This window comes from Myodes glareolus, chromosome 8 (assembly GCF_982192425.1).
Source record: "Myodes glareolus chromosome 8, mMyoGla1.1, whole genome shotgun sequence".
In the NCBI taxonomy this organism is placed as follows: Eukaryota; Metazoa; Chordata; class Mammalia; order Rodentia; family Cricetidae; genus Myodes; species Myodes glareolus.
The window spans coordinates 66315076-66387164 of record NC_142033.1 but is presented as its reverse complement, the minus strand read 5'-3'; the positions used below and the strand labels follow the sequence as shown (position 1 = coordinate 66387164).

Sequence of the window (72089 nt, the reverse complement as noted above, 5' to 3'; positions counted from 1 at the left end):
CCCTCCGTCCTATAGCTCAGAGTCTCCCTACTGTCTTCATGGATCTCCTATAGTGTCTCTGCAGCTCATCACTTTTCCACTCTTGAAGCCCAAGTAGAGAGACAATACAGGAAGAAATGGCAGGTGGCAGGTAGTGCTCAAAGTGTCTTACATCCAATGTCTCAACATTGTGTTGTTTAAAAACATGGCTCTTGCTGAATCTATTTTACACGTGACTAGTGAACTGGAGGCTTGCAATGGCTGTGAAGTGTAATCCATATGTTGGTTACCTTTAGGGCACTTAAAAGATACAAGCCAAATCTACCATGAATCTATAGAGTCCCCAAAAGTGCTTTGTAGAAATAGACCTGTATATTTTGAAAAACATAAGTCTTGAGAAAATATAAATCACATAGTAGAGAGAACTTTTCTCTAGAACATCTCCATAAAAGCTTAATCAGGCTCCTAAACTTCATTTTCTTGTCACTAACATATAGGCCTATAAAGAAAAGGCATAATATATAAGAGAAGGTTTTATATTGTTTGGCATATGCTTGCCATTCACAAAAACTTTGTACACATTTTTAATCTCATACACGACCACTGGATAGCTGTGTGACACCAAATTCAGTAGCCTCTCCAATAATTAGTTGTCTAACCTATTAAGTTAGTACTGGAAATGAAATGAACCCTTCTATAGTCAGATTTTTGCTATTACAATGAAATACTTGAGATAAACTCACATAATAATAATGAAAAATAAAGAAAATAACTGATGAAAAAAGAGATGGATTTCTTTAGCTCATAGTTTGTGACATTCAAGGGTTTAGTGAGACTATAAGCCAAGGAATGATGATGGCCTTCCTTCTTTCTGGCAGAGTTCAATGATGTTATCTACTATCATTTGGCAAGTCTGGAGTGTATGAGTGTGTGTGTGTGTGTGTGTGTGTGTGTGTGTGTGTATGCACTGGTGTCTTGGTGTGGGAAGTCCTTCTGTCTATGTGTTGCTTTTATTGGTTAATGAATAAAGAAACTGGCTTGGCTTATAACAAGGTAGAACTTAGTTAGCTGAGGAAAACTAAACTGAATCCTGGAAGAAAAAAGAGAAGCCTTGTAGCCCTACCAGAGACATTAGCCTGTAAGCCACAGCCATGAGGTGATACACAGATTAATAGAAATGGGTTAAATTGTTATATAAGAGTTAGCCAATAAGAAGCCAGAGCTAATGGGCCAAGTAGTGATTTAATTAATACAGTGTCAGTGTGGTTATTTTGAAAGAAGTGTGGTTTCTGGGTAGCTGGGACAAACAAGCAGCCTCCTACAACAGTGTCTGTCTTTCATCTAAAGTCGCCAGGACTTAATCATGGGTACTCTTACCCAAACATACCTAATTTTATTTGTTTTCCAAAGGCCACGCCACTAACAGATTTATTTCCTACCCTCTTAGGGCCATTAGCTATGGTTTTGATTTTAATCCCCATGATTTCAGAAAACTTGCAACACTCCTGCTACTTATGATAGTTATGACCAAAGGAACCGTCATCAGTCTGAGTGAAATCCAGTCAGTGAACACAGGGAGTTCCATCTCTTGCACCTATTCTCTACATCAAGGTTCTTATATCTTTATGACTGCTGTATTTCTGAACCTCAGATACCCATTGATGCTTGTTAATGACTATCTACAGCTCAGCTTAAATGTGACATTTAAACAAATAAATTTTTGAAATAGAAGTTTATCAGCCATGGAAATAGGACCCCTTCTACATTGAAACTCTGGTTATCCTATCTGTTTCTATACTTCCACATCTGCAGAGAAAGAACTCACAGGTTAAGATGCAAATAGTTTTCATAGGCAGAGTGGTGCAGAAGAATTGTCTGTATTCTGTCTATCATGTTTTAAATAAACGCTGATTGGCCAAGCAGGAAGTATAGGTGGGTCAACCAGACAGGAAGTAGAGGTGGGACGATGAGAACAGGACTGTTCTGGGAAGCAGGAAGCTCCCTTTGCAGTCCAGCCCAGACCACCAAAGAAGCAACATGTGATCTGTCCCATGTATGTCTCTGTCCCAATACCCATGAGAAAGGTATTGAGCCATATGGCTAACATAGATAAGAATAATGGGTTAATATAGCTATAAGAGCTAATAAGTAGCCTGAGCTAATGGGTCAATCAGTTTTATAACTTATGGAGAGCTCTCTGTGATTTTCCTTGGGACTTTGCCGACTGTGGGGAACTGGGCAGGACATAAACCCCAACAAGCCGGCCCTTCATGTTACAGCAGAGCAATCAATTTCAGAGTATTTTAATCAGTCATTGCTACAGTTTCAGCTATGATTGTGTCAAGGTTTTCCATATGAAAAGCCTATTGTCTCTAGTGTAGTAAAAACTCATAGCTTGACATGATTACATGTGCATTAAAATGATGCAAGCCCAGGGAGCAGAACACATAGGAAAGAGATTCAGTGTTGTTGACTGGGTGAACATTGACTTTTGTTCAAAACAGTCAAGCCTATGCCACTGTCTGATTCCCTTTCTTCTAAGGAAACACTGTTCAAATTTAAGGAGATGCAACACTTAAAGATGTAAGCTCTGTTCCCAAGAAAGTTCATGCTCATAGTCTACTCCAAGTCCCTGTGCTGTTGAGTGCTCTGAGTTCAGGTTCAGAATCTCAGTTTCCTGTCCATGTCTTTGTATACTTTTCTCCCATGTCATTGGAAACTTTTGTGCACATTATTGGTCAAGGCATTGTCTCTGTTTTGTGGGTTGTTCAGTCTGAATAAGGTATGACTGCCTTATGACAGGAACATCTCCAGATACCACAGGCTTTATACACAAAAGTGCTTTGAGCTACTGCCATTGGATCCACCCAGAGTTCAGCTGGCATTAGTGCTAGTGACCCTTATATGCACTAGTCGTCATTTCTACATGGCTGGGGAACAGAGGGTTCCTATTGCTCTGAATAGATACCATGACCACAGCAAGTCTTACAAAGTAAACCATTTAACTGGGTGGATTACAGTCCAGAGGTTTGATTCATTATCATCATGGTGGGAAATGGCAGCATATAGGCAGACATGGTGCTGGGACATAGCTGAGAGTTCTGCATCTTCCTCAGGCAATAGGAAGTGAACTGAACTGAGAAACTGGGCAGTATCTGAAACTGAGCATAGGAGACCTCAAAGTCCACCCCCACCGTTGACACACTTCTTCCTAAAAAGGCCATATCCATTTCAACAAGACCACACTTCCTAATAGTACCACTCCCTTTGGGCGTCATTTTCTTTCAAACCACTGCAGTTTGTGTATGTGTATCTGTGTTGTCTGTGTGTATGTGGGGATGGTTTATGTACATGAGTGTAGACTCTCAGGGAAACTTGTGGCATCAGATCCCCTCAGGCAGGAGTTCCAAGTGGATGTAGGTGCTGGGAATGAAACTCAATTCCTCTTCAAGAGCATCATGCTCCCTTAAGCACTAAGCCTTTTCTCTAACCTCTTTCCTCTTCTTATGACGCAGGAAAGTTTGAAACATATTTGAAATTGCACAGACCTTGAAAATCATCCACTCTTATAACAGTTTTTGTGAAGATTTGAGGCTTAGAGAAGATTCTTGCCCCAAAAAATTCAAGAGCCAGTTAATAAACTGAGACTAGATGTATCACTCCTGTGTTCTGCTGTCTAGATACATAGATAAAGCAAGAACTCAAAGAGAGGAAGGGCACTCTTTGTGATTCTCTTTTCTATGCCTGTCTGAGGGCCACGGTCTGATACTGTGTGTACAAAGGTGATTTGCCCCCATACTGAGAGTGCATTGCTCTCTGAGTCTCTGTTTTCAGGGAAGGGCAGCCTGGGACTTAGCTGAGCTAGGCTAAAGTTAGTGAAAGGAGGCCCCAGCAAGGAGGGGCCTCTGGACTCTCCCTTGGCAAGTGCAAAGGATACCTTTCCAAGAAACTAAGGAGAAATCCTTCTAGGAAGGTAAACAACTTCAAGTGCATAACCCCTGGCCAAGGATAAACTATTAATATGAAGATTTGAATAAAAAAAACCAATGAAATGCTCTATCAGGTTATACCCTTATTCTCTTCTGTGACTCCTTGTCCTGATCCCCTCCACTGTTTCTTCTTCATTCACTACACAAAATGGGGATTTCTGTTTTTAGATATCTCAAACATGGATGTTCAAAAACCTGCAGCATTTGTTTGAGACCGTGTGTTGTGGTAATATATAATATGTAAGGATGGCCTCAGGTTGCTGTGGTCTTTGGAGACAGTTTACAGTTCTGTCTAAGGTTTAAGGAGGGCCTCATGTTACTGTGGTCTTTGGGGAACCTTTGCAGCTCCATGTCCTTAACCAACTGCTCTGTGCTGTTCATATGCAGTGAGTAGCAGAAGAAGATGATATACTAGACCTGGCTTAGAATTTCAGTGCTGTTCCTGTCTATGTGTTTTTGGTGGTCAAATCTCACTTTTCATACTGAGAGAAGGCATAAACCACACAGACCCATGAGAGGGCCTCACAAAGCTCTCCCTCTGTAGATCCTCAACATGTTCTTTATTTCCTAGGGACAATTAATGAGCCAGGTAGAAAGACCATTTATTCACTCACTCTCTTCATTCATTCATTCATTCATTTGCAAATGTTCAACTTTATAGGCTTCAGACTCTTCTAGGAAATACAAAGTCTCTATTTTTACAAATACAAGCTCCTGTCGGGAAAGTCTAAATAGTATCCAATCTTAAGAAACACACAGTTAATACCTTAAGGATTGAGTGCTATTTACAACAGAAAAACAAGGAAGAATAAATATACTATATATGTATGCTATACAGAATGTATATATAGTTAGCTCTATATACATACTATATATAGTACATATATATTTTAAGTCTGAACTTCATTTTCCATTACTGAAATTGATGTGTGTATGTATTACAAATGTGTGTGTTATATACACACACGCACACACAGACACACGCACACACACACGTATATGTACTTTCATTACAAGGAGAGGTTGCATTTCCCAGACCTTTGCTGAGTAGGTATTATCTGAGGAGCAAGGTGCACACAAGTGCAGCAGCAATCTCAAGGACTTGTCACTGATTACGGAAGCAGTTTCTTGAAGTTTTCAGTATGTTCAGTCTACTTGGCTCTGACATAACTAACTTCATTATGTTGCATCATTAGAATGTGTCTGTTGTAATCATCGGGACCATTAGGATGGACAGGTCCTAAAGACACTTGTAAGTTACTTACAAATCCACTTCATTTCCTTTACTCTCTCACGTATGCCTATGGCCTCAACCTTCTGATCAGCTGGTAGAATGGAAAACTTGGGCCTGGGTAACAGACAGTCGTGCACAGTATGTGCCTGAATACTGCAACCCACTTCTAGGGCATTTCTCAAGTACAGTAGACCCGGGCTATGCCCCTTGGGAGCAGGCACCGCATTTTCCACTTTGAGGAGAGTTGTCCAGATTATAGTTATAACCAGTATATTAGCAACAGCAAAGGCTTTACTGGGTGGTCAGAAGGGAACACAGTCTCGCTTTACAGCCTGCCCCCTTCACTGGGCCACAGGCACCTCCAGTAGAGAGGAAGCATCTGAGACACTAGCCCTTAACTTAGATTTTGGAATGCAGACAGAAAGGCGCCAAATGTGATTTGAGGTCAGAAGAACCAGAGAGAAGACAAGCCTACCATATTGACTCCACTACTCAGTATGAATCTGGCCTAGAATCAGAAAGCAGCGCTGGGCTATGAGAGTTAGCTGTCAGAACTGTAAACCCAAATCTCCCCTTCATTTCCTAAGTAAATAGTTGTGCTCTCTTGGAGAAGTGGGCTCCTTAGATGAGCAGAGGGGCCTTCCGTGTAGGAAGTCTGCTCTTCTTCCTCTTGTCTTGTGTCTCCAACCTGAGGCTGCTCACCTTGAGTCCAGACTCTGTCCTGGAGATTGCCAAGAGGCAGGACGAAGACCTTGGAGAATTCATGTCCTAATCTATGACATTCTGTGAATAAGATACTTTATATGGGAAAGGAATTTGTGTTTAGAATTTTGAGGTGAGAGCTTGTTCTGAGTTGTCTGCAGGTCCCTATGAAAGCAGATCAAGAGGCAGACTCTAGGTGAAGGCAATCTGATATTGGGTAGACAGTTTACTTTAGATACCTGGGTTTATATGGATATTTGTATGTAGCTATCTGTGTATACACTATATAAACATACATATATTCACTGCATTTTCTTTGTTCATTCCTCTGTTGTTGAACATTAAATTGGGTGGTAGTTTAGCTATTGTGAATAGCTAAGGTGAAAATATTTCTGTGATATGCTGATTTGGGATTCCAAGAAAAGGATGTTCCCCAGGAGCCACCAGGAAAAGTAGGTTCCTGATAACAGTATAATTCTAGCGCATATATATTTGATTAAATGTCATAGTAATAATGAGATAAGTACCACATGACTACATGGTATTTTATCTATCCAGGCATCTACTGAGGACACTTGGTGTTATAGATTGAAAGAGATATCCCTCATAAGTATCCAGAATTGGAACACGTGGTCCCCAGTTGGTGCCTGACTTGGGAAGTGTGGTAGATGTGGCCTTATTGGAAGATGTATGTCACTGGGGGTGGGCTTTGAAGTATCCAAAGACGTTCAACATTTTCAGTGCACTCTCTCTGCTTCATATTCGTGGTTCAAGTCGTGAGCTCTCAAATGCTTCTCCAACCACCTCCTACCTGTTATCTCTACTCCACTATAATGGACTCTAACACTGTGTAACTGTAAGCCCCCAGTGAACCCTTTTTTCTGTGAATTGCCGTGGTCATGGTGTTTTAATACAGCAATAGAAAAGTAACTGATCCAATTGGCTGTTTCTTCCTTTTGACTGTAAGTAAAATTACCCTTGACTGTATGTGGAGCTGGTGAGGCTACGGCACCTGCGACACTTGAAACTCCTGCAAGGTGCTTTCCACATTGTCCATCCTCTCTCCCAAGGGAAGGAGAAGAAAATTAAATAGGTCGCTGCACATTTATAGAAGCGAAAAGCTTAATTTTCAAGGAATAACTGTGGCAAGATTAAAAAATAAACTGCTAAAATAAAAAAGAAGCTACTTTATGTTTGTGAAATAGTTAACAATCAGTACTTCCCAAAGGGATAAAAATAAATTTCCAAATGGCTTACTTGAAGCACTTTTTAAAAATTGATGTCCTTATCTATATCACATAGAGAAGAAGCAGGGAACATCCTGCCTTTACTTTTTCACTATTTGAATATTACATGGAAACAAAATGACCTTTACTTTTCAGATAGTTGGCTCAAAAAATTGCGTTTGTTGATAGCACAATAAATACAAAATGTCTTCGTCTATATTTTGAATCACCCACTCACTGTTTCATTTCTGTTGGTCATTAAATATATGGAGTGTTTTTTTTTCTCACAACAAACACTTCTCCAGTTCTTGACAGATACTATCCCAGAGTCCTGGTATTTATTTTAATTCTGACAATCTTCTGAGATACCCTCTGATTTCAGTAAAAGTCTGAGCTCCATAAATTTTAGGTGACAGTGAACATCCATTTAACATTTCTTTTTCATTTGCTACAAATGAAATGTTCTTAAATCCTTTCTTCGGGTTCCATCATTTTCTAGAATGGGTAATGGAATGTAATAGCTGTGGTGATTTGTGTTTTCACTTTAACAAATAAAGCTTGCCTGAAGACCAGAGGGCAGAGCCAGCCATAGTTAACCATAGATGCCTGGAAGTCTGAACAGACAGACAGGAAGTGACAAAGCTGGGTGGAGAGAGGAACATCATGCAGGAGGAGACAGGAGCTCAGCCCTCTTTCAGTGGAGGAGTTTGCAAGGCAAGAGTTGGCTGTGGCATGTTCTTTTCTCTCTCTGATCTTTTGGCATTTGTCCCAGTATTTGGCTCCGGGTTTTTATTATTAAGAACAATTAGAATTCGTGCACCACATAGTGTCCTCATTTGATTAACAGTTTATTACCAAGAATACCGTTTGGGAACAGGCAAAGAAAGGAATGGCATAGGGTCAAGAAGCTTCCATGTAATTGTGGCAAGTCCCACCCACGGCTTTCACATCTCCATGAGCCCAGGGCCTCTCGAGATTCTATCTGCTTGGGTCAATTTTTCATGACCGTTACAGAAGTTTTGCTCAGGAGACTCAGTTAATTAAATTGCTGAACATATAATTCAACCTTCATTGCCTCCTGTCTGTACCCTAGAAGGCCAAAGGCATAACAGTGGGAGGAAACTCAAAACTTCTAGTGACAAGACTGGACCCTTTGCTAACTGCATTCCATCCTATTATTGTCCAAAGCAAAGACTTTTCATTGACACACACTAAAGTATGACCCTTTATGATTAACCAAAGGTTTTTCCTTTCTATTCTTAATACTTCAGAAATCCTACAGTTTAGAAACTACTAATCAAGAAAGAGATGAGACCAAAATATAGTATGCATTTTCTGACTATATCACAACTATCCAGAACCTTAATTCAATCTCTGTGACTATTCATATTTGGAGGCACAGTTCATCTTAAAAATAAAATTTAGGTGTATTGTTAGTGTTTAGTGTGTTTCAATTACGGCTGAAGGAATGCTGTATTGCTAGTTGTAAATTGCTACTTAAGGACCATTTGACTATTTAGATGGAAAGTACGTTAAAATTCTATTAAGTATATAAATGCTGGATGTACCTGTCTTCCTGGATATGCTTGTAGGCTTTAAGGGCTAGAGCCATTTCTAATTGTCGTTCAACATGCCAGCAAACTGACCCTCTGAGATGCTTAGTCCACATTTCCTAGTACCACTCAGGTTCTAAGTTCTTTTAAAACCTGGCATTTTTTTTTGTGCATGTGTGTGTGGCTGTTTGTTTCTGAGATTAACAGATAAATAAAAAATGTAAATTACAGATGAATTGTATACTTGAAGAGCAAATCAGAATTAGGTAGTCTTTAATTGTGTGGAAAATGTAAATTGCTGCTAAAGATAGAACTTCCAAATTGGGAAGCTGGAAATAGAACCTGCCGTGCATTCGCGTTTGAATGCCATACATAGCTCTTAATATCCAGTGTTAAAAGTCTCAGCAACACTATTTAGTGTTTGACAAATTGTATAAGAAGTGTGGTAGGTCTGCCAGGCTGTGTTCTTCCATATAGCACAGTTTCCCGAGGAGTTTTCAACCTGTAATTTGTTTTTATGGGTGTCTGTTCTTTAAATGGTTCTGTGGAATCACACAGCAAAAAATCAGAAGAAGCAACATAGCAACAAGCCTGCATTCTACCCGTGTTGTGGATGGATTTGTGTAAAATCACTTAATCACCATCAATATCATCAAAGGATTGGGTTGAAAAGAGTCAAATGACTGAGGTCAAAATAGCTGAAATTACATAGGAGGCACAAGGACTTATAATAACATGCATTAATATATGGACTTTGATATCATGAAAGCTTAAACCTATATTAATCCCCCCTTAAAGTATGACCAATGATCCATTAAGCAGGTGTGCTGTCCATTTTATTGTTAAAGAACGTGTAGTAGGCAAATAAGCAGGTAGTCTCTATAAATGGGACCCCCCATGAACAACACCTCCTATTATTTAGCCCCTTGTGTGGTCCTTTCCCTTAAGGAATCCCAGCTGCTATTTTGGGAATAGCAGAATGCCACCACACGTTCGCTTTATTATCAGATAACTTTCTCTTTTGGAGCTCTCTAGAACAAGCCAACCGCAGGTGATATATGCCTATTATCCTAGTTCTGTCATGCTATGAACACACCCAAGTTGGCAAAATGGAAAGAGAAGGAAAGGGAGGGAGAGAGAGTTGGGGGAGAGGAGGGTGCTACATTTATCCCCGCTTAGGATTCAGACATGGGATTCAGTACATAACATTGGATATTTGTCCAGTTCTGACCTCCAGAGTTTTCTTTCATTGCCAACATTTGATTACATAAGAGGCTCTGTGAAGTCAGATGTGCCCAGTTACGTTCCTCTAACTTCCAGGGTCTATGAGATTGGACATTTGTCACTGAGTCGGTGTGTTTTGCTACAGAGTGGTGAATAACAAGTAAACCAGGTCTGACTGATACTACCTTCACTTCCAAAACACTACTAATCAAGAAGCACAGCTTTAACTGGAAACTTCTATCTGGACTCCTGCTCTATGTCAAGACATGGATGAGATACGAGCTTCCATAGGCAGTATATGGAGCCACATTGTTTTAGGCAGTGAGTGTTAAGATCAAAGATATAAAAATATAGCACATGGTGGTGTGGGTTTCTGGTTGAAAAAAAATCAGAAGGATATAAGCATGATGCTGTCATTAATTGTGTGTGGGTACTCATAAATGAAGACTTTGGTTATTATATGATGTACATATATTTATTTGGTAACAACAACAAAAAACATGGATTTTGTTTGTTTTGAAGGATGATATAAAGAAGTGAGCATAAGCATTTGAATAGACTACAAAAATTGACTCAATACTTTGTATTGACTTAAAAGCCAGAACATGAAGATAGTAGCAGGGTTAAAACAACACACATCTATTAGCTCAGCGTAGGTGACGCAGGAATCCAAGCCTACCCTGGGGTGGTATCCCCAGAAGCAAACAAGGTTATAGCCGGAATATTTTCTAATAAATATATTTTCCCTGCTCACCATTGCTGGAAAAATGAGAGTTTTGCAAACACCCCTGCTAGATGTTTCTAGAAATATTCTTAGCTACTACCATTTACAATAGTCCTTTATTATGTCATTTCTCAGAGTCTAGTTATGCATTGAAGGCAAAGCCAGCAATATCGATCTCCCCGTCCTTTATCTCCTACTCCCTCTCTTTCTGAACTGGTCTACTTAATCACATTCCATTACTTTTGCCATACAGAGTTAAGATAATAAATTTCACATCTTTCCAAGTGTTACTGAGATGTGAAGGGAGGTTGTTAAACAAGAAATATACACCAAAGGGGTGAGTGTCATGGGGCCATTCTAAAATTCTTTCTAAAAGAGACTTTCCAGTGGTATTTGTCTTGAGCTCTTCACCTGTCTTTGACTTCTTTGCATTTACTTTTGTCACTGGCAAAGGATCTCTCTTTTTCTTCTTTGGAGTGAAGTCTGGAGAAGAGTGCTAGAGACCACCCAGGGGAGAGTTCTGGAGATCGAGTGTGCTAGAGACCACCCAGGGGAGAGTCCTGGAAATCAAGTGTGCTAGAGACCACCCAGGGGAGAGTTCTGGAGATCGAGTGTGCTAAGACCACCCAGGGGAGAGAGTTCTGGAGATTGAGTGTGCTAGAGACCACTCAGGGGAGAGTTCTGGAGGTCAAGTGTGCTAGAGACCACCCAGGGGAGAGTTCTGGAGATCGAGTGTGCTAGAGACCACCCAGGGGAGAGTCCTGGAAATCAAGTGTGCTAGAGACCACCCAGGGGAGAGTCCTGGAAATCAAGTGTGCTAGAGACCACCCAGGGGAGAGTTCTGGAGATCGAGTGTGCTAAGACCACCCAGGGGAGAGAGTTCTGGAGATTGAGTGTGCTAGAGACCACTCAGGGGAGAGTTCTGGAGGTCAAGTGTGCTAGAGACCACCCAGGGGAGAGTTCTGGAGATCGAGTGTGCTAGAGACCACTCAGGGGAGAGTTCTGGAGGTCAAGTGTGCTAGAGACCACCCAGGGGAGAGTTCTGGAGATCGAGTGTGCTAGAGACCACCCAGGGGAGAGTTCTGGAGATTGAGTGTGCTAGAGACTATCCAAGGGAGAGTTCTGGAGGCCAAGCAACTACCAAGGGGTGAGTTATGGTTCTTTCTTACTAGACAGGAGTCTAGGCAAATGCTATCATTGTCCTCTGGTTTCCTCATGCATAAACAAGGTTAATGGCAACACAGGTCTGTCAGTTGCTATGAAGACTGAAATATGATTTACCTAATGCTTATGGAATTATGACTTCAAAAGTGTTCAATTATCCATTATTTATGCATTACTCAGAGACATTGTGGGAAAGGCATTATTTCTCCTACTGGGAATTCAGAGAAATAAAGAAATTTGTCCAAGTTCATATAACTATGAACAAGGCTGCTCTAAACCTCTAAATTGGGACTGATGAAATGCCTCAGTGTCTAAGAATGCTTGCCCCCAAGTATGAAGATTGGAGTTCAATCCCCAGAACTCACATGGTAGAAAGAGAGAGCTGACTCGCACAAATTGTCTTCTGACCTCCAAATAGGAACTGTGACATTGCATACTCACCCACACAATAAATGAATAAGAAAATGCGCAAATGAATAAATATTAAACTTCTAAATCCAGCTATTTGGGATTTAAGGAATATTCATTAGTGGATCTATGGGCATAAGCTAGAGAATATAAGTCTAGAAAGTATGAATGTCAGTAGTCAGTTTGAAGACATATGGGTTGCCTAGGAGAATACTGAATTATCAGTTAGTTGAATATTCAAGAGGCAGAAGAGTATAGCAGGGTAGAAGGAGGCTGGGCAGCAGGAGGATTTGTTTAGTTAATAAACATCTGCAACTCCAACATCAAGTATTGTACTATTTGCTGGTGATATGTTAATAAGCAAACACATAGGACTCGGTTTGGTTATTTCCCCAGGGGTTTTCAAGGACTGAATAAAACACCACATTGTTAAGTGCCTAGCAGTTCCTGGACCAAATAAAGGACTCCCAGGGGGAGGCCACACTGTGAGACCAGGATGTGATGGAGAGAATTTTCACATTAGATTGACAACTAGACAAGATTCATCATCCAAGCCACAAACAAGTACTTTCTGTCTACCTCCTACCTAGGCAGGCACAATGCAAAGTACCACAAGGTTGGAATCAAGAGGAAGACTCACCCCTGTACTGACCCTGAAAGGAACATTGCAAATGAATAGAATTACTGTACTGCGAAACAGAAATAAATCAGAGCAATGCAATTTTCTCTATAGGACCCGGAAATATTCTGTGAACTAGAACCTGAAGTTTTACAATGATGTAATGATGCTTTTTTTCTTTCCTGAGATGGGGTCTCCCTGTGTAGCTCCTGCTGGCTTTGAAATAGTGGTCTCCTTGCTTCTTCATTGATGGGGTTTTGATGGTAGTCTAATAATCCAAAGGAAAGAGTTACTTGATAATAATTTCATCTGTTATTATAATTAATCCTTCTATATGCTAACCAATAAAATAGACTTGTTTTCTACTCTTATTTAACTAGAAAAATTATGTCTATAGGTTGGTCATACTAAATATTATATGCATAGAATAAGACACGAATGCACATTTAGCCATCTGATAGGAGGTGTCCTAGAAGCAAAAGTTGAGCTGGAATTCATTTACTGATGATGTGGTGACAAAAGAAATGACTACAATGACAGGAGGAGAAAAGTATGAGGAGAAACAGGCACATTTTCTTAGGAGTTGGGATCTAGACTAATTTCAGGAGAAGCTATGAGCAGACATTGTACTGTGAAGTCATCTGTGCAGAGGCAAGGAAACTGAGCCATTCCCCATCACCCCCCAGCTCACTCTCCACCACAACACACCAATCAAACATTAGTGACTTGCTCCCAGCAAGAGGGGTATAGCCATCTCTAGGTAACATGACTTTGGCTAAAACTTCAAGAATGCATTCCTGTACAGCTGCTAATAGTCTGCCTTTGTGGGAGATGGAAGATGGAGAAGGACTGGAAAACAGGAATTGCCTGGGCCACTTACAGCAATGCCTATAGTCATATAGCTAGGGGGTGAGTGAATGAACAATGATAGCGAGATTCTGCTGATCCCTTTAAAATCAGTGCCTGTCTGTCTCTTAAACCCCTTAGCCTTGTTCCCCATTAAGACATATGTGTGCACCAGCTTGATGGTCTTGGCAGTTCATCTCATTGACTTTCCCCCCAAACTAAGTGAAGCATCAGCCCATTTTCACCAAAAAAAGAAATTAAGGCTCCGAGAATTTGAGCTGAAGGTCACATGGCCAAAATTGAATCCACATCCAGGTCTCCTGACTATAATTGCTTCTTCTTTCTTTTTACCTAACTGTAGAATTTGAGGAAAATGGAGCTCTCTTGGCCCCAATGTGACCTGAAGATTCGAGGCTACTTCTGTCCTCTATCTCATGCTCACTGATTTATTTTTTCTTTTTAATTTCTGCTGGTTGCAACACACCTTAGGACATCCTTCATGTGTAGTTCTTTCTATGCAAGGTGACTTTCCAGTATCCTCCTGTATCCAACCTCATACCCTATAACTTCTGTGTTAGATGTCACCTTCTTGACAGATTTCATGTATTACTTCTTCCCTTTACTCACCATGGGTTGGATGGAAATTGATTAGATTTAGGACACTATAAAACATGCAAATGAAATAAAAATGTTCTCTTTCATCACAGGAAAGCCCTTTAATCTCTGATCTTGAATTTTTTCTTTATGAAACTAGGGCACTATTTCCCATCTCTCAGAGTTTGTATATAGGCAAGAAGCAATTTATTTAAGATACCAAGCACATGGTAGGTATGATGGCTATTCTTATGTAATCAATAAACCTATACAGGAGTCAAAGACATATGGGGGGGACTGTGAGGTGTTCAGCACCTCCATCTTGGGAACTAGCTTCAATGGCTACAAGTGGCTGATATGTCTTGGTTGTTTAATGTGTTTAATCCAAGCTACCCACTTGTTAGACAAGACTGTTCCTATGCTTTTCCTACCTCCTTTCCCTTTCCCATCACTGCTTTCTGATTCAAGAGATGTCCTTATGCAGGATATTTCCCTTTGGTAAGATCAATGGCTTTCATTTTTCTGGCTCCAGGGCAATTTCTCCACAGAGCCTTCCTACAAAAGGGCAGGGTCTTTGTGATCCTTGAATTAAGTGGCTTTGCCATAGCTCTAGTGCAAACTTTGGGTAATATTCTTTTCTTTCTTCTAAAAAGAAAAAATAAAGGAAAGGACTGAAAATCAGGAAAATCTCATGTCTCATTCCTTATTCATTCTTTTCATGTGGGCTAGCTGATTTCTTCTATGATGTGGCTGAGTTGATGCCAAACTTATTGTCCTGTCCCATCTGTACACAACTCAAGACCATTTCTCTTGCCTTCTTAACACTTTGGTTCTTATTAAAACCCCATACAGTCAATGACTATAATTTCCTGTGGATTTTCTTTTTATACTTTTGAAAAATTAACACCATCACACTTGCTACATAATAGAACTAAGAAAAAGGTCATTCTAATAAATATAATGACCTTTGTCCCCACATCTCTAAGCGACAGACATGATGGATACTGGCCTCTTCTAACCTCCATGTCTCTTCTGCTGAGAATAGAAAGAACAAGGCAGCCTGAGCTCAGAGGCCTATCATGATTTTTCCTAAACTAACCAATTTCCAGGCTCCTAACTGATAGTCACATAATGTCAACAGAATTTTAACACTGCCTGATTCCTGGAGGAAGGAATATGGATGCTATTCTTAACTCTGGGATAACAAATGAGGTGTGAATCCAACCCAATAGGTGATGCTTGGCTCAACAAATCTCAGCTGCTTCTCTGGAACTCTCAGGTGACTGTGACCTGGCTGGTGTAGGGACCTACAACTCCCATCAGGATACTGTCTTTGTTAATGGGATTGGCATTCAATACAGTTAAAAGGAACCAAATACCATTTGACTCCTGCCTCACTGCATTTTGCTCTGACAGGAATGCTCATGAGTCCATTGCATCATCCTCTGAAGGGAACAGGGAATGGACGATACATGGAACTAAGTAGGAAGTGATGTTTCCTTGCTCCTTAGAATGTACTGATGATCCACTGGAATTTTATCAAAAAGCAAAAAAAAAAAAAAAAAACAAAAAAAAACTTTTTTTTTTGTTATTACTGGGGCCCCTGGTACATTCCCTGGTGATATGTAGGAATATGATTCCCTGAGTCAATATTTTGTGCCCCAGCAAAGCAATTAAAAGAATTTACACTCACTAATCTCTTACAGTGTGTTGCCCCACGTCATCAGCTCTGCTAGTTCTAACAGCTGAAACTTAGCCCTGGTACCAGTTCCAACTTTCCACATTCCTAACCAGCACCCCTGTGTGTAGCTGGTTCCAATCACAGCATCTCCACCCAGGCATCTTCTTGGGTGCTAGGGATTCCCCCTGGAGCCTTCTTTCATTCACAACATTGCTGGGCAGCTTTGGAAACTTAATTTAACCTTTGTGGGTGCTCTCATTCTCCAGGTTAAATGGCATAAAAGACCCAAGGATACGCTGCCGAGGCAAGCACCCTGCATATCACAAAGTCTACAGAGATCGGCTATAAATACTCTTTCTAAGGAGAGTGGTTGACTGACAACCTTAATGGTACCCAAAGAGGAGGGCATCTTCTGTGCTGTTAGAACCCAATTTGGAATGGGGTGTGGGCCAGACAATGGTTGTGTCAGGTTGGGACCACTAACACACCCAAGGTGACTCATTTCCCTCAGAAGACTGCTGAGAAATATTTTGTTTCCCCCTTTCTCTTCCTTTAGCTCAAACACTGCTCTTAGGGCGGAAGGCTTTTGGCACCAGGAAAACCATGTCAGGTCAAGTCAGGAAAACATTTCCTCTGAGTTTGAGCTATGTCTTTAGAGTTCAGAAAGAGCCGGGTAGAAGTAAATAAATGAGAACCAGGTTGCTCGTGCATTGGCTACAGCTGGGCTCCAAGCCTGACCGTGTGACCTTCAGCAGGTCCCTCGGGCATATGGGCTTATTCTCTAGTCTTTGAACTGGCCAGAATAACCCCTTCATCTTGAGTTTGCTTGGAGGAAGTTTCGGAGAGCATTAGATAGAGAATGCAATCAATAATGCCTATTTGTGTTTCATTCCTTCCGAACAAACTGTCGGGAAATGGTTTCATACTGCTGCTGAGTATGCTTTCCTACTGTAATGACCACATGTTACTTTCTTATGGAAAAGATCTAATTTGCTTAATTTAAAGGCTGATTGACAGGTATGCTCAAGAATTGCATGACAACCCAGAGGCTTCGAACAGGCTGTTGTGAGCGGCTTCTGCTAAAAGGCTGTTCTGGGGAGAAGTGAAACTCTTACTGATGTGTGCAGGTGCATAGGCTTTCTGCTGTGACTTTCCCACGATTTAACTTCAGCCCTTGGGAGTTTTAATTTTCTTTCCTACCCAGGACTTTAAAGTTGGAACTGAATTTGACATAAATGTTTATATGTCTATGAGTATAAAATAGAAGATCGTAAGTGCATATGGATCTTTCAGGAAGCAAATGCCAGCCAGAGTGAGCAAAGGCTACCCCTGACTCTGCTTCTCCTGCAAGCTACAGAATCGACAGACGCATACCAAGAGACCTTGCCTGTTTCCTTCTCTCTATAATGTAGCTTTACAGAGACCAATTGCTCCAAAAGGCAAAGTTTACAGCCCCAAGATCATCTTGAAATCCAAAGGTGTAATCTTGTTTATTGGGGGTTTGGCCCGTTGATGAAACCAGAGGTATATATAGAGCTCCTCCGAGACAATATTGGATCTTAGGGAATTTCTTCGCAGTTGTCACCTGTGTTTCCCTCTTCAGTGCCATCTTAAGCACTTGAAACTCACATGAGCTAAATCTACATGCAAGCTGCAGAGGTTAGACCCATATACAGGCAACAGGGGTGCAGGCTACATGGGTTAGACTCATATGCAGGCTGCAGGGCTTAGGAGCCACATGCAGGCTGCAGGGGTTAGGCCCACATGCAGGCTGACCTGGGAATGGATATAACTGTCACTTCCAAAAATAACAGAGACTCTCTGTGAAGAGGAAGTTTAAAGCGCAAGTAGAAACTTAATCTGATGACCACAGCGAGACATTAAAAATTAAAAGAACAAAATCAGAGCGCAGAGAAATCTATACTACCAATAAAAAAATTAAGCAGAAAAAGAATATAGATTTGACAAGAAGGGTGCAAACAGACAACTGTTGGATTGGAGGCAAGTTAATTATATTTTTAAAAAAAAAAAGACGTCTCCAGAAATTTTTTTTCAGTGCAATAGTTAAGTTCCTTCATATTATAGAGACATATACACAATGTTAACAACCATGTAAAACAATACAAAACGCCCTCCATTTAACAAGTAGAAAAATATAACTACTATATATGGCAACTGTGAATCTAATACTGTACAGAAGTCCTTTGTGGGTTTTACAAATAAATTATAGCTTAAATGCCTTTTTAAAATTCTTTCCCCACCCCGCCCTCAGATGTACACCAGAAGTTACAACAGGGAAAGTCCCGAGCCTAACTGATGGCAAATCAATGCCAGTCGAATGTTCTGCCCACGAGCTCGAAGAATTTCTTATTTGGCTCATGAAAATATTCGTGCAGTTTATCGAGCAGTTTGGGATCCACCTGGGGGTGCGCCCGGCCTTTGGACTCGTGTAAGCAGCGGTCCTTGCCGCTGTCCCGCAGGCAGTAGAAGCCCTTGGTTTTGTTAAAGTAGAAGTTCGAGGCGTTGATCTGAGGCGACAGCTTCAGGAACCTTTCGACCTTCTGGATCTCAGGGAAAGGGTCTCTGATGAGGCGGTCGCCATCCACAATGTGGATGTGGCCCAGTGGAAAGAAACGCAGCCAGTTCAGCATGTGTGCATGGTACAGGCTGCGGTTGAGAGCCTTGTACTCCAAGTTGAGTCGGCCGTCCCTCACCAGGAGGTCCTCGATGGGCGGGTAGGGCTTGCACTTCTGAAGGTGGTTGTACAAGACCTGCGTGTAGTCAGACAGCACGCGCTCTGAAGGGTCCCTCAGGATGAGCAGCAGACGGATGGCGGGGTTCATGCTGTGGATTCTCTCAGGCACTTTGGGCGAAGTGAAGTAGGCGGGTGTCTTCTCTACGGTGAGCTGGTTCGGGGAGGAGAAGGGCATCTGGGTTAGGTACCAGCCCAGGCCTTGGCTGTAATGCTCCTCCCAGTCAAAGAAATGGACCTCATTCTCAGCCGCCGCCACATCTGGATGCAGGCTGAGCATCTCCAGCAGTGCTCGGGTGCCACCCTTGCGCACCCCAATGATGATAGTCTGTGGTAGCTGCTGTGTGGAACCATTGGTCGCTGCACCTTCTCGGATGTCCTCCTGGAGGGTACCCACCTTCCGCAGAAGGTCCTGCTCTCTGGGCCCCGGACCGGGAACTGCCGGATGAGAAGGCACGAGCTGGGGCTGGGCCACCAGCAGCACCGCGCCCAAGAGCAGCAAGGTCATGCTGTACACCTTGGGAACTTCACTGAGCCACAGGCCCCTGGATCATGAAGTGGCGATAGGGATGCCTCCTGATTACTGAAACATGAGTGTCTCCAGGTGCCAGTTACTAGGGAGGAAAGGAAGAGGCTATTAACTCCAAGCAAACATGGAAGCAATCCAACCAACATCTATAGTCGTGAGCCCTGCCCTCACCTCTCCCAAACTCTCCCTTTATTCTATAAAGTAGGAGTGGCAGACATCTTCTGTAAAGGGCTACAGAGTAAATATTTTGGGATTTGTGGGACATATGGTTTCCATGGCAACTCCAATTCCAACTGCTTTTATATATCTGAAGAAGCCAGAGACAATAGACAGAGCGGGGGTGTGGCTGTGTTTCAATAAAACTTTGTTTATGGACACAAAAGATTGAGTGCCAAGTAATTCTTATATGGTGCTAAATATTATTGTCCAATTTAAGCTTTATTTCAGTTTTAAGTGTCTGTGTGTGTGTGTGTTTACAGGCCTTTGCACATGGGTGTAGGTAGCAGCAGAGGCAAAAGGCCTATGATTCCCTCCAGGTTCGAGTTATAGGCAGTTGTGAGCCACCTGGAAGTGATGTCAGGAAGTGAACTTGGGTCCTTTGCAAGAGCATTACGTTCTCTTCTTAGTCGCAGGGCCGCCTTTCTAAATCTCTTCAATATTAATTTTTATTCTTGAAATAATCTTTATGTTTAGCTGGACAGTTGTACAAAAGGGGCCATAGTTTATAAATCCCTGGTACAAATAAAAGGACTAGAAATATCCTTTTAGACTCCAGAAAGCATCGAAGAAATAGCTTCTTCCTGTCAGCCTCTGGCAGAGATGCAAGTGATAGAGATGCAGGTGAGCTTCAGCACCCCATGTCTCCCACCAGGGGCTTCTATTTCAATGGGGTAGATATGCCTATGTGGAGGAGTAAATGAATGTTCTCACGCTTTACCCAGCATCGGATTTTGGTTGCTCCCTCATCCTGGGCACTATGCTTCAAGAGCTTTGGATTTAACCAATGGTGAACAGACAGATAGGACAATATGCTGAACCCATATCTGAAGCTACACCCTTGCAATAAGAACAGGTCTGGTCAGTTACAGGTCTGAGTGGGGGAAAGGACATCCCCCTTGGCTCATGAACAAGAACCAATGGCTATGGGTTGGTCACTGTGTTTGGGGATGGTTCGTTGACTTTGGCCAAGGTGGTTGTGTGTACACTGACTGCAGGCAGTAGGTAGGAGGGTGACTGGAACATGTTGTGGTGGTATGTTAGCACTCTCTTATATGGAGAGAATTTTACCCATTTGCCTAGACAACTGGAAAGTCTCCATAACAGAGGAAGACACTGGGGTGTGCCTAATGGCATTAAAAAGGCGACATCACCAGAAGAGCACATAGTGTTATAAAGTAGCTCATAGCTGACAAGAGTTTATTGTCACCACAAGCACACAGTATGGCGTAGAAGATCAGGACCGCTATCATCACGGTTTATTGTTAATGGGTTGATGGTCTTATGTAAGGACATGAAAAAGTCACAATTCATTTCAAAACTAAGGACCCAAATTAAAAGATCTAAATGAAGACCTTTTATGCATACAAAGTTTCTTCCTCCACTTATCTGAACTGCATCACCTGTACGGATAAAGTCCTTCCCGGACATTAACTACTAGCTTAGATGTGGGGGCTCACACAGATGACAAACATGGGTGCTGCTCTGAAGAGCAGACACACAAGGACCTGAATTTTTCATTCTCCCTAAAAGAAGTGGAGGCCTTGATTTGCTTTGGTCATCCCTAAAGGGTTGGGAAAGTCCAAACATGGGGACTGTAGGGTTTTACACTCAGTGAAATGTTACTTCTTCTTTTAATCAAGCTTACCATTTACTTGCTAGAGTGCATGGACAAAGGGCAAATCCAGGACTCCCAATTTTGTGGTCACACTAAGTTCTCCCATTTCCCCCAGACACAAGGTTATGTAGCCTGAAAAGTATATGTCCAAAGCACGAACACAGAACTGGAAGATGGCTCAGCAGTTCAAAGAACTTGCTGTCCTTCCAAAGGACCCAGTTTCCTTCCCAGCACCCACACATGTCTCACTACTGGCTGTGACTCCACTTCCAGGGGATGTGAAACCCCCTTCTGACCACCATAGTCACCAGACACACATGAGGTATACCTGAAGATAACATATTCATACACATGAAATAAAACTATAATAATAACTAAGAGTAAGTGAAAAACAAAAAAAAAAAACAAAGCAAAAATCTTGAGCACTGAACCAGACAGAAGCCTTTAGAGAGAGCCAAACACACAGAAAAAAATGGACTTATGGACCATATAACATTACAAGGAGGAGCTTGAGATCAGAGAAGAAGCCCTCGGGGGAAAGGTGCTCATGGGGACTGTGACTACACTGTGTGCATAGGGTTGGGTTTGCAAAGGGAGTAACCTCAGTAATAGAAGTTCTTTGCTCAATAAAAGGATTCAGATTTCACTTCCTTCTCCACTGTTCAAATAGGTGAAGGCAATGAGCCATTTGTACCTGCCTTTGATGCCTTTGAGGGTAGAGTGCACAGAAGGTCAGGCTGAAGCAGAGGTGAAACATGGGTGGCACTAACTCTGCCAGGCGGGAGGGCCTCGCCATGTGTAGCGGCACTGATGTCTTGTTCTTGGAGTGCTCTGCCTTTGGACTCAGGACTCAGGAACAACCAATCATTCACGGCATCCAACACTCAAGTGACAAACATTGAGCCTACAACTAACATCTGTCTTATCTGTCTGTCCATGCTTTCTCCACATTAACTTGAAGCAACTGGGTCAGCACAGAATACACCTGAGACTTCATCCTAACTGGGAATTGCCCGCAGACAGCAGAGAAGACACTACATATAGTTTGTCTGGAATGCTAAGAGTGAGAAAAATAGACCAATTGGTGATCCAATACCAGATGGTCAGCCCTGAAAACAAACATAGAAGTAACATTATAGACACTGAGCAGGATATATATGTGCATGTAGCCTGTTTGGGTTTATCTACATATAAACATACGAATGCAACAACGATTAATGAAAAGAGAAGTCATTAATTTGAAAGAGAGCATGAAAATTTTGGAGGAAGAAAATGGAAAGGAGAAACAATGTTACAATATGAAAAATAAAAGAAAAATTTAAAACTGGAAAGTTAGTAATTTAAAAGCTCCATGTTGGTTTCTCTTCCGTCCTTTTCTAAAATGCCTTGCATTGTGCCTATGACTTTAACGTACTACTCCCACATTATATGTAATACATATGTATACACACATATGTACAAATACATAGAGTACATATATTTATAGCTACCTATATGCTATAAAAATGCCATGGATGTATCTAAGATGGGCACATATGTATTTATACATTTTGTTTATGTAAACGCGTAAAATATACACATTACTATATTAACACATTTCTGTATACGGTATACATGCACACAGTAGACTTATGTTTCTTGTGTTTTGATAATCCACACTCCTGGTGACACAACCAGAATTACTTGGTCTTTTACTCAAAGGAAAGAAAAACATCTCTAACTGCTCATGAACCTGTGAATAGTCTCTGGGGCACCCTGACCTTGACAATGAGTTTTCAAACAACAAAGAAAACAGCCCTTTAGTTTACCTCATTTCACACACTAGAGATCCCGAGATAACTTGACTATAGCCACATGCAAACTCTGGGCCTGGAACTTTTGGCACCTGAGTTCCAGTCTAGTGGCCTGGTTGCAATCACAACTGTCTCCCAAGCAGGTGATCTTGATATTTAACAATGATAGTGCTGGGGGTGTTAAAAAAAGAAAGACCCAATGTAATACACTCAGCTATGACAATCCCTCAGATCTCAGAAGTCAAATGCACAGAGTACATTCGGCATGGCATTAAATGCATATATTGCTTTTAGGGAGCAGTTGGGACCCACGATCTGTCGCCTGTGGAGCCAGAAGTCCTTTCGCTAGTGTTTAAGTTTGGTCAAAGTGACTTTGTCTCTCTGCCTCGGTCTGATCAACTGTGAAATCAGAGTGTTTCAGTCAACCCCAAATGATTGCTTTGAAACGTGAATGAAGACGTGTGTACCAGGGAGAATTACCTAACAGAAACGGACCACGTTTGTACTTTAAAGTTTCCTAGAAACCACATGAGAGATAAGCATTTCATGAAACTCAGTGCATAAACAATGTCATTGTTCCAGAATAAAACCACTTTCTAAAATTAATGAGCATTTTTTTCAGCGAGTCTTGATGATCCAGTGTGTGTCTCTGACAACAGCAGTCCACTCCAGGGTCCTGTGTGGCCAGGGTGGCTGAGGCGGGTAAGGACAGAGGGCTGGGAAAGCCATAGTTAACCTTTCATAGAGAGGCCCCCTCCCAACTTACAGGAAAGAAGTTCCTATGCAGGAAAAGGACAAGGAAGGCAAGCCTGAACTTGCAGGTGACATAAATACATTCATATTTTATCTCTTCATGACTTCATTATTCTCCCACAGGAAATAAACCTGGTGACCTTGAACACAGAATGCTATCTGAAAGCTTAAAGCGGCCAAGGGCACAGACAGAGACTATTCCACACCACTGGACCTGAGGCCAGGCACCCCGGCCAGAACAATGATAACATCTCCAGCTTCCCTTGACAATAGGCTTTGGACTGGCAGCTTTACACATAGACCTGCAGGCCTGACAATGAGCCCCCAAAACAACTAGAATTGGTATTGGAAAACTGGACACATAGGAATGAGGGGTCTGTCAGGAAAGAGTGAGGCGAGCTAGCCTCCAAAGGGAATCTGGGAAAGCTGACCCAGGGTCTTGCTGTGCCTCTCACTCCTTCACAGTGCCTGGGATTTGTGTGGGTGCTGGGAACCAAAGCTGGGTCTTCAGGAAGAGCAGGAAGTACCCTTAACCACCAAGATATCATCTCTCCAGCTTTTTTTTTTTGTTGGATTCTTAACCCAAACTTGTGTATCTAACAAGCCTTTGGTTTTAAGACCCATTTTTATATCCCAAATGGAGGACAATATTTCTGTGAAGTCTCAGACTGGCTAGGCTGACAAAATTTATCCTCATCTTTTATAGATGGGTTCTAAGACTAAGAGGGAAGTCATCCATCTTCTTGCTCCTTCAGCCAAAGAGACTGTTTCCTATGTGCTGGGCGACACAATAAGAATCAGAAGGCTGCAGATACCCTAGGCTGCCACTTGACAATGCCCAAAACCAGGAATGGAAAACAAAGTGTCCATAGACTCTCCCACAGGGTGGCCTTCAATGTGCTTTGAATTCAATCCATACTGTGCAGGCTGGGGAGGTTCTTAGTGTGGGGCCTGCATGCCTCTCAGGCTTCAGGCACTGGCCACTCTAGCTTCTCTATTCTTCATAGCCCAGCAAGTGCATCCCAGCTTTGGACTTGGCACTCTCAGCTCCCCGTTTTCAGAATGCTGTGCCCCAGGCTTTGTGCAACTGTCTCTTTCTTGCCATTCAGGTTTGATTTCAAATGTCAGCTTTCCACCGTTGTTTCACATTATCCCATTTTCAAGTCCCCGTCCATTGTTCCAAATCACCTTTGCCATCCCCCTCTCCTCCCAGTCATGCAGAACGCTGAGTCTCCTGGGAGTGTCTTATCTTCCTGAGATGCCCGTTCCAGGCTATGTCATGATTCCTGGCACATTGTAGGGGCAGAGATCTATTTCCTCCATGAACTTGTCAAACGCAGGGGCCAGTAAGGCCAATGGCTATGTTACTGAGAACAAATTGCAACTCAGCAAACAGTGAAGCATAGCAGTCCATGCACTGAAAAGACTGCCAACATGCAACATGTATTCTATTTCAAGAGAGTCAAGAAGCCAGATGTTGAAAGGGGGCTTCCTATTGCTCTGTGATTGGACAAGATCACCCAGGAGTCTAGAAAACATCTTAATTAAAAAGGAGGGGTAGCTTTGAAATAACCCTTCAGAAATAATTCAATTTTCTCCATAAGTCTCCTTATCACATAATTCCCATTATGACTCAGACTCCAAATGTAATTAACTTTAATGTACCCTCCCAGTCCCCCCAGTCTGATCGTGAATGTATTCACACGAGGGGAAATCAGCAGACTAGCTCATGAGAGAAACAGTGATGTCCGTGCGCCTCTGTCTTCCCGATACTACCTCAGTCCCTCTACCCAACAGGAGAACGCACACCTGGCCGAAGGAAAGGAGTTCTCTAGAGGAAGGGACTTCGAAATTTAACAAAAGAGATGGAAAGAAAGAAGTTATTTGCTGAGCCACCACTGTGTGCCAGACAGTGGGCACTTAAGCAAAGGTTTGCTCTGACACCTGCAACACCGCCAGCAACAAGAGTGATAGTATTCACATTTTGTTTCACATGTGTAAGCAATGCAAAGGTGGTACAGAATGGTGAAAATGCAAAGAAGCTCTGGTAATCAGACTTTTCGCTCTAAGAATCAAAATCGGAATTCTTACAGCTAAATGATACCGCATACGTAAGTAGATCACCTCGTAAGGACTCAGTGTACTACCCCTCTCTGTTCTATGGGAAACTATATGGAACCTCAGCTGTCAGGAGAGTGGGCCTAGAGAAGGCAGCATCAAGATAAACCTACGAGAGAAGCCAGTTTGCCGGGAATGGCTGGGAATGCTTCTTGACCTGGCGGAGATGAAATGAACAGAATAGATTCACGGGCATGACCGAGGCAGGTACTGCCAAACAGACTGATAAGCAGTCAGGAGCCTCGTATCCCACAACCAATGCTTTGTCCTTGGACACAGGACCTGGAAAGCTTCAGGAAGCGACCCTGAGACTTGGAGCCCTGCCTATACAGATCTACGAAATGGGTCTAAGCCTACTGCTCATGTGGGCAATCCAGCATAAAACATTACTCATGCTAAACATGCACCGCAGTGAGGGGCTAGCACACTCAACAGACAGCAGTGCTTTGCTTTTCTCCCCACAGTAGTTATGGGAGCACACTAATGTTCAACAGCCTCTTCAAGGCCACAGAACCAGGAAGCGTCAAACCTCAATGACAGCGTCCTTCTCCAGGACCCTCACTTTGCCTTCCCCCACAATGAACAGGAAACTTCTCTGTGGACGCAACAAGTGCAATCTAGGCAGAGGCGGAAAAAAGTGAGAGACGATGGCGGGAGGCCCCAGTTCTAATAAATTGCTGTTTAAAAACTGCTTCGTTCCTGTCTCCCATGGTGATGAGCGATTTAATTTTCTGGAATGTACTGAAACCTGAGTAGGGACAGTTTGAGCAACAGAACTGTCATTTTTTTTTCATGCAACTAAACTGGGCAATCGAAAGCATCAGGTTATTTGTTCATCCCGAAGAGTCAAAAACGTCTTCCCTTTCATCTCTGCGCAGTGATTTAAGAGCCTGCTGCCGTGGTGTCACATTTCCATCTTTGGCAGGGCATCTTGGAAGGCAAGGAAGAGGAAACAGATTCAGTCTGTGCCTGTCAGTCTGCGAAAGGACATGGGTATTTCAAGACCTCTATAAATATTTATTTTCTTGAAATTGCCTATACATGACACTCGTCAGCCAATGTTGACGTCCGGCTTTGTTTGGAGTTATGATAATTGTCGAGCGGCAGGATGGACTGGGAAGGGTGTGGGGTAGGAAGACCAAAGGGCAGCTCACGTAATGTTAATAAGTGTTCTCAGAGCACAGTTGCTGTCTGAAGAAAACAAGTAAAAGCGGGTCCAAGTTCCCTTCAAAGTGATTCATATTCTTGGGATGCCGTCCCTCCAAGCTTTCTGAGTTCCCTGGAGTCCTCCACAATGTTGATAGGTTCCAAATCCACACAAGGTTACCTGTATATTGAACACTGCTGGACAGGATTAAGTTGCGGTGGGAGGGGGGGGGGCGGGGGAAGGGACGCTGTATCTTGGCAAGGACAGGAAGACACCATGTGCCCTTGCAGGATCGTGGAATCCTATCTCCCCTACGGGGTAGCTGGAAGTCAAGCAACACAACAGTGTCCTCCCCTCCGGGTACAAGATTCAGACCTAAGGACCCTGAGGAGGGGTTGGAAGTGACTCCAGCTTTTTTACCCAGCAGTCCAGGCTACATCACAATCTGAAGAATTACGGCTATCCAAGCAAGAGTCTATACCCCAACCATTTGGGATCTACTTAGAGAGGAAAATGGCACTCCAAAGGTTGGGGGAGAGGTGTGATTCTCTGTATCCCTCAGTTTTCAGGGGCTCTGGTCTCCTGACCAGCCCATGGAATGGGCCTGCAACCTCCGTGCCCACGACCCCACTCAGTGTTTTAGACCAGGAAAGGGCTGAGCTTTGTTTCTCGTTTGTTTTTCACTGGTGGACATAGCTTGATTTAAACCCAGGATTAAGAACCATCCTGGTAGACAACAAAGAGAAAGACCAGTCTGGCCACAGAGGTGGCGCTATTCAAGGAAGACGATAACAAGAATTTGGAGTTAACAGAGGATTTCCAGGCAAAGCCCAGGTTTCTATCTCAGCTCTGTGATTTAAAACCTGCAAGACAGCCCTGAAACTCTTAAGAGTTTTGACCCTGTATTTTTCTTGTAAGGATTAAATAAAATAGTACATATGGAACACTTAGGACACTATTTTATTACGTAGTTCATATGGCAACACTTCAAGCCATGGTGGCTAATTTTATCCCTAAAAAATGCTGCACGGTATAAATAGGATCTAGGGAGGATAATTAGTCAAATGCATTTGTTCATGAGCCAAACTGCTGCAGTGACTCAACCAGACAGAAGCTAAAGGGAGAAAGGACAGCGACACACAGACAGCATCAGGCTCTCTGTTAGAGGACAGCACAGAGTAGGGCCTTCGTAAGAGCCCCCCCCCCAAGACAAAAGAGGAACAGCAGGTGCAAGTAACTGCAGCCCCGGAGAAGGGAAGGAGGCAGTGTTCCTTCTCAATGTGTTTCATGTGCCGTTGTTGGGCACAGAAGGCAGCAATGACCTAAATAAATCCTTCGTTACACAAAGAAACGCAGCGGAACCGGCAGCACACAGTGGAGCTCTGTGTAGGAGGGAGGACAGGGCCTCTCGCATTACTGTGTGGCTGAGTAGGAATAGAGACCTGCCAGTAGACTGTGTGCTGGAGCCAGGTGTTGTAGACTCTTCTGTGCAGGCCTGTAGTCCTGCTCAAGCTGAGACTCAACCTCTGACAGGTGCATTCTTAGCTGCAGGAACCTTCCTGGGTAGGGCAGAGTCATCCACCATGCCACAAGTGGCCAGCACTTACGAGTTCTGTGTATTTTTCCAGAAATGCCAAGATACAAGAGATATGAGAGGCACAAAGGCCATGTAACAATATCTTTAGCTGTCGTGTTTTGGGACCATTTCACAGAAAGATGAACTTACATAAGCAAAGAACAAGAACCACGAAGACATGCACAAGGGTGCTACACAAGGGTAGCACGGAATCCTGACTCCATACCTATGTACACAAACTCCACTTTGGATCTGTGCTTTAGGCAGGGGAGACCGGAACAATTTGCAGTTGTAAACAAATGTATGTAAATCAAAGCAAAGCAAAGCAAATTCTTCCTTTTATACAAAACTCAGAAGAGGATTTGCTCATTTCTTAGGTCACTTTAAAGGAATGAACAACTGTGTCTTTTCAACATCTATACTTGAAACACTGGGCCCAATACGATTGTATTTGCAAGTCACTTCTTTGAGAAGTGATTTAAGTGAGGTCATACAGCTGGGGTCTTGATTTGAAAGGGCAGGTATCCGGCTAAGAAAAGGAAATGAAATGAGTTCTTTATGTGTCCAACGTGTGTGAAAACAAGGAAGAAGGAAGCTATCTGTAGGGCAGGAGGAAAAGCACTTAAAGAAATGAGTTTCTCCACACCTTGATCTTGAAATCTCATACTGTAGGACTGCGAGCAATGAATGCCTGCCTTTTCAGCACCTATCCCTGGCATCTGCGTAGAATAGCTCCACTGGCACCAAGTCCTCAGGGACAGAACAGCAGAGCTAAGCTCTTTCCTGAGAGCCCTTCTGCTGTGTAAGCACAAGACTGTCTGCTGGACCTAGGCAGGTGACATCACGTAGCAAGTCAGTTGTCTGTTCGGGGCTGTGGCAAGCAAGCTGGGCACATGGTCGACAGCTGGGCAGCTGCTGTCCACTCTGGCAGATGTCATTCAAGTCCAAGGACTAGAATGGTCTGATAGTCCAGTTTTTCTAGACTCGACTACGGACTTACTGTGAGAAATATTGGTTTTTTTATTTCACATAAGACATGAATATTTGTTACTAAATAAGGAGAAGGTAAGAAAACAAAGATGGAGAGGAAACCAAACCTGTGATTTCTGATTGGCTAAGATCGCCAGTTCTCCTGCAAGTGAGCACTCACTGTTCCCCAGTGACTTCTGCAAGGTTTCTGTTCTTGCACAGAATTCTAGAGCTATATAAACAATCCACGCTTTGTCTTTGAAGAGCTCTAATGTGGAAGACACACAAAATGGAACCAATTGCAAAGTTTCTGAGGAAACATGAAGAAAGACTCATGTAAACAAGAGACTTAGATGGTAGAGACTTGGAGAAAAGCAGGTTGTACCTAAAAGGAGGCCACAGGGGAGGTAATACCTGGGCGCAATCATGTAGGAGACAGGGTTCCTTAAAAGGGCATTCATTTTAGGATTTTTGGGAGCAGGAAACAGGGGTATGTGTGTGTACCCTCTAACCTAGCATTTGCCGTGGGGTTCGCATCCTGTTGGTGAATGTTGACAGAGATGAAATTTCAGGAGCCTGGGGACTCCACAGTGTAGAAGCCCAACAAAAGATCGAACACAACATTCTGAGTTTGACTTCCTGCAAGACCACATCATTAGATAGATTCTATCTTGAGGAAAATTACTGGAAATTCTTGGAAATTTCTGCTCAGAGATTTTTTCTTTACGTGTGCTTGGCTTATCATGGATATGAAAAAAATAAGCATTTAGGCCAGGAATGGTGACATAAACCTGGAATCCTAATGCTTAAGATACAAAGGCAGAATGACTCCTCTCATGATGAGACCCTGTCTCAAAAACAAGCTAAAATGAAAACCTAGCAATTTGTGCACAGGCTTCAGCCCTGACAGGGGAGCTAGCTGCAAAATTTATGTTGAATAATACAGCCTATGGGACATCCCACCTGAGCAGCAAGGTGCGCCACAGAGTGTTTGTCGTTTCTGTGGTGACCTCACACCTGACTTGCAGGTGCAGCAGAGAGCTGCCCAACATCCCAAGAGAGGATGCTTCCAAACATGGCTGGCTCAGGCACAGCTCCAAACTTAAAACGAAAATACAATTTCTGTGGAATGTATATTACTCTCTCACCAGAGTAAAGTTGAAAAGTCCTATGTTGACATCACTTCCTATCTGTACTGCCTAGCACCATGAATGTACTAGAGAGAAAACAACACCACAGACACAACCGCAGGCTGGGGAGATTCTCTGTGTATGCAAGTAGATCTGAGTTTGAGTCCCTAGAATCCACGTAAAGCTCCTTGTGGTGACATGTATACCAGTGTTGCAACAGCGAGGTGTGAAGTGGAAATAGGAGAATCCTGAGAAGCTCAAAGGCCAGCTGATCTGGCATGAACAACTATGAACAAAAGAGAAACCCTGTCTCGAATAGGGCGAAAGGTGGACCTATGTCTTAGGTGGTCCTCTGACCTCAACCTGAATGTGTGGGTACAACCACACACACACACACACACACACACACACACACACAGAGAGAGAGAGAGAGAGAGACAGAGAGAGAGAGAGAGAGAGAGAGAGAGACAGAGAGAGAGAGACAGAGAGAGACAGAGAGTCACAGAGAGAAACACATCAGACATAGATGCACACACACATCACATAAACACAAATCATAGTCATAGATGCACATAGAGACATTATATGCAGGCATGTCATAGACAGAGCTGCACACACATACACAGATTTTTAAAGACAAAACTATGCCCATGAAGAACTCAGGGGGGAGGTTTGAATGGAAATAGTCAAAGTCTGGCACCCAGTAGGTAGTAATTTCATAGTGACCATATCTTTTTCTAAATATAATGGAACTTCATGATCCCCTGCTACAAACACACATACCCATAAACACACACAAACTATGGTGAATTTTACTTTACAAAAGCAACAACATTTAAATGCTACTTGAGTTCAACACACCTTTGTTACATTCAGCCTTGGTGCTACAAAATTAATTATGCCTCAGTTTTTGTAACTCAAACTTCAATTTATCCATAATGAAATTACTGTAAGCAAGGGACACCTGTTTTGTTATCTTGCTCATCTAAAAGCTATGTCATTTATCCATATGTATTGCTGCCCTTGACATAACTCTGTTGGGGTTCTCTTATTAGTTCTTACTATAACTTCAATATCTTCAAATCTAATATGATGACATTTGTCAACAGGGATCATTATGAGCCTCATCTTTCATTCTTCTAGAATATGAATACGAAATGATTGACTTAGACTTTGTACCTTTAAAGTATTACTTATTTTTACCCAGATAAAGCATTTGAAACAGGTTGTCACCAAGAGGAATATTTCTAGAATCAGCTAGATGAATCCTGGCACTCACAATGGGAAGGTTTGGGGAGTTAACAGTTTGGCTTTGAATCCCAGCTGCACAGATATTCCCCTGTGTAACCCAGATCAAATCCTGTGATCTGTGCGCCTCGTTTCGTATCTGAGATGTGAAGATTGCAACAGTACCAACTTTGTACGATTGTCATGAGAACCAAAGGAAGTGTTAATACAGAAAAGGCTAAAGAGAGGGCCTGGCACAGAGAAAAGCCTCATGAAATGTCAGCCATTGTCACTCTTTGACTTCTGTCTTCCACTGTAGTTGATAAAGGCTCTATCTATTCAGGTAGTCTAAGTAACTAACCTAGATAATCTCAGCCACACACAACAGGTCTCCACAAAAGCTCCCTTGCTTGAAAGGGCCATTGCATGGGAATGGATTTCTGTCATACTACTATCAGGAGCTAGGATCCAGTCCAGCAGTGTGCTCTGACTTCTTTGTGACCTTGTCCAAGACTTGGGAATATTCTAGAGCTCCTTTGAACAGGGAAATAATTAGGATACAGGTTCTAACTATTTAACACATACCTGAAAGGGAAATAATCAGAAATTAAGACATATGTGCCTTAGTAATTACCCCAGATTCCAAACAGGATGATTCCTGCTCAGTTAGCATAAAGTCTTATCACTTACCCAACCATCAGTCTGATAGGCAGAGGTTAAAGGTAGCAACACATACCAAATCTCCATGCTGCTAAGGTGTTCTTGATGAGGGGAAGTAAGGGAATAACATCATTTTTAATAAGCAAATCTATTGTCTTTAGATCCTGGATAACACTTATTCAATGAATTTTAATTGACTGAAAGATCTGGTTTAAAGTTGACCAAACAGACTAAACAACAGTCTACAAAAGATGCCTAATTTTTCCAAGAACAAAGCAAGACATGATGGCAGTAGATTGATACTGTCATGGATATGTTGAGGTTTGACTGTCCCTCCCTAAGAGCCCATTGTACCAGGAAACTATGAACAGTGAAACAATCACTTTCACAAGGAGAGGTAAAGGAATGGAGCTGATCCGAATTCAGGAACTGAAAGCAGTTGGCAGTATGCTTCTTGGAGATGACACTGAAGACCACTTGGGGGTCTAACGAGAATAAGAACAAAGGTCAATGCATTTGAGTGACACCCAGGCTCCAGCACGGGGACAGGGAAATGTGTACGTACAGTGATGTGCTTGAGTGACCTCAAATTTAAGTCCTGGCTCAGGTCTGTCTCCCTGAAGGCTCCACTTCTCCTTCAGAGCCTGAGTTTTCTGTCCAAAAAGTGAGAAAAGGCACCCTGCTGTCCTTCTTGGGTGGATATAAGAATTAGAGGAACTATCATAAAAATCATGCTAAGTTTCTTGAAACAAGGTATATTTTCAGTAAACAGGAACTCTGTGATATGTGATCTTTCATAACCTGGTGATACTTGAAGAGAGAGAAAAATCAAAAGATAATAATGTCAAGAATTTGGGTTTTTAAAGAGCAACTTTTTTATCTCCTTAAATAATTTTCCTAAGTATAGGAGGGAATTGAAACATTTCAAACACACTTAAAAAAAAAAAGAGCTGTTTTTTTTTTCTCAAAATACAAAAATGTTCCATACTGCTAGCTACAAAAGAAACAACAACAGAAAAAAAAGGCAGACACACAACTTAGTTGTGTGAGAACACAACTATTCCTAGCCTGGTGTTCATGAAGGACAATTATTAGAAGACAATTAGTCATTACTGGAGAACCTTAAAGACTACCCAGGTAAGGAAAGAAAGTAAGGGTTGATAATCTCACAGAGATCTGCTTGAGGCAACCAAGCCCAGCCCTAGTGGGCATGCAACCAGGTTCCCGCATGTGGCCTGACGTCAACATAAGGACCCTTCCGCAGCTGCCTTTGGAATACGTGTGATGAAGTTGAGACAGAGGACTGGGATCAGTATAAGCAGGCTCAACCTGCAAGACTAAAAAGGTAACGGTGTCCTGGGAGCAGAAGCCTTTGAGCCCTGGGAGAGCTGCTTCACAGACAGGCGCTGGTGAGGGAAACCAGCCAAAGACAGAGCACTGGGAGCAATGGCCTTGACCACACAATAGACATCTGCACAGGTTGCGTTAAGGTGTTTAGGAGACAAAGGGCAGCTGTGCATCTGAACTCAGGAAGTCTAAACTAGCACATGTGATTGCCCTCAAGGCTGGTGTTGCTATTTATAATAAATGAGCTTTGAATTTGTAATAACAGTTCTTTCACTTTCCAACTTCAGGGACCACATCCCTCTATTGAGCTTTGCTCAACAAATCCGTCTACATAGATTTCATTCTCGAGTGCCTTGTTGCTCCTAGACTCAGTGCAAGGCATCAAGAAGCATGCGGAGTTGTCTGTCCTGTTGTCTGGGACCCAAGTCCTCAAGGATATCGCCAAGTCAACAGTGGTCACAACCATGTCATCTCAAAGAGTAGTGCTCACTCAGCACAGGAGAGGTAGCCATACTTATTCAAGGGGCTTAAGCTTGAGATGAGTGCCTACTTCTAAGAATTTCCTCCATAAATTGCTTGTCTTGTGCAGGCTGGTGACAGGCCTCTGCACACTCAAACCTTTCAGGGATCCTGAAGAGAGCTGCCACTGTTTCAAGCAGAGCCTGTCATCAGCTTAAAGGGAAAGTGAGCACACCCCAATGCAGCAAAGACAAAATGGCTCCTAAATTTGCAGGTCAGGTGACATATCCATTGGTGTTCTGTCACCTGAGAAGTTAAGTGTAGAACCACCATCTACCTAGAAACGAGATCTGTGCTTTTCCCCACACAGGAAGTAATTTGCCATGCATCAGAAGATCATCCAGAGAGATCATAAAGAAGGACCCAGTGCGAACCTGATGAGAAGAAGAAGAGACAGTCTCCAGCCAGGAAACAGTGTGCAGCAAATGTGGGGATACTCATGTCACTGAAATCACAGAGCCCCCGTCATCACATTCCAGACAGAAAAATGGTGAAGGATTTCACACCAGCTGCCCAACTTGGAGGCTCATTAATACTTTCACTTTTTAAAAGCAAAACTGAGGAGAGAGAGCTTTTACACACCTACTATATGCATTAAATGCTCCGACTAATTAAATGGACTGTCATTAAAATCACCATTAAATGCATCATTGCACTTAATCTTGAAGACTTAAAAGGAGGGTGGCAGGGTCTCTTGTGTTTTCACTCAACAGTTATTATGTGTCAACAACAATCTGCTGGGCTTTGGGGGGCTGTAGACAAATGCCCCAAATTCTATAACTTCATCTCTTGAAATAGACTTAATATTAAATCAATGGGCAAAGAGAACTGTGTAATTGAAATTATGAGTGAATACCTAAGGAAGAGAGAGAGGATTTACTTTTTCAAGGTGGTCTCTGCACTGAAACCTTATGTTGCAGGTTCTACGTCCAAGAGTCCAACCCAACAGCTCCTGGGATTCCCCTTTGCACAGCGGGGAGGGGGGGTGACAGGGAGGTTTCTGCTTATCTCTGAGTTTTGCAAAGATGACTCAGGACATCAGGAGAGACGAACAGGGAGAAATGTTGCAGACTGCAAACGATGGCAGACGTTATGGAGGCAGAGGAGGAAAAGAGAGGAAAGCAGGAGGATGAAAGATCTGTATTTCAGCTGAACATAGCAATAAAGAAGAAGTTATGAGCCACAGCCTGATCAATCACTGACTGCCGCGTACAAACACAGCTGTAATAGTTGCTCAAAGTAAGTGGGATCGATCCAGGGCTGTCATAGTCAATTAATTTTCTGCTTTCATTGTTGCAAATGCCTCTGTGCCTCAGTTTCCTATTATATTTACACACACACACACACACACACACACACACACACACCTATTTACCTTTAGGGTAATTAATTTCTGGCTGCTAGGAACTATCGGGAAAATCTAGAGGGTTTTTTGGGTTTTTCTTTTTTTAAGGTTTCTCTTTCTGTTTAAAGGAAAAGGGAGATTCCCCCAACTCAATCTCTTCTTGTTTTAGAGCCAAGTGATGAGATCACCTGTGTGAGGGTCACTATGCCCTCTATGCCCTTTCACCACCGTGGGGTGGGGCACCAGCACACAGAAAGGGACAATCATCTATTCTCAAGATGGCACTCTTCGTCTGATTTTCAGCAAAATCTGACTTTCCGGCAAGAGAAACTAATAATGAGCATTAGATGCCACCATGTTGATACTGGCGCCGTGCCAGGCTTCCTAATGGATGCTCCACATACATTACAAATAAGATTCCTCGTCAAATAGAAAAAACATTTTACAGATAAGACAATGAAGGTTTTTAAAAGCAAAATTACTTCCCAAATGTGAAATACAATGGAAAAACACTTCTTCCCTGCTCAGGGATAGTCTCTTGTGCCCAGAGTCACTATGAACTTCAAACCACTCTGGAAACAGAGCTCTCGCTAGCTCTGTGTGGTCTTGCTCTTCAGTGGGGTTGATAAAAGATGGCTCTATTGGCCCCATGAAGGGATTCACACGGGGTGTGCAGGAGAGTAGCAGGGAGAGGGAGAATTCTCTCTGCAGGCCCATTCCCACAGAGCAGACAGAATGCCACTCTGAAATGCTCTGCAAGAGTTAATTTAAACAATGCAAATGTAAAACCCGGGCAAAGAGGAGCCCCATCTCCCCAGAGGCCCATGGGGGCACAGTGGCCAGTCCCTCCACAAGGTGGCACTAGGCACTCTTGTCTGTTCATCTGCAATTTCACACTGCACAAGGATCCCCGGCTTCTCTCCAGTTTAACAGCTAAAGCTTTCTATTCCTTTCCCTCCGTGTCAATGTCATTACATTGGGAACCTGTGCTGTGGGACACGGAATGGAGGTGGGTTACCCTAAGTGCCTGCACGAAGATGCCAGCAGGGCCTGCTGAGGACAGTCTTGTCACATATTACTGGATTCCTTGTCCCTGAATTCAAGTTGTTTGCTGCTCGTGGGTTTTCTGTTGTCTCACCTTCTCTTTTCTCCCTCTATCCTCTGCTCCTGTCTCTCTCCATTTTTCTCTCCCACAACATGCTCTCCGGGTCTTCTCCTGCTCTCCTTCTATACTGTTTCTTCATTGCTGTTTCACATGGGCAAGATAAATTACAGTTGGAAAAACAAAATACTGAGACACTGTCCTATAAATGTGATATATGAGTTGTAGTTCTTGGCTCCCAGGGCACAGTATTCAATTTCCTATGCAGGGTCACTGTCACTTTCTGTTGTAGGCTTCATGTGGCACCATGTATCTCTTGACATAGTTTATTTGTTACTTGAGCATTAAACAACCACCTCATATAAACTGAAGCATGCCCATTTCCCAGATGTGAAAACTGAGGCTTAACCGTGTAAAGCAACTTACTTTTTATAGCATGGTTCATACATATTAAAGCAAATCCCAAATGAATCCAACTGGCTTGTTAACTGAATGTCATCGTGCCCACATTTCTCCAGACAGTGTTGCATAGAAACACACTTCTAGTAAGCAGTTCATGTTACCCAAGGTACTAATATTATATGCAACATTAAAAGAATATTTTATCACTAATGAAGCTATAAAATAACACCTTAAACTATACAAGAAACAAACTCTTTGCTAATCTGATTCCCTATCAAGTGGCTGCCGGATCAGACACACTCACGTCCATCCTCATAACATGTTCCAAGAATCTTAGAGAGATGGCCATTCAGTTTCTAACCCCAGTCCAGCACACCAGGCCTGCCCATCTAATTGGCTGACAAATTTTGTAGTCATCTGATGGAAGAGCCGTTACCGGGGTGAGCTTGTAAAGTTGTGGAGATGCAGCCCCAGTGGAGTCCTGTGGGGACCTAACCTTTCCTTCATTATTAGTTTTGTATTTGTCAATTCCACACATTTACATAAAATACTACAATCGCTCGCTGCCCTTATCTCCCTTCCATCTCTTTGGAACACCACCCACCATTGCCAGCATTCCCTTTGTCAGACTCGCAGCTTTTGGGTTGGTTTTGTGCCTTACTTGGCTTCACCAGAGCCATCCATGCGGCCACTTGTGTGGAACCATGCTCTGGAGCCTGACGGGATCACCGTGGGGGTGCACCTAAAGACAATGATTCTGTCTTCTCCTTTAATCGACAGGAGCCAACAGTTCTGCCCCGGCGTCCGTCTCCCAACCCTGCTTGACTTGTGCAGATCCTGTGCCTGTGTCTTCGGCTGCTCTGAGGCCGTGACGGCAGTGGCTCTGTCTTCCCTACCGCCTGACTCTTAGATTCTTTCCTCCCTCTCTTCAGTAATGTTCCCTTTGCCTCAGAGGAGCTGACATAAATGGTTTGTTTCAAGCTACGCACCTATAACTCATTCTCAGCACCCGGTGCAGAGAGGATCCCCTCGCATTCAGTGTTGTTCACCACAAAGAGAGGATACATTTATGTGTATAGGCATGACTATTTTAAAGGAATCTTGGCACTGCCAATTTAAGCAGTGGTATTCAGTTCCCACTAGGGCCCATTATCACCCCGGTCCCATTCTTTTGTTTTGTTCTGTTTTGTTTTTAAAATCAGGTTTACAGTGCCAGGCACGGGTTCTCTCTGGTGGCGCAGGTCTCTCAAACCCAACCAGCGAACAGATGATCACACACATTTCAGTAGCACCACTGTCACACAAATAGCTACATCTTGCTCGGCAGCTGGTTTCACAGGCTCACAACTGTGTAGGACCATTGACTGCCATCTCCTCCCATGTCCCCAGCAGTCTGTAAGTCACCTTCTGGGACTATGAAAACTAGCCCGCAGATGGGGTGTTTCCACTTCCATTCCAGCTTGATTTTTCGGTGCTGTGCATCCAAGGCAATGTAGTGTCTTCAGCAACACTCTCTTACCATCTAGTTCTGGCTGACAGCCTAGAAAATGATAAGAACTTGTACTTTTTGGGAAATCCCTGACCAACAACTCATAAGGAAGTATCTCATCCCTGGCATGAGTTTTTATTTTAATAACCCATGACTTCTAGGGGCAACGTTTTCCAGTCAGTCTGGGCATTTCCCTTCAAATAGCTTATTAAAAAATAAATTATATATTTTAATTTGGTTATAAGATAGTAGGTTTCCACACAGATTTTTTTAATATCCTTTCATTTGCTTAACCCTCTTCCCTACTGCCCTGTCTCTCTTATCCTCCTACGTATTTGGGTTTAAATCTTCCCTATATCCCCTCACCCCCGCTCTATTCTCACGGTGTTAATATTCTACTATTCTCCCCTCCTTGTACCATAACCCTCCCCATGGCCTCTTTCTAGTTTCCTGGCTTCTACAGGTTCTGCAAGCAAAACACACAGAATTAGGGATTCTAATACTAGGTCTATAGAGATGGCCTTGGAGTCATGTTTACATTTAATAAGGGCCTGACTTAGGGAACCAGCACTCCTCTGGTTGACATTCCTTCTTTCCAAAAACTGCTGAGAAAGATATGGCTCATGATATCATGGCCATAAAGAGAGAATGTGTGCCTGAGTTACTCCATACATACCAGGTTCTGGTTCCCTCTTTTTTAGAAGGTAAATAAGATCGCCTAGGCTTAGCTTAGCTCATCAGGGAAAACATTTCTTTTTTATCTTGGACCGTTCCCTTTAGGCTAAACCATTTCACCCTTGGGATTACAGTGTAACTCTTTCCTTAGCTTCATATGATGCAGAGTTTTCCAAAAAAAAAAAAATAGTAATTTTCGGAAGACTCAGGAACCTAGTAAGACTTTGTAAGATACAAAATCAAAGACACAGTTAGACCCCAGGACTCAGGGATACTAAGCACACACCCTACTGCTGACATATACTCTCAGACCACAGAGAATCCTTAAGTATCTGGGCTATACCTCAACTGTTCTTTATTATTTATCTAAAATTCAAATTTATTTGGCAGTCTTACATTTCCATCTGCAAAGTCTACCAGCTTTATACAAGGCGACTTTCTGAGCATGGCACCAGGCACTTTTATGTCCTTATGTCTTTGGGATAATGTTGAGAAAACTAAGGTCCTGAAAAGTCGCCCATTACTGAAAGCCAACACAAGAGCATATTGCCAGCAAAACCAAAGTAGTTCCAAAATAAAACCTCAGTTCCAGTCTTCCCTGACAGCCAGCCCCTCCTTCCTCCCTAGTCTGGGGAGGGTCTGTTTTGAGAAGCAGTGGGAGTCAAGGGCAAACCAGATTTCTATAGGAGACTCCCAGCTTATTCTGGTTCTTGCCTCTGAAGTAGTTATTTTTTCTGAGCACAGCAAGGCGAGCATGCCTTTTCATTTCAGCTTCATCTGCAATCACCTTTCTCTCCCTGTATTCTAACTGCTGATATAGGAGTTTGATTGACTCTCCTAAATGAAAGAATGAAGACATTTACATAAAACAACCCACTGCAGGGCTTACAGGCACTGAATCTGCAGGAATTCCAGGGGAAAGGCGACGGGACGCAAAGTGCTGAAGTGGAGGTTCTCGATGGATAAAAGGAGATGTGAACAGTTTTCAGGCTAAGCGCGTTCCTTCGCTCACAGAGTGCAGGTTACTCATTCAGTCCTCCCGGGGGATGAATAATCTCAAGCTATCTGCTCTGCACAGGTAGAGGATTCTGGCTGTAGGTCCGGCACCGGGTCAGCTTCATGCAGGGAATGGGGGAAAAGTGACTCATTTCGAGGTCTCAGTTTCCTTAAACTTAAATCAAAGAAGCTGAGCTCTTCCCTCCGCTTTGGCAGGGCTGAGAGGGGAGAGAAAGGAGACAGCTGATATTGTGGTCACCAGCTGCCAAAGCAAGGGCTTTTCATCACTTCATTCTTTAGGAGTCAGGGGCTTTGCATGGCTATGGTGGACTCAGCAATGGGCTCCTGCTGAAGGGTCAGTTACTCAGCTAAATTTATACATTGGAGACCTGAAAACAATTTTTTGGGTTCTCAACAATTAGATCTATACCAATTTTGACTTGTTTGATCATTTTTTCTTTCTTTCTTTTGTTTTGGGTTTTCAAGACAGGGTTTCTCTGTAGCTTTGGTGCCTGTCCTGGAACTCGCTCTTGTAGACCAGGGTGGCCTCAAACTCACAGAGACCCGCCTGCGTTTGCCTCCCGAGTTCTGGTATCAAAGACATGCGCCACCACCGCCCGGCTTCTTTCTTTCTTTTCTCTCTAATACTGTTCTCTTTTTTCTTAAATCTACCTTTCCCATGAAACCCTCTGTCATTTCTCCAAATGAAGACTCTCGGGGTTCTCTTTTGAGCCAGTACTTGGGAGCAGACACCGTGGCATTCTAGAAACTGAAGCAAACATACACCTCCAGGTCTCTGCTCTCACGGAGCGTATCTCCTTGTGGGGGAGTGTGACATAGTAAGCAAGTGAGTCAGTCAAGTAGCAGGATAGCTACCGCTAAGGACGCTCAAGAGCTACACAATGGTCTTAAGACAGCACTGGTGTGAACAAAGGGGGCAGTGACGGTAGAGGCTTATCTCTGAGATGAGGCCGCTGAAGACAGCCGCACATTCCACACCTTTTATGCACAACCTTGCTAAGTCATGTGACTGTTCACTAAGCTCCAAGCTCGTCAGGAACCTAAAGGATTTCTTCATCTCCTGGACTACTGCCTATCAGCAAAGGTCCGGCAGATTTGGACGATGGAGCGTCAGAGTCTCCGAGGGCACAAGCACACTTCATACTTAGATAAAAGAGCATGTAAAGCCTTGGTTCCTGAAAGACAACGTGAATTTCTACAGTAATATGGTTTTTATAAAGTCAGTGCCAGACAAGGAAATTAACGCTCCAGAGAAATCTTCACTAATGATGGAATCCAGGCACGGAAAGCACACAAGGAAACTATTTCTGGCACATATGCAAATTCACTGTTCAACTCAAAAGGTGCTAAGCACCCGTATTCTGAGCATGGACTGTCCACAAGGACATTTCCCCCACTCCCCTCCATATCGTCAGTGACCTAACCACCAGTGATTCTGTATTGATGTCTTCCCTGTGAGTCTGTTGCTTGATTTGGTGGTTCATCATCACATTTAACACAGTGCCTGGTACCAGGAAGATGCTCAAAGAACATAACCACTCATCACTTTAAAAAAAAACACTAGATATTCAGAGGAATATCAGAGATGAATTTGAAATTGTAAAATGCAATCAAGTCCCCATATTCCCGATACTGAAAACGGTTTTGTGTCAGCTAGTGAAACTTGCTATTGAGTATACTGAACTAGAACCTAGATTACCTATGGAAGGCCTCCCAATTTAACAGGTACCTGACATTTTGTATCTCACTTCCCTTAGTGTATCCCAATCTAAGTAGAAGAGAGTTTCATTAATTCTCTCCCTTCGCCGCCTCCTCCACTAGATGTGCACAGGGGTGAAGGTTTCCATCTGTTTTATTCCCTGCTGTGTTACTGGTAGGAAGAACAGTGAGTGTTGCCTGGCTGGAACTCAGCAAATGACTTAAAGGTGTAAATGGGATTTTGAAACTGCTTACTGAGACAAGGACCAAAGGCATCCCCAAAGGACTGAAGCAGATGCTCCATCCTCCACGTGGAAGGAAGTGATTACAGTCATCTATCCCCCTTCCCCCACACTCCTGCTTTTATTGTACAGGTAAGATCTTCAGTGTCGCATTCCAACCCAAATTCCAATCTATTCTGCAGGCCGGTGGGAGAGCTCCGAGGAACATATAAAAAATGCTCTTTCGGGCCTACAGGTACTAGAATTTGATGTCAGTAAATTTTACGTAAAACTATGAACCTGCAACTTGCTTTAAACAGTAAAAAAAGAAAAATACCTGGCAAGGATAGGCCACAGGTTTTACTGGCCACGAAGTTGGATTTGAGCTCCAGGCCTATGCTTCCTTCTACCCAGGCTGCTCCTATCTGGCAGCTGAACGCACTGCCGTTTGCGACCCCTGCTGGCAAGTTACCAAAAAGCAGGCAGCATGCTGGAGAAAAAAAATCAGAAAAAAAAGTCCTTTGGGATCTATTTCTATTATGTTTAAGGCATTCCTTGGAAGAATAATGTATTCATTTTTTCTAGTCCTCTCCTGGTAGCACATAACTATTGACAAACTATGGCCCAGTAAATATTATTCTAACGGCCTGCGGAAGCTATGGACTTAATTCCCTGTGGGTGGAGAGAGCTGAGAAGGCTTCAAGCCAGAGGCAGTCCTGAAGATGGATCGTGGAGGCTGTGTGCATCAGCCGCTTACAATGCGGCTTGACTCAGACACAAAAAGGAATTTGTTTGAAGACTATGGGTTGCCTCCAGGAACTAATGAGATGCTGAAAATCCGGGATTGGAAAATGAGAAGGAATGAGGGGAACCAGACTCCAGGGATCATGTCAGGATGGTGCCGCAGGAATGGTTCCGTTGGGAGCACATCTTGAGATGTGGATGCTGCTGCTGCTGACGCCAGCCACTCGATTCATGACCCAAGTGGGTGATAAACACTCAGCAGTTCCTGTGTCCTTAAACTGCTCCCTCCAGACGCCAATCCCCTGGTGGGATCATTTAACTGAACATGCATTCAGGATGGCAAGGTACAAACTAGGGAAAGAGACTCCACCTCCCACCAGGAGCATCTCTCTTAAGCAAGACATTTTTAGAGAATATGATATCTGCTGGCTGGGTACCTTCCAGTCATGTAGTAGGACTTTGAGTGGTGATGGAGGGAGAGGCACCCAAAACAGTACTGAAGACTGTAATGAGAACACATAGATCTGCATTCCAATCTGGAATCCTCTGTACCTTTAGAGAACTGACAACATTTCCTGATCTGCAGAGTCTCAATTGTTAAAATAGAAGGGTTGCCATCTGCTCTCCCGAATAGCTGCGCAGATTCCGCTCAATCATTCATTCACTTTCCCAAACACATTTATGGGCTGCCTATTAAGTGCTTGATACTGAACCAGGCTCTGGGGACAAATTTTGGGGAAAAAGAAAAGAGAAGAAAAAAGAAAAGCAAGCACTCTGTGCAGATGACCAAGTTAGACAAGGGAGCCCCCCCACCAAACTGGCCGTGCTTTGCTCTGCCTGAACTGAGGCATTGTTCTTTAACTTTTCTGGTTTTGATTAAACGATTTTAAGTTACTCCCTCTAAATATATCTTCTAAAGACACATATACATACTGAAGCAAAACTTCAGTAAAAGGGCAACGGATGGAGGTCAGCTAGTACAGTATTTGCCTAACACTCTGGCTTGAACTACAGCACCACTATTGGGTGCTATAGTTCATATCTATAGCCCTAGTACTTGGAGTTGGGTACAGGAGGGCCAGATGATGTCCAAGGTCATCTTTAGCTTCACAGCAAATTTGAGGTCAGCCTAGGATATATGACTATCACCAAAAAAAAGGAGAAAAAGAACTCTAAAACTGAATATTGATCCTGAAAATTAAAATTATAATTCTTAGTAACAGTGGCACTCAGTGCTGATGTAACCCATGTAGAGCGCACATAAGCCAAAACTTATTTAAATCTGTCCTCGTTTAATGTTTAGCGAGTGTGATGAGCTCAGGCATACCCCAATCACAATTAACATGAACATTAATTAGATATAAAATAAAAATGCCAGCATCGTAAATTAGACAAACAAAATTTCGCAAGTGTTATAGTCGGTGAAGTGTCTTTTATGTGTATTTTATTACTTCCTCTTCATCATGCTCCACTCACTGATCTGCAGGAAGGCCTTTGAGGCTTAGAGAGAGAACACTGTAGGCCTAAGGTCATGGGGCCAGAAGTGGGCGTTACCCCAGCCTGCAGTATCTGGCTTTCTCTTTCCAGAAAGGCAGTCTAGACAGAAAGCAAAGGGCCTTGTGCCCAGATTGGAGACTACAGAACAGCAGTGTTGGTCTTTTCTAACCGCAACTACAAAGTCCCCACCTTCTGCAATATCTAGGAGGCCGGTACACTTGTCCCAGAGCAGCCGGGAAAGTGCCACACTTCCCAGCCGGGACCCTGGAGCTGGTGTCTAGGTGTGACAGGTACAGGTTAAAACCTATGAAAGCATCCACATGTTTGACTGTCCCTGCCTCCCAATCTAATGACTTAGGGGAGAACATGTCTCAGTCCTGCTGATTGCTGTGTGCCACCAAGGGTGTGCGCTTAGTCTCAGCAAGGCAGAGCGCAAAGTTAAGCAGCACCTACCCATTCTGGGGTGCTTTCAAATCGCTACTGATTTCAAATTTTAACTTAAGACAAGAAAAGCTCCCAGGACGCTTTTCCCTTCAGAGAGTCCCTGGGATTTTTCAAGGCAGAGAATTTCTTATAAGGATGAAAACCCAAGGCTCAGCTATATCAAGGAGTTTGAGGAAGGCAAAGCTCATTGTGTTTAACAAGGTGTAGGAAGACGGTAATCTGCTGCAGGGATAAAGCCTCTGCTCCCACGCCAGCAGCAAGGGCCTTCAACTGGTCCAAAATCCCCTTTGCAAGACCAAGGCATCACTTTCTCACCAGCTTCCCTGCTCAAAACTTCTCATCCTAAAGACATGCTGCATTGCAAGGCGCGGCAGCTTGGCATAGGATGTGAAGCCCAGAAGCAGAGCTCAGCCCTGCTCACTAAGACATCTCTGGCTGCTGGCTAATTAACTGCAGAGACTTAAGAGTGCTTAGTCAGGAGGCTGTCCATCCCTGTCCGACAAGAGTTAGATGGGTAACTGACACCAAGGAAGCTCTTTGAAAAGTTCACCTCATACTTGGCTGTGGAGGAGGGTGGGGTTGGGCAGAGGGTCACCTTACAAAACACAGCGGTCCATTTCAACGTTATTTTTCCAGTTCTGTGAGTGGAAAAATGTAAGCACGCTGGAAATAAAGAAGAACAGCACAGCGACTTGAAGCTTAAGCACTCATCTGGAATTTTGGAAGGCCCAGCTAATTCTACCTGTACTCACTTTGGCTGGGAAAGTAGAAGGTAAGACTAATTCCCAGCCTCAAAAGAGATTCGTGCTTTAGAAATGCAGGACTTGCGGGTGCCGAAGTTGAGCTATCTCTATCTTCTTTATTAAAAACTAAAGTTAAATATAGAATACCTGCAATTAACTCCTGGGTGGAAGCCGGTAATTGAATTTCAACAAATACAATGTGATTTGAGAGCAAAACTGAGACCACAGGATTTTGTTCTCGCTCCAGCCCCTGATCAAATAGCCAAGGCTGGGGCACATGGGGACTGGGCTGGAGACCTGCTCCCCAGGGGTGGGAGTGGAGTTCTAGGGGCTGGGTCAGCCTTGGGTGTCGGTGGAGCTTTCTGAGAATGGTGAGCTCAGACTAAAGCAGCCGCACACTCTCTGTCAACTCTCTCCTCTCCTCACCCCAGTTCCTGGCTAGCAAGAGACTGCTTCTGGGAGAGCAGCTTCCAGAAGGTGGATCCAGAGTTGTCTCCTTGGGATCCCCCTCAGAGCATCTTAGCATAGTTATGGATAAAAATAGCCCAGGATAACATAACGCGGAGGGAAGAGGAGGAGTAAGTCTCGCGCAAGGCAAAGCAAGGCAAGGCAAGGCAAGGCAAGGATACCACAGCTTCTGCATAGCGGGGGGTTAGAGAGAAAGGGTGCTACTCCTTTTCCGGAGGAGAGCCCTGCGTGTGCAAATAAGATCGGGTGGCCCCTTAGCTTAGGTTGTGCCATACATGATTTGAAGCACCCACAAATAATTGCTGAGTCTGGCACAACCCACCAATCCCTGGCCCGCATCTGGCTTCGTTGGTGGTTCTGAGAGCTGGCCGTCCAGTTCCAGGAAAAGCAGGTTCCAGAAAGGGAAGCAGCGAAGTCCACTGCTGCAAATGCGGGGTGTTGGGGCGGGGGGGGGGGCGCACCTGAAGAGGTCGGGTTATGAGTAAGCTCTGCTAATTCTAAATACAGGCTCCCCTGGTTTGTGTCCCGACATCCCTTAACATATATGACCCAATCCACCTCTTCTATCGGAGATACCCGGAATAGAAACCAGGTGGGAAAAAGAATAAAAAGTAATATGAAAATTCAAGAGCCGTTTAACTGGCTTTCTTCATACTTACGGTCCTGCCTGCCGCCTGCCTCTTGGACTACCCTGGAAGGTGCTCTGTCTCCCCATTACAGCTAATGAACGCAAAGGCACAGCAGACCAAGGCTTCCGCATCCCAGATGACCCATCCTGGAGTGACTCCAGTCAGCTGTCCCCACTGCCCAGTTCTCCGCCCCAAGTGGTACCCTGGCTCACCAAGCACAGCGCTCCAGCTGCACTTGCACAGGGTCCTAGAGAGAATCCACGGCGCCAAGCAGCGGGCTGCGACGACCCTCCTGTGTCAGGTAGGGACATAAGTGAAGTCTTTTAAGAGTCGGAAACTCCGGTCTCTCATAATCCATCTCGTGAATTCTAGAGATGAGGTTCTAGGACAGGAGTCAGGAGGATTGGAAAACCCCGAGTCTTCCTTCCGTGTACTCTCCACTCTGTTTGAGCCTCTGCTCGCTCACCTTAAGCTTTGGACTTGCCTTAAGTCGGGACACCCGAAGAAGGTGCCTAGGCAGCCCTCACCAGCCACTCCCCAGTCTGACACCTTTACCCCTGGAGCGCAGCGCTCACCTGAGTCGGGTACCCGTCCTGCCGGTCAGGTGCCCTCAATCGTCTCTCCGGTCGGGCCATGGGCAGCACCGCCTCCGAGCACCTGAGCTCCTCGGAGCAAATCCCCAGTCACCTCGGCGCAGGCGAGCGGGGAAGAGACACAGTCACTCACCGAGCGAGACCCGGCGGTGGCGGCAGCTCGTGGCTGCAGCGCGCAGAGGACCTTGTAGACAGGCGTTTTGGTGCCGGATCCGAGAATGGGAGGAGCAGGAGGAGGAGCAGAAGTCGGAGGAGGGGACACTGGAGGCCGGCTCTCCGGGAGAAGGCAGAGGGCAGAAGAGGATCGCGAGCGCCCACTGCTGCCTTGCTGGCTGCGGTGCTGCCCCGAGTACCGCCTCCCAGTGCGTCCCTGAGAGCCGACTTCCAGCGACCTAGCTTAGCACCGGGTTTCTGACCTTATGGGTCCCAAAGGAGTAGTCTCCGCTGCTCACCCAGTTAGGCGACTTTCGGATTTCAGTCCAAGGGGAGAGACCAGCACAGCCTAGTGGGTGGGGCGTGTGGCTTGGGTGACTTCATCAACCTTACAAACCCTGGACTCCCAATGCGCTCTCTGTCCCCCGCTAGGTTTCAACGGGGACCATACATTCGTGTTAACCTTTCGCAAACTGCGGGTGGTCCCCAAGACCCTTGCAGTACCTACGTGTGATCGCATGAGCGTTCCCTACAGGCAGGTGACCCGCTTTAGGCTCCTGTGCTCGGCACGCAGTCCCGGAAGCCTCCGGAGCTCTTTGCTCCGTCTTGCGCTGCAGCGGGGACAAGAGCCGCTTGAAGAGCTAGCTTCAGAGGGTACAGTGTCGCCATCAAATACCCTCTCTCCTTCGGTTTCTCCTCAAAAAGAGAATTGGAACTTAACTAGGCTAGCGCGGAGGATTCAACTCTCCTTTAGCAAAAGTAACTAGGTCGGCAAATTTCACCTCTGAAACTAATCAAGGACTTCCTGCCTTCCGAAGCTGCTGGGAGGTTTTTGTGTGAAAGCCAACCTGCATATTGTGACTCAACTTAAGAACTGGAGGGCAGGGGAGCTGAAATCTCCTTGGAGACACTGAGCTGCTTCACCGTAAGCAAGGCACCTTACAAAGCAAGTTACTAAAAGAAAAGAGGGGCGGAGGAGGGTGGGGGTGAAAGGAAGGAGAAAGAAGGAGCCAAATACAAATCAAAACAATTTCCTTTAGCTTTTAATATCTTCCATATCTTAAAAATTAGAATATAAATATTTATCATTTGCATTTCTAGAATCAATATTCTCTCATCCAAGGGGAAAATTCCTTTGGGGAATTGACCACTTAACTTGTGCAAAGATTAGCCTAGGCCCTTTCAGAAGGCAAAGGGATGCCCAGTACAGCATATTGTGTCAGATAAAGCCAGAAACATCGTGGAGACCTAGACCACTTAATCTTTGAGTAAATGTAAAATTGGCATGCCCATTTCAGGTAGAAAAAAAAAATGCATTTACAAAAGTCAGTTTAAATCTGTATCTTGAAAAATCTTAGCATGTAAAATTTACATTAGGTTTAGAGACAGCCTTTTTCTCCCATTTTACAAACTTGTGGAAAAATTCTTTAAATGGCTGAATTATGGTCTACTTAAGCTTCTACCAGACACCAAGCACAGTGAAGATCAGGAGTCCTTCAACATAGGGAAGGGTGTTGATGCCCTAAGTTGGCTAAGGTTATTTTTCCTATGGGTCCAATGGGTTTCAGTGCTTGGCACAGGGTTATGAATTCCTCAAGTCATTCGTGAGATACAGATAATTCTTCTGTTCGCACCCTGGAAATCAAAGGATAATCAACCAGCTTTCTTAATTACCCACCACAAAACCTCAAAAGAACCTAAAATCCCAGCCCTGGGCTCAAAGTCCCTGTTAGTCACATGTGATATTTTGTTTGTGTTATAACTGATAAAGCTTGCCTGAGGATCAGAGTGTGGAGCTAGCCATTAGTTAAGCATGGAGGCCAGGCAGTGGCGGCAAACACCTTTAATCCTGGTACTCAGAAGGGAGAGGCAGGTGGGTCTCTGTGAGTTCAAGGCTACCCACACTAGATTGATTAAATTTCAAAGAGAAACATAGCCAGGTTGTGATGGCTCACACCTTTAATCCCAGTACTTGGGAGTCACAGGCCTTTAATCCCAACCTTAGTAAAGTGGAGAAAGGAAGAGATATGGATGGGTGGAGAGAGGAATGCAAAGTGGGAGGAGCTCAAGCTATTCAGTCTGAGGACTTGTAGATACAGGACCCTTTTCAGTCTGAGGATTTTGTAGAGGTAAGAACTGGAGTGGCTGGATGCTCTGCTACTCGGAGCTTTTGCTTTTATGCCCTAATACATGACTCCAGGCTTTTATTATTAAGATCAATTAGAATTCACACCAATCTGACATCCAACTTTAGGGAAGGAATTCATGAAGAAGCTGCTTGCCTCTGACTTTGCAACCACCGGCAGAGTACAGAGCTACACTTGGCTTTTTTGGGCTCCTGCCAAGCTAGGTAGCTGCCTTGAAACCCTTATGGGCTTCTACTGTTCTACTCAACAGCAGTCAGCTTCACACTTCACCATCATCTGAATCATCATTATTGACAGATTTGCTGAGACAATTGTGAATTCTTAAAGTGAGGAATTTGTTAAAAGAAAGAGTTTTTTTTCCTCATGTTAAAAAATGGGAAACACTAAATCAAAGGAAAGAGTTAGGTCTTTGTATGATTACATGATAAATGGTTTAAAATTTGAACAATTAAATGAAGGGATAATCAATTTAACTGGGATTGACATAAGACTATTATTTTGAAAATTTGTATTATTTGATTTATCCTTCTAAAAGTTAGTTGATAAGACTGCCAAAATACAGGCCATAGAAACACTTGCTAAAACAGATCATAGGAATATTCAGATCCAGACAGATGAATTTAACAAAAACCTATTTCAATGTTTCATTATAAAGTTAGAGAGGAACTAAGATTTACAACAGCTAACCTTAATATATCCAGTCACCTTACAAGAACTATCAAATGACAGATATCCCCAAGGCTGTTTAAGCGCTCACTGGAATCCAGTGGAAACATTAGATTTAAGGAAATTCAAGGAAGCAGTAATTTCGTATGGCATGTGCTCACCTTTTGTGAAGCAGATGTGAAACTCACGGTCAATTTATAACAGAACTGTCCCTCAAGACTGGAGAGATTTGGTTATAGAAGTCTTAGAGCCTGGTCCTCAATTACAATGGAGGACCTGGTAAAAAGATGAGGCTAAGACCATTGAATAAGAAAGTAGGGCTATAAGTATAGAAATCGCCCAAGATCAACTTCTTAGAGAGGGAGAGCATACCAATGAACAATGGCAAGCTCTGTATGATGACCACACCTTGGTTCTATGCCATGCAACAGCTTTGAAAGCTTGGGATAGAATTGGAGAAGTAGAAAAGAAAATTTAATCATTTACTGTGGTTACACAGGACCCGAAGGAAATCTTCACTTATTTCTTACAAAGATTGACTCAAACAGTAAATAGAATGATACCAAATTTAGAATAATATACAAATAATAATTCAATTTCTGGCTTTTGAAAATGTTATTTCACAATGAAAAAGGATAATTTAGGTCCTTAAAGGCAAGATCAGCACCCTTGGAGGGATGGATCTGAGACACAATGAATATTGAATCTCATGATCATGATGATGCTTGAATAGCAGAGGTGATTTCCAGGCATTTGAAGAAAAATTAAAATGTAATGATTCAATTCAATCGCAGTAAACAAGACCACCTAAAAAGGGAGTTTAAACAGGTTATTCCTAGAAACAATATTTTTCTAAGCATAATCCAAACAGAAAGCCCTTCTTTTCTGAATTATGCAGAAGGTATGGCAAGGGCAGGCATTGGACTCACAGAGACCTGTCTGCCTCTGTTTCCCAAGTGCTGGGATTAAAGGTGCGTGCCACCATTGCCCGACCTCTATAAAGGTCTTAACAGTTGTCTCCTCACCTCAGTTTCCTCAAACACTTATTGCTCAATAATCCTTGTTCTTAGATTTAGGTAACTAAAAATACCAATGGACTTTTTTGCTGTTCTTTGGTTGTATGGACCTAGACGCTGAGCCCTCTCCTAGATGTCCCTGGGCCTGGCTTCTGCTCACTCAGTGTAGATCTCAGCTCTGCTCTATCATTTGTAATACTGTTCCTCACAGAACTGCTTTTTCATCTGGCTTTTCCAGTAGATTAGAAGAGTATTGGGCATGAGTAACCATGATATAATTATCTCTTACCAGTCTTTTGTAGGTTGTCTGACATATAACCTAAGGCGTAAAACAAAAAAACAAAAACAAAGAATTAACAAACATTATCCCAAATAGCTTAAAAAAAAACGAAACCCGACAACACAGACAAAACCATAAAAACAGTCTGTTGGGCCTGAAGAGATGACTTACTAGTTAAGAGTCAGCAGAAGATCAGTGTTCTGTTCCTAGGATAGAGAGCTCACATCCTCTGTACCTTCTGCTCCAGTGCATTCAATACCCTCTTCTAGCCTAAAAACAGGCCCCGCTCTCACATACAAGTGTGCACACACAAACATGCACACATATAGACACATACCTATAGTTAAAAATGAAAATAATTTTTAAGGTTACATATTTGATCTTTAAAGGATCATTGGCTTTGATTCAGACAAGTTTCCATGTCAGTACATTGGGTGTGAGAATTGAGGCTCATAAAAGACATGCTAATAATCAACCAGAAAACCAGCTGTCACTCACAGTTCTATGACCCAAGACAGTCCCACCAAGTAGAAAACAAAAGTGTGTTTCAGATAATTTCTACACCACTAGTAATAAGCTATTATAACAGTTTCTGGACACTTGGATATGAGAGAGAAAGGGAACATTAAAATGTCACTGCCTCAAGGAACAGTAAGGTTTTAATGCACAATCCACCTTTGCCGAGACTCCTTCATCTTGGCTAAACTGCAAACTCTGACCACACATCAAAGTTAAAGCCATGAGAAGCAAATAAATGCTGGTGACCTATGACTTTGGTCAACAATCTGCAATAATAACATTTAAGATGGATTAAGACTTGTGTCAGGTGCTGGACAAGTGTGTGTGTGTGTGTGTGTGTGTGTGTGTGTGTGTGTGTGTGTGTGTGTGTGTTTGAGAGAGAGAGAGAGAGAGAGAGAGACTTGTAGTATATGAGGGGGCAAAGGTTGATTAAGGATTGAATGCCTTTTATATATATATTAACACCTTATTTTTTAAGACATGTTCTCTCAATAAACCTGGGAATTGCCACTTCCCTAAACTGACCGGCCAGTGTCTACCCTCCCACACCACACAAAGGCTCTGCCTTCTTCATGCATCTGCTGTTCTTACAGCAACCTTGTTGGAAACATAAAATTTCCCACTTTACACGCAGGCTAACATAGTCCACAAAGAAAGGAACTTGTTAACCTTTTAAGGTGACAGAGCAATACATTTCTCTTAACCATTCCCAGGGATCATTAACCCTTCCCTATTTTGCAATTAAGGGTTAGTGCACCGGGTAAAGCGGTTAATCTAGACAGCTCCCCTTCCAGTTAAAACTCGACTCTTTGTCCAGTGCTCTCAGTACTTGAATGATTTAGTTATGTTTCTTGTTGGTATACGTTTCCTGCCTTTCAGAAGAGTGATGGGCAAGGAGAAGGTCAGGAGGAGAGGAGACGGGAAGAGGAGGAGCCGAGTGAACCTCTTCTTCTTAGGACTCTGAGGATTCACACTCACTACCTGACCAGACTCAGAGGATCCTTACCTACAACCCCTGCCTGAAGGGCTTCCCTATATCCTCTCTTCTCATAATGGATGCTTGAATCTTTCAGGTTAATAGCCTGAATTTTAAGAAGTCCAGTGGGATTCTTTACAAGCAGTAGAAATTGGGATCAGGTTAAAAATCCAATTTTAATAAACTTTCCAGGTCCTGATTTAGATGGTGTGCTAATGGCTCTCTGTGCTGAATCACCTTAAAAGTCAAATGTATTTTTAAAAGGTCCTCCTCGTAGGGGAGGCTTGATGGATATTGCTTAATTGTGCATTGTGCATTCCTGTCTTCATCAAAAGCCGTCATCTAAAATTGAAGAGCACTGATAGGAAATGAAGCTATCCTTCGTGCCGGTTGGTTACAGGGAACGCTTTGGGGTTGCAGGATAATTTTCACTCCTTTTGACCACAACAAAGAGAGCATGATTACACTGTTTGAAATGACATCCCCAAATCACTCCACTAATTTGATTGTGCTGGGGTCTAAGACTGTTTCTGTTTCTTTTGACTTGCTAATTAACCAGAGTTGTCTACTTGGGAGAGAGGAAGCCAGGGTCACGTCCACAAACAGGAAGGCTAGGGCGTCCTTCCAACTCAGCTGGCCATCACATGCCTACCCTGCTGCCCATCCCAAATCCCAATCTGTCTCCACTCAAATGCAAACAATCCACCCTCCTATGATTAAGAGGTTATCTGATGACTTTCTTTTCTCTGAAAACATGACCTGATTTCTTCTTGTCTTGTGTGATCACAGGGCTAAATTTGGACTTTTGACTCTATAAACCCTTTCATTTCCATCTGCTAGAATTTAAAAATGGTTGGAATTACCACCACCACTACCACCAGCACCACCAGTGGCCCATTGTTAAAGGGTTAGTCCCACATGGAGGAAGGGGAAGTTGTTTTCCATAGCTGAGGCCTAGGGGAGGTCTTTGGGCCACTGAGGTGGGGCCCATAAAAGGGGTGAAGATGGTTCTCTGGGGATGCCTTACTAATTCTCCTGAGAGTGATTTAAACAACAGTAAGCCCACAAAAGCTTGAGGACAATCTGAGTTCTAGTTCCCTGTGTCACTCACATAAAAGCTGAGCGTAGCTTCAGCACCCTGCAGGAATGCGGCAGTGAGTGTGGCAGAGATAGACGCACTTATCAGCCGGGTGAGCGGAAATGGCAAGCTCCAGGTTCAAATGAGAGTCCTTGTCTCCAAAATACATACATAAATGAATAATTAAATAAATAAACAAACAAACAAACAAATAAATGGAGAGCGATGGGTGAGGATGCCTGGTTGTAGGTTGAGTGTTCCATCTGCAAACAGTATGCTGTCAGGAGAGGCAGGCCAAAGTCAAACCTGCCAGTGTGTCTCCCTTGTGTGGGTGCATCACAGACCCAGAGAGGGGAGTGTAGTATATCCCACTTTCTTTCCTCAAATAGAGTTGAGTTCTTCATGCCTTCAAAATGTACTTACATTCCAGGAATGTAACTATCCATAAAGTATTTAAATGCAATATTCATGATATTGTTGTAATTGCACTGCATAAACTAATTGACAAAAGAAAATGCTAGGCTTAAGAGCTCCGTTCTCTGTGTAATTGGGCTCCTCTTCCCACATATAATCAGCCTTTAACTAGGAAGCTATTATGGTCTCAAAGTTCCCAGGCATGCCCTAGCTCTCTTTGAGGCCCCTGACTTAGTGTGATGCTCTGTCAGCGTCTGTGTCAAAGGTCATTCCTACTCAGTCCAACAAAGAAGATAATAGACCGTAGAGGTACACAGGTGACGTAATAGCGGTACCTTGTCCCTAAGGAGATACGTGTCAGAAAGGGGTTGGCCCACTGTTATATAGGATTTCATGCCTTTTTCCAGCTCCTGTTCATTCTCTGGAGGGGGGGCCTGCGTCTGCAGGTTCACCTTTTCCTGGACGCCATTTTGAGTTGGCAGGGCTGCTGCCTGCCAAAGAGGATAGAGGAGCACATTGATCGGCAGATGTGGAAAGGATCACTGCAGATGCTTCCGTCTGTTCAACCCTTCTTTCTTTAGGAAGCAAAGTGTCTTCAGGGAGGGGCCTGCTGGCAAGAGTTCCTAACTGTTACTCAGGAGGTCTATTACATGACGGAGGTCTGCCTGGTCTAGGGGGGTCCTTTCTTCAGCATAAGTTGGCAGATGTCAGGCTAGCAGGCTACTTGTCTCTCCTGTGGTAACATTCTCCAGCTTAAGCTCCATCATTGGAGTGGAATATGTTTAGCTCTCAACTGTTTTAGTCTTTGGTATATCAGCATAGGAAAGTGGAGCTATTACTGGGTTTCTTTATGCCCTCATTTGCCGTCCTAAAACCCTGGGGTAACTACTTTGGTTAAATTCATTTCTGGATTCTGATACTATTTTCTACCACCCACCATCCCACAATTTGCATCCCTTAAACACTATCTGACTTTATAGCTGTGGTCATGGCCTGTGACTTTGCTCAAGGTACTATAATTCCACTGTGTTCATAGTCTGTCTTTTGGTATATGCTTATATTTAGAAAAGATTAAGAAATGTACTCCCCCCCCCCCCACAGGGTTTCTTTATGTAGCCACCAGCTGTCCCAGAACCTCCTCTGTGGACAAGGCTGGCCTCAGTCTCCTGAGTGTTGGAATTCAGTGTGCACCACCACCACCCAGCAAACCCAGAACATATTTTAAGGAGATGTCATGAGTCCCACCACAGAGGGCAAATTCCATTTTCTGTACCTTGCAAGTCACAGGCCAAATGCCATATAAACGGCAACCTTGAAAAGAGTAAATAAGGACTCAGAGTGAGATGCAGAAGAAACTTTAAAGACACAGGCAAAGTTGAGCAATCAACAAACCAAAGACAGAAGCCTGGGGTCTCCCTTCAGCCCTGAGAAGGAGCCAACCTGCTCAGACCTTGACCTTAGAGTCCCATGTTTTTAAAATTGTAAGATAATAAATGTCTCTTGTTTAGGCCATCTTGTCTATGGACCTATGTTAGAACAGACAAACTATACAGCATAATCACATCAAGTGTTTGATTTTGGCTTGACAAAATAATACAGAATTTCTGGTTACTCTTTTATCTAAGGAGATGGGCTATAAAGTGCTTCATCTCCATCTCTGTTTTTCTTTTAATTCCTGTGTACAGGCTGCCTACTAGAGGCTAGTTCAAATTTTAGTGTGTATTTTTAAAGATAATTGAGTTATATTCCACATTTATATTTTGAAGCATGCCAGTAGCTCCATTTTCCTGATGTTACTATACACATACTGGTTAGCTCTTGCTGCGTGATGAGTTACCCCCAATGTTCTTGTCCTAAAACTATAAATGTTTTAACATCATCTCCTGAAACCATATCTCATAGTTTCACGCAGGGTCCAGAATCTCGGCTGGTACAGCTGGGTCTTTAGTTTCAGTACACAGTATCTTAGTCACAAGGTATGAATCGCTGTGGCTGCAGAGACTCCGAGGGGAAGGACCTCTGGCCACATTGGCTAATGAGAAACTCCTGTTTGACAGGTTGTTAGTGTGAGGGCTCAGTTTTTTGGCATCTGTTTCAGAGGCCTCCTTCAGTCCCTTCCTGTGTGGTCTCTTCATAGGGCAATTCATAGAACATAGCCGGTCTCGTGACTGAGCAGATGACAATAAAGTGGTCACCCAAGGTAGGTGCCATAGCATCGTTGTAACCAAATCTCTGAAGTGACTTCTTGCATTTCCCATTTTTGTTTATTTTGGAAACAAACCACATCCAGGCCACTCTCACGCTGACGGAGTTACTTAGCAGCACAAATATTGGAAGTTGGGATCACTGGAAGACAACTTAAAGGCTGCCTTCTTCAGGTGTGCATCGACCGTTCTGCAGATGTACAGGCTTGTGCAGTGATGTGCCTTTCTGTAGGGGTGCATTGTTCCACAGAGGTGCATCCTTCTGCAGGGATACATTTTTCTGCAAAGGCACATCCTCCCACAGGGGTGCATCCTTCAACAGGGGTGACTCCTTCTAAAGAGGTGCATCTTCCCACAGGGCTGCATCCTTCCACAGGGTTCTATCCTTCTGCAGTGGTGAGTCTTTCCTCAGGGGTGCAACCTTCCACAGGAGTGCATTCTTCTACAGGGTTGCATCTTTCCACAGAGGTACTTCTTTCTGCAGAGGTACTTCTTTCCACAGGGCTGCCTTCTCCCACAGTGGTGCATCCTTTGCAGAGGTGCATCCTTCCTCAGGGGTGTATCTTTCCACAGGGTTGCATCCTTCTTCAGTGGTGCGTCTTTCAACAAAGTTGCATCCTTCCACAGGGGTGCATCTTTCTTCAAGGGTGATTCCTTCCACAAAGTTGCATGCTTCCACAGGGTTTCATCCTTCTGCAGTGGTGTATCTTTCTTAAGGGGTGCATCCTTTCACAGGTGTGCATCCATCCACAGTAGTACTTCTTTCCACAAGAGTGCATCCTTCAACATGCGTGCATCTTTCTGTAGGGGTGCATGCTTCCACATGGGTGCATCCTTCCACAGATTGTGTCCTTCAGTAGTGGTGTGTCTTTCTGCAGGGGTACATCCTTTTGCAGTGCTGTATTCTTTTGCAGTGGTCCATCCTTCCAGAGGGGTGCGTCCTTCCGCAGTGGTGAATCTTTCTACAGGACCACATCCTTTAGCAGTTGCGCGTCTTTCCGCAGTGGTGCATCCTTCTGCCTCGGTGCATCTTTCTCCAGGGTCCATCCTTGCACAGGGGTGCATCCTTTCACAGGGTTGCATCCTTCCGCAGTGGTACCTCTTTCCTTGCACAGGGGAACATCCTTCCACAAGGGAGTAGCTATAGAACAGCAGCGTCTGTGGCACTAACACCATGTGACCACTTGGCCAGCAGCAGGAGTAAGTTGTCATCAGTTATGAGGCATTTCAATTTTCTCAAATATTAAAATGTTAAAAAACAAAGCCTTAAGGTCAATAAATTACAATATATTATTTCTTAAAAACCTTTGAGGTCTTATTCGGGGTATTTTTCTTCTGCCTTTCACATTGTATAATATTATAATGAAAAGTAAACTAATACGTAAACCTATATTTTAAATGGAGACACTAGTAAACCATTTAGTCAGTCATGATATAAACATTACTCTATCCTAATAATGTGCTCCAATACTGAAAATGCTGGTCATAGCTAAAAAATAAAATGATTTTTTTTTGAGACAAGGTTGCATGTGGTCTAGGCTGTCCAAGAATTCTCCGCATAGTTAAAGATGCCCATGAAATCCTCATCCTTCTGCATCCTCCAGTGAGGTTTACAGAGTACTGTTTCTTTCCTGCTGGTCAGAGATTGTAGTCCCCACAAGAGAGATGAGAGAAAGGAGCTTATACAGCATGGCCTTACTGTCCTGGGAGGATATCCTGATGACCGCATTCTGTGCGGAGTAGTATATTGTGAGCTGATGTGGACAGAGAAGCAGGTGCCGCAGGAGGGCCTAATACCCAGAGTGCTAGGCCTGCTTTCTAACCCCTGATCTTTGCTTTCAAGACTTAAACACAATGGCTGGTATGCTTCTGTATTTGGTTCATTATAAAGTACTCCCTTTTAAACACTAAAGGTGATTGGGAAAATTAGAAACCATAAAGAAGAAAGCAGCAGTAATTCCAGTATCCAGAGGCAATGCACAGACGTGAACTGGGGAAGAACAAGACTCAGCTGAGAGGGAAATTCAGCCTTTGATCTGTTGTACTTCAGCATTGTTAAGTCTTTAGCATTTAAAACAACTCATATCTAGCTTTATTAAACATAACGCTGATTGTTTATTTAGTTTCCTGATTTCTTAGGCTCAGGTACAATTAGAGCAGAAATTTTCATTTCAAAAGCAATTACTTCAATCCTTCCTATATAAGACAATAAATTAAAACCCGGCATACTTATACGTGGAGATCTAAAGAAGTACAAGCAGTAGATAAACTTGCGGTCATTATCGTTCTTATATATCATTGTTACCTATTTGGGTGTTGGGAATTATCCCAGGCCCTCATGTGTACATGACAACTGCTCTACCACTGAGCTACATCCCCAGCATCGTGATCTCAATGCATGAAGCTGGATGTAAGAAGCCTACAGACATCTTTTCTTCTCTCCTTCAGCAAAGTGTGGAACACTGATGTCACTCCAGGAGGCCTTGGAGGTTCTTCCTCACCAACATTCTGTCCCTGAACGGCTAAAGACTTCAGCAAGCCTGAGGTTTGCATACGGTTCCCTGTTTTAAATGTCACCATATATTTTGTTTCTTTCTCTCATACTGTTCGGCACTGTTTACAAAATTCACCTGGTTTTTGCACGTGGCTGTAGTTCCTTTTTAATGCTGAGGGCTGTGGGCTGAATGTGAGGGGTATTCTTAGTTGCCCTTCTGTGGATGTCATATTTGTGGTTTCTGGGTAGTTAGCAGTGTGGTGAATTCTGCCTCTCCGAACACTCTATCCAATCTTTGGTGCACAAGGACAAACATGAATGTTGGTGAAACCTCCAAGTAAGGCTGCTAGTGCCCGGAACAACCCCCCGGCTGGCAGTTAAGACTGAGTTGTCTTCCTAAGCCGCAGGATCTACTCATGCAGCATCGACCGTGTTGCCCTGCTCTTTCTCCAGGACTTGGTAACAGCAATCCATTCAATTTTGGATACTTTGTCGACTGACCGTGTAATGGAACTTGCTCTCTAGACCAAAGTGGCCTTGAATTCACAGAAGGTCCCCTGCTGTCTGTCTATTGAGTGCTAGGGTTAAAGGTCTATGCACCACACCTGTCATACTGATTGACTTTTTAACATAATGAATTTCCATACATTTTTATATGTGCAAGCCTCCCACTCTGGCTCTGTTTTCAAATATTATGTGAAATAGAACACATGAAATGGACACAGAAACAATATCTCTATCATATGATATCTTTCTGAGATACCACAAGCAAATTCTGAGAACCATATGTGGTATAAAGTAAGAACTTAGTGCTTATAGCATTAGCCAAGATGGGAGGGCTCCGTAGGGACTTCATTCTAGCCCTTCAATTTCTACTGACCTGATCAAGACTTGACATTCAGAAATTTTGCTTGTTCACCACCTTCATGTTACCCTGATCCAGCTTTTGAGGTGAATGATGTTGAACTGGCTACCACACTACCATTTTAAGATATGTTTTCCCCATAGGGTAGCAAGTTGATCTTGAAACAGAGCTACTTGGTAATCTGAATTCTCATAAGTTATGGGTAATGTGCATAGTTTTGGACTTGAACATTTCAAGAGTTTGATTTGCTTTACTTATTTAAAACAAGGTTACATGTAGCCCAGCCTGTGATGTTTTTGGAATCACTGTGTAGCTAAGGATGGCCTTGAACTTCTGCCTCCTGCCTGTCCCCGGTGTGTTGGAATTACAAGCATGCACTGTTACAGTCCTCAGTTTAGGATTCTGAGTATTGTACCCAGAGCTTCATTCATTTTAGGCAAACACTCTACCAACTAAGTGACATCCCTAGTCTACATTACAAGAGATCAAAAAGTGTGGCAACAGGAGAAAAAAACAAGCAAACAAGCCAACAAATAAAACTACCCTCTGAATTCCAAAATAAAATCTTTTAAAAATTAGAGGATGCTCAGGTGAAGAGTGGAGTATTTTACACTAAGTGTCCCTTGTCTCACCCAGCTTCCCCGGCACCCTGGGCACACCAAGGAAACAAGGGGCAGCTTTTCTTCTCCACACCACTGGGTCTGTTCTACTCCTGGTGGCCAAGACAATAAGAATTTCTGAAATGCAGACAGATAAGCTTTAATCGGCTTGATTTTTCTCCCACCATCTATAAAATTTTCACAGATAAATAAGTTCAGTTTGGGAGAAGGAAACATAAGAGGCACCACAATTTATGCCTGTGCTGCCCAACTTGGCTGTTTTCATTTATTATTCCTTATGGAGACTAGCTACTAATACTTTCTTTTAAGGGCCCTTAATTAAATTCAGCTTCTTCTATTTTTCTTTTCATCTCTTCCCTTCCCCCAGTCCTAGAGTAATTTAGTGCTTCAGAGTGGTGCCTTCTCAGCTGTTGGACTTCGTTTACAAGGTTTGAATGTTCTGTAGATTTCTTTCTCTTCCCAAGTAATTTCTGTCCTCCGCCTCTCTCCCAGGTGAGGGATGTGCTAACCAGTTTATAGATGCCCACAGTGAAGTTCACTGTTACCCTTTGTATATGTGAACAGAGCTTTCCAAAAATGAATGAACAGTCCCAGGCTGGAAAAAAATGATTCTTGGGCATTTCTTTGAAAGTGCTATTGCTTCCATAGAAATTATCTGATGTGTGAGGGAAAGGAATATTTTGCCTTTTCTATAGAGAGATGGACTTGCCCACTGCTGTGTGATCTGCGGTATTCTTTCCACTTATGGTGAAATTACGCTTCTTCATCCTTCATGCTGTCCTCGGTCATGTGACCTCCTCCAGTCGATGGAGTGATCTGATTAACAGCGTCAGAGGAAAATCCAAAGGCAAAAACTCTCACCAGCTCCCTTGTTCTTCCTGTGTCCACAGTTCCCTCAGCTCAATCCCAAGAATGAGAGGAAGACTCCAAAAGCCACAGACATTGATCCTTGGCCACTAGCATTTGACCTTCACATGAGATAAGCAATGGAGATTTGAGTTGTTCTGGTTATTTCAACACTTAGGAGATCCAGTTTTTTTCCAAAGGTTTATTTTCTTGTCTTACTCAAGGGACCCACCTGGTAACAGGGAATGTCTCTTCTTTGTTAGGCATGGCTTATGCTTGGCAGTCAGTGGAATAAGTCCATGGTTCAGTGAGAGCCTCCAGTGAGAAGCATATATTTCTGGCTCGGACATCAATGTCTATTGGACGTGACTTCACTCTGAGCAAAAGCTGATCCGGCAGGACTTATTTCTATTTATGCCTCTGGGTTTCTTTGTCTAGATAAAATTATCCAGGATGGTTAGTCTTCACTGCCAACTTCATAGGGTCTGGAACAACCACTTACACATACCTGTGGGTTTGTTTATGAGCTTATTTACAGCAAGGCTTAACTTAGCAAAGAAGGCTTGTCCTAAATATGGCACTATCCTTTGAGATGAAATCCTAGAGAAATAAAAAATGGGTACCAGTATTCATTTCTTTATTTCCTGACTATGGGCCCAATGTATGAATGCAACCAGCTCTACTCCTGCTGAGTCTTTTGTGCGATGATAGCCTATATTTCTTTCTTAAAGCAAGAGCCAAACCCCTCTTTTCGGAAATTCCGTTTTGTTAGGTATCTGGTCACAGCAAACAGACAAATCACTGGTATGCCATCTAACTATTTATCCTGAACAAAGGTCTCTAGGGTTTGACAAGAATATGGTTATCCACGGTAGGATTTTGTCTTTGCAGATTGAATTGTCTTGGTTTGTAGCCATGCTGTTATCTCAATCTATTCAGTTCCCTAGGACATTCCTTTTGTAGGTACTTTAATTGACCTATATTCCTCTTAGAATGGGGAGCCTACAATGTGTACCATCCTCCATGTGCTCTCAGATTAGCACAGTGAGGAAGGGTCATCTCTCTCCCTCTGGATGGAGGAATTATACTTGTCTAACACTGCCCACAATTGCTTTGCTATTCTTGGCAACCACCTCATGCTGCTGACTCACTGAGTCAGCCAAATCCCTTAAGCCCTATTCACAAGCCGTTATTACCCAGCCCTGCCTCAACTTGTGAAGTCAATTTAGAGACCCAAATCTTGATCTTTACACTTGTTCCTGCTAGATTACTCATCTAATTTCATCGTGTTTGTGGTTTCTGTCTATTTGGGAAAAGAAAGGCTTAGATTTCTGGGAAAGAAATCCACCTAGGAGTAAAGAGAAAAAAAAATAACCTTGTCCCATTAACTTGACATGGCTTGAGCACCTCATTGTCTCATCTTGCTCCCTGTAGTTTATTTTGTGATGTTGCTCCTTGCATTGCTGTGGAATCTTATTTTTTTGAAGAAGGTCCCCGGTACCATGCACCAACACTAGTTGTCTCTATATGACAGACTCTAACGTGGCTCCCCCATCTCAGTCTCTGAGAGTGCAAATGCATATTCTGTCATTTGGTTCTAACCAACAGAATATGGTAGACAAAGTTGCCGGGGTATATGAGGTTGCACACCCATGCCTAGATTACAGACAATAGTAGCGTTGTATTGTTAAGCACCTCACCTTGCGAGTTATAAAGAAATCAGTTCCTATGTTGATAGCTGCTTTGTGCTGGGATAAGGCTACATTGCCAGGAGCTGAGGGCAGTTACTATTTGGTAGATAGCAAGGAACTGAGGCCCTCACCCATGCTGTTGGAAAGAAAAAGCATGCACGCACAGGCCCTGGAAAGGATGGTTCTCTAGTCATACCTTGAAAAGAGGCTGCAGCCCTGGCTCACCTGCGACTGCAGCTTCCAGAAGAAGTTTGGAAGCAGAGGATGAAATACTGTCAGGCCTCAGCTCCTGATCCTCAGAACCCATGATGTACTAAATTATGTGCTATTTTCTCCATCAACGCATAACTCTTATACATGTAACTAAAAGCAGCATCCAAATTAAATTAAAAGCCTATGACACTGTGAGGTCAACTAAACAGATAACTATATCTTCTTAGAGGGATGGAATGACTCAGAGAAGCTGTGATGATTTCTGGGCCCCGCACTTCCGGCTGCTTAAATGCTACTGGATATTATTGGCTCCTGAAAAAATTTAGAGGCCCTGGAGCCTTCTACAGACTAATTCTCTGTGCACCCATCTGCTTCAGTGGTCTCATCTCTCACCTTTTCTTGTCGTTTCATTCTGTTGATCCTCACCCAGATCTGAATATCTGCTTCCCTTTCCTCTTGACCTCCTAACTTTGACTCCCCATTGATGTAGGGCTCCCCAGTGTGATTTCCCCTGTGCTCTCACAAGCCAATATTTCTACTCTTTATCTTGCAGTATGGATTCTCCTAGACTTTCTGCCCAAGGAGAAACAGTTCACATTCTAAGTTCCTTAACTGGTGAAAGATTTCAGTCATTAGCATGAATTTTAAAAGATGCCAGTTGTTGGGGGTAGGGAAATCTCTGGGACCACCATCATCAAGAGTGGAAGGATCTAAGCAAGAAGGCAGATCAGTTCAACACAACTAAGTAGGTGGTGTTTGTTCAAACTTTGGGACTCCTGACCCTGAGTAGTTTATTTCAGGCATATTTAAGCACAGCACACTTTGGTGAAAACTTTCCTGGTGATAGTTAACTCAGTACCATGGACAATAAAGCACACGGTAAGCTAAATAAAGATAGGCTGTGACTACATTGAAACTCTTTGTCAAGTACACATTGACACCTGCCATAAAGATGAGTTCTATAGATTGACAGAAAAAAAATTAAGCTTATGATACGTATTTGGGGAAAGATCCAGTGTGGTCTCTGTCTATACAGATAGTACACAAAATAACCCGGCTATTTGCCACATTTGATCCGAGCCTTCTGCATGATTAACAGGTTATGCATCTCTTCCTTTTAAAGGAACAGTCCCACGTGGTTGACATTCCAGGTTACCTAGTGCTTACCTGTGAGCAAAAGGACTCCGTGCCTCTGACATCTCTTCCCCTTTAACTTTCTAAAGAGAAAATTGTGGCTGTAATAAAGGCCAAGGTTGAACTTATTGCCTGATTGGCTAGGCTAATGAATATAGACAAACATAACAGAATTATAGGAATATCTAATAGTGCTAAAGAAAGGCATAGATATCTTAACTGTGATATCTGTTCAAAGGTCACTTGAGAGATTTTGTTTATCTTTTATATGCATCATTATTTTGGCCATTGATAATAGCATGAGTGAAAGTTGACATATTAAAGCAACACGTGTTGACAGCAAAGATGACAGCTAAGCAACAAATAATCTGAAGTAGCTCAATTTTGTAAAATTGTCTTTCTCAATTTGCCCATCTCTTAGTTAATTTCTGCTAGACCTTTTTTGTAATATTAGTAGATTTACTAAACATATTGGCCATTTTTGAAACTTCTCTTTTTATTCCAGTAATCATTCCTGGGACTGGTAATAAAAATGCATAAAAACAATCCTTAGCATGGCAAAAATAACTCCATACTATCTTCTACTACACGTATGCCTTTTATCCCCCTTGACAAAAGGCTTTTGGAATCTGCATTGACAAGCTGAGAATTAACATGTAATATAGTCAGTAAACATAGCAGCACTGTCTTGGGGTCAGCAGTATTGTGTTCTTATTGTCTTCCCAAGGTCTCAGCTTGAGGAGTTAAAGCCTTGATATCTCATGTCATCTACCTTCAGACACTTCATTTATCCAGTGGGCTCTGGGATGCTGTCCTCGTCAGATGTTTTGGAGTGGGAGCCATCTGAGACTGCATTTATTTTTGGAAAGATACAAGCGTAACCTTGCCGTGATATCAGAAGAACATCAGGCCCTTTCCTTTGGCTAATTCCTAGATCTTTTCACTTAACATACACTTTTAACTGTGTCTTGTTTAGTTCAAAATGCAGAAAAAGCATTATCTTGTGAAGTGAAAACATTTAAAGTTAGCATGGCTAAATGTAGCATACATAGTATGCGGGGATTTAGATGGGCGCATTATAGAGATCCGTGCAAGTGACATCAGTGGATTTTACCTAAAGCATTTTGTTACATACGCTGGGATTTTTTCCCCGTTTTCAGTCTGAGGCTTATTATTGTTGTCATTCAAAATATTTTGTATATGTACACGATGGGACTCTAAGCATGGGACTTGGCTGAGAGTCACTTCTGTGCTGAACTGACATTCCTATGACACTTACTCAGCTCATAATTTGAAGGCTGGGAAAGTTCTTTATGTCATGGGTTAGTTTGAATCCGGCTTGTTGTTTCTGATGCCTCAGTGACTGGACATTGGGGCCTGAGGGAGACTCTTGAGTTTTTGGTCTTTATTTTCATACCAGCTACTTTGACACACAGAGGAGCTTGTCCAAAAGTGACATTCTAAATTTCCTTATCCCTGTTGTAGTTCAACACAGAGCGTAAAGGGCTAGAAAATACGAACCCTGCACTCTTGGATTTCTTTAAAGGAAAAGAGTCTTTTGAGCTTAGGGAAGTAAGCCTTCATTCTATGCTAGACTTCCAGGTTCAGAAAGTCCCTTAATGAATTACAGCACAGAACCAAAGTATATGGTCTGAACATCTTGAGTCATGTGACTTTTGAGCTTAGGGAAGTAAGCCTTCATTCTATGCTAGACTTCCAGGTTCAGAAAGTCCCTTAATGAATTACAGCACAGAACCAAAGTATATGGTCTGAACATCTTGAGTCATGTGACTGGATGGCCCCGGAAACCCCAGGGAATGCAGAAACGGGCTGAGTTACTGCCGATACAAACCCTTAATTTTGCTGACAGTAAAATGGAAACTCGGAGAGGTTTAATGCTTGGACCAAATTTATGCCATTAATTAATGGTAACATCCAGTTCTGATTTCAGAGAAGGTAGCCATGACATTCTTTTAAAGATCATAAAGAAATGGTAGCTTATAAGGGAAAGTCAGCCACTGTCCAATTGCTTGGATAAGCGGTGAGTTCTAACACAAGAGGTTGCACCTTGGAGGGCAGGCACCAAATCTGAAGAGAATCATTGCCCATCAGTTTGTCTAGACTTGTGGGCGTCCAGATAATAGACATGGATAAAAATAGCAACTGCTAAGTTAAGGAAGACAGGGGCCTAAAGGACAAGAAGTCAGGCATGGCCTTCTTTCCTGCAAGTCCCGTGGGAATAGGGAAAGCCTCTTAGATGAAGTTTTGATATTATAGGGCTGTTTATTTCCCTGTTTCTGCTCCTCAGCATTTAGTAAAAGGCCTATTGATTTTCATTATTTTTAATTCCAGCCTCACCTCAGCTGTGCAGTGGGGAGTTAAGTGAAAAGTCTTTTCTGTCTGGCTGGAAAAGTTGAGGATTATTGTGCTCTGAGGCCAGCAGGACGGCAGGGGGGCTAGAACAGAGTCAGAGGACACACAGTGGAGGGGCACGTGACGAATGAGGTCAGGGGTTCAGAATCTGGTGCTCTTCCCACTGACTAATTTTTGTTTACACTTCATTCAAGGCCCTAGGCAAAAGCTTCTTTTATCAGATCGCCAAGGCTTGCCATTGTGTTTATTGCTTATCACAGTAACAATATCAGAAGGAAAACAATTGAAAAGGAGAATGGACGTATCTGGACTTTATCCTAATTCAACTAGTCCCAGGTTGCTGAGGTAAGCCTGAATGTCATGACCGTGGAGCCACCTAACAGGCTTGCCTCATCAGAGCCTGGAAGAAAAAGAAAGAAGAAGATGGGAAAGAAGAAAAGATGGAAGAGGAAGATGGGAAGGAAGACGGAAAGATGATGATGGTGACGAGGTAGGGTAAGAGGAAGAGTTACATCCTTCAGTGGCACCTTCTAGGACCCAACTTCTTCCAAGTGCCTATCTCCTAATATTTGTCATGAAATTATGAGTCTGTAGTAGATCAATTCATTGAGAAAATTCAAGCAGTCGTGATTCAATCCTTGTTTCCACACCCTACCTTTGAAAATGGTATTTAGAACCAAATCTTGAACACATTAGATTCCCAGAGAACCCTTCATACTTAAATCATAGCAAATATCCCAACCATCCGTGCTATCTTTTCCAGGCAGCCTTTACTGCGGATCACAAATGCTTGGAGTTTCCCCAGTCTTTAAGTTAGCTGTAAAAAGATCTATCCTCCTGTCAGATTGTGATCTGTCTCAAGGAAGGAAAAAGATGCTTTTTTTTTTTAAATAAAGTCTCTCCTTCAATTATCACTCCTAGTGTTTGAAATGCTGATTGTCAGCAGTAGCTCTTCAGGAGGTAGGTATTCTGTCAAGAGAAAAGCAGCAACATGTCTGAGTGACACTAAGGTCGCTGATGTCAACCTGACTTAAAGATGTGGCCTGTGGCCCATAAGAAGACTCACTGAGTGATTGCTACTGATACCTGACATTTTTGTGCCCCAGTTTTTCAAATCTGTAAGGTATAATGCTAGCAATGTGCAGTTGTTAGTGTACTAAGACAGCTGATTCATGCAAGAGCATTCCATTATTGCTATTGAAAGCCCTCCTAATGGCAGCTTCCATGTATATGACTCCTCAAACTTGTTCTGCCAATCAATATTCTCCCACCCTTACCTTTTACATTCATCTCCAGTACAATCTTTCCAGCAACCCATCTGCTCTCTTTCTAATACACAAACCTGCATTTGACTTAGTTTTCTTAGATTCTATCAGGGCTCCATCACGACTGAACTGAAGAAACCTCCCTCCACCCCTGTGTATGTATCTTTCCTTTCTCTTTCATTTTTTCCCACTTTGTTCAATCTAGAAGTAGTTGAGAGTTGGAAGAAATTGGTGCTTTGAGCTGGAAACCACACCAAGTCCATATTTTCTGTTCTGTCACATGAGTGTACATCTTTGGCTTGATGTTATAGAGCAGGGAGGTTTTAGTAGGGCATTCTCTCTCCAGCGTTGTGGGCTGTTGGCAGAGGAATTGAGAGGGCCCTGTGTCTAAGGCCTGACTTGCAGTGTGCTGAACATCTGTGTACCCTCTGCTCCTCTGTCAGTAGTTCCTGAAGCATGACCTTTCCCCACATCAACATGTGCATGTACTCTGCTCTGCATGAGAACATCTTGGAAATGCAATTGTCAGACCCTCAGACTTATATAATTAGAAATTCTGGCCTAGAATCAGTGATCTATATTTTGAAAGCCATGCAGTACTTGGCTGACATGAGCAAAATTACACACTGTCTAGGGATTCAAACTACATTTTTTCCCCCTGAGATGGTTCCTCCAGTGACTAGGGAAATCTCTACTAAATGTCTCTTAGATAACTGCATCCAGTAAGGTATTGTATAGTTGCATTCAAATTTTCATGACAGTGGAATCACACAGTGAACTTATTTAATGCATCTAATGCTCCAACAGTGATACCTTGAGCCAGAATCTCCAGGGCCTTGAGAAGCTATGATTCTGAACTGACATCAGTGAGTCTTACCATGAAGTTTAAGAAACTTAATAATGGAAGAGCTGGCTCCACAATAGGGTGGACTTTTGTCTTGACTAACACCTTGAAGGCAAACACTAAATGATCAGAATCATCTGAAAGACATTCTTTTTCTTTCTCCACGAAGCAGAAGAGACAAAGTTCTATAAGACTCCAGAGTTACAACATCTCTCTCCCATGATCTCTTGTGATTGCTTCCAGACAAATACAGGACAGTCTTTGCCCTGTGTCTTTATGTCCTTTTTTTTCTTGAACCTCTGTATAATCCAATAGCGTACCATTTACTCTTGGCAGCATTCTTTTCCCTCAGATGGTCTACTTGATTTTACTATTATTCTTCCCAACAAAGTCCATTTATGTTCCATGTCCCTCCCCCCCCCATGCTAAAAGACTTTTGATTCATAGTATAGTTTGGCATGTCCTACAGGTGAAATCTAAAATTCTGAATGTGGTTTGACCTTTTCTATCTGATTCACACAGAGACTTAACCATAGGTATATATGTAACTGTATATGAGATAAAAACATAGAATCTAAAGTTTCATATCCCTGTAGTTTTCAATATTTTCTAGAAGTCTTAGAACATATCTAAGTCTAAGAATGATGGGAGACACTGTACTCACATCGTTTCCTATCCTCTAAAGCTTCATAGTAAGCGACAACCTAAGCAAATGGTTCACCAGTTACCAATCCCCATACTATTCTTTATGAAGGGAATAGCTGAAAGAAATTTGACTATAACCACCGACAACTTGAAATTGGTTTACAAGAAAAAAAATAGGGTTTTGATGAAAGACAAATATAAGCAGCTCCACTGTGGAGTGGGTTTCGTGAAATCTTCCCCCAGTGCTTTGTCAGCAGCACAGAACAAGACTGAAGAGTTTTTGGACATACAGTAAGAGATTCTGACACTAGATATTATGTCCTAAGAGAGAGATGTAAATATGCTGATGTATTTATTAATTTTGTTTATTTTTTCTTCCAAAGGTAAAGAAATATTAAATAAATAACAGATGTTGGTTAGCTTTAGGGTTCTATAAGGTTTAGGGTTCTAAAAGGAGAACTTGAACAATGGTCCTTGATCTCTTCTTATTCAAAATGTAATGCATAGACCAAGGAACCAAAAGCTTCTGGGAATTTAATAAAATAAAGATTCTCAGGTTTTAGAATCTGATTGGTTCTACTCAATCAGAATGGACATCTCAGAAATGACCCTCTGAATGACTTCATCGCATTGTAACTTAGCGAACCACTGTTGTAGAATCACAAAGTTTTGATATTTTAGAATATATACTCTGTCTATTATTAATTTCTGTATGTTTTTGATTGCCAACCATTCCCTAGTTAATAAGAATATAAAATTATTGATAGACTTAAGCACAAAAGAAGAAATTTATTTAAAATTGAAGAAATGATAATTGAAAACAATAATAGATGATAGCAGCTAGAAGATGAAATGATGAGAAATGTCAGTCATTGGGAAAATACAAATCAAAACCACATTCAGATGAGAGGAAACATTTATTAGAGCAGTAATAAAATCAACACAGGAACAAGAGCAGCCAATACTAAGTGTTGCTGAAGTTGTAGACCAATGGGTAGTTCCTTTCATTGCAGAGAGAAATACAAGATAGTACTTTAACTTTCAAACACACTTGGGCAATTCCATATAAAGTCAAAACCTTACCCACACAAAATTCAGCAATTCTATCTATGTATTTATCCAAGCTAGGTGAAAACATAACTCACAAAAACCATGCATCTAAACATTCAGAGCTGTTTTATTGCTAATCACCCAAACCTGAAAATATCAAAATGCCCTTTTGCTGGGGAACATACAAACACTGTCTTGTTCAAGTTGTAAAGTATGCAGCAGGCTAATCAAAACGATCAAATTACTGACACATGTGATCTGAATGAATCTAAAATGCACTATGTGAAGTGAATGAAAGTAGACTTTTATTTATCTGTTATTTTGGAAAAGGCAAATCTGTAAGGATATACTGATAACAGTTCTTGAGACTTAGGGCTTGATGTGGGATTCCCCTCTGTATGCTATGAATGTGTTTTATTGCCATTGGTTAATAAAGAAGTTGCTTTCGGCCAATAGCTTAACAGAACATAGCCAGGCTGGAAAGGATATATAGAGAGAGTAGGCAGAGTTGAGGAGAAGCCATGTAGCTGCCACAGGAGACAGATGTATCTGTTGGAGCCAGATGAAACTTTGCTGGTAGGCCATGACCTTGTGGTGATGCACAAATTAATGGAGATGGGTTAGTTTAGGATATAAGAGCTAGTTACAAATATGCATAAGCTCTTGGCCATGCATTGTTTTAAATACTATAGTTTCTGTGTAATTATTTGAGGTCTGAGTGGCCAGGAATGAATGCTTAGCCTCCAACTACAAGGGCTGGCAAGGGAAACAGTTGACTACAAACAGTGGCAGTTCTTGCTGCTATGTGCCCTATTTGTGCTGATAGTTATGCTAAATGTCTCATAAAACTCTACATTAAAAGTATATATAAATTAAAAATAAATACTTTAATTTTATTTTTGAGATTATAATATAATGATAACATTTCTCTCTCTTTTTCTTCTTCTAAACCTTCCCATATATTGCTAACTTTCTTTTTCAAATTCATTGCCTCTAATTCATCAATTATTATTGTGTGCATATATGTATGTGTAAATACATACATATTCCTAAAAACAACCTAAACAGCCCATATAATATTACTTATGTGTGTTTTCAGGGCTGGACAAAGAAATCATTCAATGGGTCCTCTTCATCCTTCAACCATTCCAAAGAGTCATAACCGAACCACAGTTGAAGGCATTCAATGATGCCACAGGGCAGAAATTTCAACAAAGACTCTATGGCTCTTT

At 42.8% G+C, this 72089-nt stretch overlaps 1 protein-coding gene across 4 annotated transcripts; it reads right to left on the bottom strand.

Annotated features, from left to right (window-relative positions):
- Positions 1-17933: 17933 nt before the first annotated feature.
- On the bottom strand, positions 17934-48279 carry Hs3st1 (heparan sulfate-glucosamine 3-sulfotransferase 1). Of its 4 annotated transcripts, XM_085691944.2 has the most exons (3): positions 47347-47579; positions 42584-42736; positions 17934-19309 (listed from the first exon to the last, which is right to left on the bottom strand). In XM_085691944.2, exon 3 carries the CDS (start codon positions 19201-19203, stop codon positions 18268-18270), a length of 936 nt encoding a protein of 311 aa, XP_085548070.2. In that variant the 5' UTR covers positions 19204-19309; positions 42584-42736; positions 47347-47579; the 3' UTR covers positions 17934-18267. The 4 variants fall into 4 exon arrangements, with proteins under 4 accessions (XP_085548070.2, XP_048270968.3, XP_048270967.3 ...); XM_048415011.3 differs by lacking the exons at positions 42584-42736; positions 47347-47579 and adding an exon at positions 48026-48279; XM_048415010.3 differs by lacking the exon at positions 42584-42736 and having other exon boundaries at positions 47347-47578.
- Between the last annotated feature and the right edge of the window lie 23810 nt (positions 48280-72089).

What these genes read in the sequence shown, in the direction of transcription:
- Hs3st1 (XM_048415011.3), bottom strand. Translation starts at nt 19,203, where the DNA reads ATGACCTTGCTGCTCTTGGGCGCGGTGCTGCTGGTGGCCCAGCCCCAG.